This window comes from Carcharodon carcharias, chromosome 8 (genome assembly GCF_017639515.1).
Source record: "Carcharodon carcharias isolate sCarCar2 chromosome 8, sCarCar2.pri, whole genome shotgun sequence".
NCBI lineage: Eukaryota > Metazoa > Chordata > Chondrichthyes > Lamniformes > Lamnidae > Carcharodon > Carcharodon carcharias.
In genome coordinates, this window is record NC_054474.1 from 53,403,202 (window position 1) to 53,475,290 (window position 72,089).

The following is a 72,089-nucleotide window of genomic DNA, read 5'->3' on the forward strand; positions in this document are numbered from 1 at the left end:
CTTAAGTCAGATGGAGGAGCAAGCACATGGGATGGTGTGTTAATGTGGAACCAGTTCCACTGGTCACGGAGAGGCAGGAGTCTCAGTGGTGGGTAAGAATCCAGTGGACAGAGAAGAGATTGGGGGAGGGTATAAGAGATGTAGGGCATCAGTTGTAAGACTGACATGTGAAATCCATTAATCTCCATTGCTTGTCCAATCAGGAGTCTTTGCACAGCCAAGTATCCATTCTGAGAAGCAACCGGACTGCATGCACTCTGAGCTCGTAATGCTTTTAGAGACTGACATTTTTCTCCTCTCTCAAATAGAACATCCTCTAGAATGCAGAAGGACCCCGAGGACCCTCCCTTGACATCAGAGAATGACCAGCAGACAAATGCGCCTGTGTCACATCCTCCCTCTGCACCATGCACCAGTGCAGATACAGGCATGTTAGTGGGCTTATGCATTTTGGAGCAGATGGTAGTGCACACTGGGGAAGTCATGTCACACTTGCATGAGGAGCTGGCGGAGGCAGACAGTCCCCAGAGTGCCAACAGTCAGCGGACTGCTGGGGACAAGGACGAGGCTGAGCCTGAGGCAGATAATGAGCCTCTGGAGTTGTCCATTAAGTGGCAGTTGCAGGATGTCCAGTGGGAGTACATGAAGATCTGGCAGAGATCTCTGAGGGTCTGCATGCCATGATCTCTGTGTTGGAGGAGTCCATGCAGAGCATGAGCACTGCACTGGCCCAGAACTTTGAATACACAGCATTCTGCATAGAGAGAATGGCAACTCTCATGGAAAGGCAGCTCCAGGAACTCAATCAGGGATTTCTGGAGTTGCGTTCAGACCTGCGAGCCCATGCACCCACATTGGCAGTGACCTCAGCAGATTAATGCCAATGTGGGAGTTGGATGAGACACCTAGTGACTCTGCTGGCGTTCTGTCCATCTCTGGTGAGTAGGGAGGTTGAAACAAATCTCATGTTGGTAGATGAGCTGCAGCCCCAGGCATCTGGGGGCTCCTCTCAGGGTGCTCCTGGGAATGGCAGCAGCTCCTCCGCCCCTCTGCCAGTGACCGTCACATCTGAGGACACCGTGATGACTGACGAGCACCCAGCCACGGTGCAGGACTCCCCTGCCCAGTACTGTGGGGCCCACACAGGCCCGGGCGACCAGAGGACGGCCACCAAAGTCATCAAGGCCAACGCGGCATCAGAGTCAGCAGTCTGCCTCCAATACAGCTGCCAGTGAGGGAGAAGCACAAAGATGTAGCACTCATAAGCAGAAATATAAGACACTAGGATCACAAATGGGGTCTCGTGGGTGAATAATTTTTTCCGTGACACATGCGTGGTGCATATATATCTCACACTTCAATATTAAAATGTGAGAGCATCTGCAATGGCTTTACTTCATTCGGGAAGAGGCCTGGGAGTTATGAGTCACATATATAATGGGCTGTAAGTTTATTTCAGAGGTAGGGACATGAGTGGAGGGTAACAGGACAGCCTCATCAGCACCCATCAGTAAGGTGGCATTTTCCTTCCTATCACCTTGACTCCTTGCTTTGGAGTCCAAACTGAAATTCCTCTGAATCAAAGCTTCCCTGGTCTCCCTGCCTCCCATAAGGATCCTCAATTCGGGATATTGCTTCCCAGCCAGGAGCAGTTCAGGCTCCTCCTCGGACTCAGTCTGGAATCGTCCATGTGGCCTCTGGAACAGTATCGCTGTCTTCATCTTAAAATGGGTCCCCCTTGAGAGAGCCAGATTGTGTAGAACACAGCAGACTACTACCATAAGGGAGACACATTCTGGAGGGCAGCGATTGCAGTGATCCCCCTGAGCAGTCCAGGCAGTGAAACCTCATCTTCAGTAGCCTATTGTCCTCTCAATTATTGCCCTTTTGGAAACATGACTGTGGTTCTACCTCTCCTTAGCTGGAGTCCTTGGGTGTCTTAGAGTGTCATCAGCCGCCTTTTCAGCAGATAGCCTTTGTCCCCCGGTGGCCAGCCATTCAACCGTACAAAGAGCAGCCTTGACAACTGGAAGTGACGCAGGATATAGGAGGCATCATGGCAGCTTCCTGGATACCTGGCACAAACCTGCAGTATCTCACTCTTGTGGTCACAGACAATCTGAATGTTTAGAGAGTGGAAGCCCTTTCATTTGACAAAGGCATCTGTCTCCGCCACCAGCGCCTTTATGAGCACTTGTGAGCAGTCAATGGCTCCCTGAATTTTTGGAAATCCTGCAATCGCAGTGAAGTCTCTGGCTCGCTCTGCCTGGCTGGCTTCGTCTGTACTGAAGTGAATGAAGATGTTGACCCTTCAGAACTGTGCATCTGTGACCAACTTGATGCAACTGTGGGTGGCGGATTGCGAGACTGCACAGATATCTCCTACTGACTCCTGGAACGAGCCTGAGTCATAAACGTTTGGGGCCACTGTCACCTTCAGAGCCACTGGCATAGGGTGGCCACCTATACAGTTTGAGGCTATTTCAGGGCCCATCATGTCATAGATAGAGGTGACAGTTTCCCTGGAGAGGTAGAGCCTGCTCTGGCACCGAACCTCTGTCATCTCCCGGTAGCATGATTGCTATCTGTACCTGTTGGGTATTGGCGCCATCTCCAGACCCCTCACCTTGCAAATCCTGCTGGTCGTCCACCCCTTCTGGCTATGCAGCTCGATCCAGAGGGCAGACTCGGGGTGGTGCCTGCAGCCAACAGGCCCCCTCTCCCTTCTGGCCCTTTCCTCCTTCTGAGGAGGTCCCTCCAGCTGAGTACACAATCCCCATGTTTGTCCAGATAGTTGCACAGGTTTCTGCACTGAAGGGGCCTCTCTGCAGAAAACCTCTGCAAAAGTTTAGCGATCAGAGAACTATTCAAAACAACCAAAAAATGCCAAAAACAATCAATTCACACCAAAACCCTTAACTCCTCAACTCACCAGCATCTTCTGGACCTTTTATCCCACCCTGAGTGTAGAATGAATGAAAAGTGTGAAGGCCGCCAGGCCAAATGGTCCATGCGCTGAGCGTAAAAGCGCACAGGCTGCTCAAAATCGCTGTCAATTGGGCATTTAATAGGATTAATTGGCCCTTTAACTGTCGGTGGACGCACTTCCAATTTCTGCATGCGCCTACCAACCGAAATAGCGTGAGGCGGTGCGATGATGTTAGGGGGGCACTCGATGTCACTGCACCCCATTTCATGAAGGGTCAGGCCTACCACACGCTTGTATTGTAAAATTCTCCCCCAGGTCTCATTTAAATCCCACCAGCTGACAAGTCGCCCATTCCAAGGCAGAAAGTGGCAGAAAATCATATGGTCTGGAAGATTCCTATCAATAACATACAGGATTGGATGCTGGACCTTGCTGAGGTGGGGAGGTCTTAACCACAACTGGGGCAAGGGACAAGATCATAGAGAGGAGGCCAAAGCTCTGTGTGCACTCCTGCTCCTTTGACCCCATAACTAAAAGAATTACTTCTTTGAGCCTCTTTTGGCTCCAATCCATTTCGTTGCTGGGTTGCTCTGGCAGAAAACTCCCTGCCGCTTCCAGCTGAGACCACAAAGTAAAAATTACAGTGTGGTCACAATGATATCCTTGGGACCCAATGTGAAAATGTGAAAAAAAATGACTCACCAGCTTTGGGCAGGGATTCTTGCTAGCTGGTTAGTTTAGCAGCTTAAAATTGAGGATAGACAGCTTGCTGCAACTCTAGGACTGGCAAAGTTAAAACTGCCTATTATTGACCTAGGAAATCTTAGTGTATACCAGGCCCAGAGAAAAAGTTCCTTCATTTCCAATTCTATAGCTAAATTGAGATTTTGTGATATGCCATTGGTGATTGGCAGGCTTCAATGAATCACACCGCAGTTCTATTGTTACTTTGAACTTAAGTGTCAACTGCTCATTTGATACACATATTGATCTTTAAAACACCTGCTATGTTGATCTTGGCATTGTAAAGTTATCTCTTATGTACTGTTCCTCTCCTGTTCAAACATCCACTATTAACCTTCTCCTCACTTTATCCCTCTGCTCTTTCAAACTATATCTCCTACCTCCTTTTTCTCTCTGAAGTCCTTGAAGGTTTTATCACCTCCCAAATCCATACAATCCCATGTTTGAATCTCTCCAATCAGGTCCATCTCCTATCAGAGCACTGAAACAGCTCTAATCAGTCAGAACAATATCCTCCAGTGACCATGGTCGACAACCTCCATCTTGCTTTGTCCACCACAATCTCTCTCTAGCCTTTGAAGCAGTCGACCAAATCAATTCTCCTCAATAGCTTTTCTGTGTTGTCCAGCTGAGGGGGGCTGCCCTTGCTTGGTTCCAGTCTCACCTATTCAAACATAGTCAGTGCATCGCCTGCAATTTCCCCCCCTACTCCTGGTCCCAGTGCACCCTTACCTCTGCAGTTTGCTAAGGATCTATCCTTGGATCTCTCTATTTCATCTATATTCACATCCAGTAGCAATTTCCTCAAGTTAAACATTGAGAAGACCGAGGCTATTTTCTGCAGGTCCCACCATAAGCTCTGAATGCTCACTATGGATTCTGTTCCCCTCACTGGCCGCTGTCTCAAGCTAAAGCTTGAAGTAATATCATCAACAGTCCCAGGGTGTGTTTAATATAGGTTACTGAAAACAAGGCTCTAGGAATTTCAAAACATTTATTAACTATCTACAACCTATGTACAGGGATAGAAAGGCACTAGTCTCCTCCCAGAAGCATCTCTCTCTGAATTCCAGTGATACATTTTATTTTAATTTATTCATTTATGGGATGTGGGCTTCGCTGGCTAGGCTAGCATTTATTGCCCATCCTTAACTGCCCTTGAGAAGGCAGTGGTGAGCTGCCTTCTTGAACCGCTGAAGTTCATGTGGTGTAGGTACACCCACAGTGCTGTTAGGGAGGGAGTTCCAGGATTTTGACCCAGCGACAGTGAAGGAACGGTGATATATTTCCAAGTCAGGATGGTGAGTGTCTTGGAGGAGAACTTCCAAGTGATGGTGATCCCATGTGCCTGCTGCCTCTGTCCTAGGTGGTAGTGGTCATGGGTTTGGAAGATGCTGTCTAAGGAGCCTTGGTGAGTTCTTGCTGTACATCTTGTAGATGGTACTCACTACTGCCACTGTGTGTCAGTGGTGGAGGGAGAGAATGTTTGTGGATGTGGTGCCAATCAAGTGGGTTGCTTTGTCCTGGATGTTGTCAAGCTTCTTGAGCATTGTTGGAGCTGCATTCATCCAGGCAAGCGGGGAGTATTCCATCACACTCCTGACTTCTGCCTTGGAGATAGTGTACAGGCTTTGGGGTGTCGGGAGGTGAGTTACCCGCCACAGGATTCCTAGCCTCTGACCTGTTCTTGTAGCCATAGTATTTATATGGCTAGTCCAGTTCTGTTTCTGGTCACTGGTAACCCCAGGACGTTGATATTGGGAGATTCAGCGATGAGAAAACCATTGAATGTCGAGGGGAGATAGTTAGATTCTCTCTTGTTGGAGATGGTCATTGCCTGGCACTTGTGTGGCATGAATATCACTTGCCACCTGTCAGCCCAAGCCTGGATATTGTCCAGATCTTGCTGCATTTAGACGTGGACTGCTTCAGTACCTGAATGTAGTCAGACATCACTAATGATGTATATTAGCTATTAGCTTAACAGCTATTAGCCCTTTGTACTACATCTTCCCCCCCTCCCCCCCACCACAAGTCTTTCATTCTACTTATTAACATTAACTACTTACACATTCTATTCTCGTCCCCCCACACTCACCCTCGCAGTATCTTGTGTCTATGATGTCAATCTCTAAATGTGTTCCTGACTCCCTCACAGGCCGTGTAGGATCCATATTCTTCCTGGAATGCTTAAGTGCGTTTTAAGTGATTTAAATAATCAGTACACAGAGGTCCCAATTTCAGGTGTACAGTATTAAGGTGATGAACAGACATTCTCTTTTTTTTCTTCTTTCTTGTACCTGCTTTATAGATTGTGCTGCTGGCTGTTCTTCCTCGAAAGAATGAGACTTGGTCATCTGCTGTGAAGGTTTGTATAGCTGTCCTGGGCCTGCAGTCTCCTGACCCAGCTATTTCATTGCCGGACATAAGTATCCATTGCTTAAGTGCATTCAATGATTCCTGTACCTAGAATTAAGTTGTCTTCAAGAATGACTCCGATGGACAAACAGAAGAATGAAAATTATTCTCAAGTGTATTTGATGCTACTTTTGTTAATACTGATTTTTTTTCGCTTGTGTTGCTTGGGATGAGCACACTCTGCTTTCATGTCTATGAGATTGCTGTTCATTATTGGCAGTTCGCGAATTTCAGCAATCAAAGGGCAATATCAGTGTGAGAAATGGATATAATTTTTTTTATAATTTTGGGGAATATGGTGTTATTCTGTGAAAAAGGCTGTGTGTGTCTATGTGTGTTATTTAATTAAGTTAGGCAGACAGTAATAGGAGACAGATTTTCTGGGGGGGTTTAAAACATGAAAAGGGTGGAAGTGTTAGGTTTGAGGTACAAGTGAATAGACTGGATCTAACATTTTCATTTTTAAAAAAGTAGAGAGATTGTTGAATATCAAAGGGGAGTTGTATGTGAGAAGAGACATGTTTGTAGGCATTCCACAGGTAAATAAAAGGGAGGATATTATATTTTACTGACCCAAAAGCAAAGACAAGATAGAAACATGAAAGATCTCAAATTTGGAAGGATTTGAGTTTTAAAGAGGTACAAGAACAAGGGAACCTGAGATAGAAGGGTAAAACAGGTATTTTAGTGTTAAGCTGTTGAACTGGAGCTGTGACATGTAGCAGCTAGAGCTGTGGCTGAGAGAGGATGCAGTTCAAATATCCATCCATCAAGCCAGAAAAGTTTTGGGCTGCAAATAGCAGTTTTATGCTGAAGTTTGGATTTTCACAGCAAAGTAGAAGAGTTACAGGCCATGTGGTATGCCTTTTCTGAAGCTGCAACAGTTTGCCTTGGGTAATATTATGGATTTCTATAGTTAAACATCTATAAGGGAGTGTTCCTGGAAAGCGTTCAGCTGTGGGTCTGACTAAGTTGTCTTTTAGGGGAATGTGTTGTAAGACTAACCTTAATTATGAAACTGTAATCTTGTTTGCTTAAATTTTCTTTTATTCTTGTTAAATAAAACTTTTACTTTTACTTTTTAAAATCCCAGAAATGTTAATAGACTTCTTGCTACTGCGATCAGTACATCTTCTTCACATTTTCAGAATAGCAAAAAATGGTTATGGATTATAAGCCAAGTTTCCCTCTGGGATTTGGTTTGTGCAGCAATTAATATCAGCTGTGGTCATAACAATTGGGAATAGAAGTGAATGTCTACTGATTACTTAAATCACTTAAAATGCACTTAAGCATTCTAGGAAGAATATGGAGAACATACATCCTACACGGCCCCTAAGGGAGTCAGGAACATAGAGATTGTCACAGGCACAAGAGACTGTGGGGGTGAGTGGAGAGAATACAATCTACAAGGAAGTGTATGTGTGTGAGATCAGTATCTAGTATATCAGCAGTTTCAGTCACTTCTTTAGTCTTGACATCAGAGTTTGGGGAATCAATTTGTGTTCTGTAATTGTCTCCTTTCCTGTTGTCAGAGCTCGTGTTCCTGGTTTCTGTTCATGCACCAGGTTGCTCTCGGTCATCAGTGCCTTTACCAGAATAGTCAGGTGGATTGGTATCCTGGTCACATTCACTAGTGATATTCTAGTCACACTTATTAGTGGTATCATGGTTATCATCCTCATCCACTCTTTCTGTGAAAAGTAGTGCGAGGTCCAGAATTTCCTCCTCTGGCTGAAGTCCATTGTCAGTGGTGGCCTGGTCTTCTTCTTCATCCACACTCTCCTCAAAGAGGAACATACTTTCCAGAATGTCCTCCTGAAACTGTAGGGGTGGAGCCTTCTCTGTGGACACTAGCTCAAACTTTTCTGAGATGACTTGGCTTTCTACGGCATCTGGTGCAGAGAAGCTGCAAAGCTATTCAAGCTTCCATGCTTAATAAAGAGCAATCTTGACTCTGAATAACATAAAGGGTGTTGCTAATTCCCTTCCATTATAATCAAATGTAGCAGTTATCTGCCCATGCATCTTCAGTGGGATGTTCCCTGGATCATGGAGTGAAATCATACATGATTTGAAGAACTCAGGCTTTATCCAGGATACTATGTCAGAAAGAATGGACAATCCTGTAGCCATGTCCAACTAAAAATTGGTTTTGTGGCCATTAACTATGATATTCGCGCTCTAGAAGGTTGCTTTGGATTTTGCAACTTCACCCCAGAATGGCACTTTGCGTTCCTCTATGTTCTCTATTTCCTGAATACTAATGGATCTGACTGGTTTCTCTTTAAGTGTTGGAGTAGGAGGCTTTCTTTTATGGTATACTGCTTTAAAATAGCACTGCCTCCTGTAGGAATGAAATGCTGCATTTATGGCGGGACAGTCTTTGCACCGATCGGGTTTGCTCACACCACAACAGGAGCACTGGATAATGGCAGACTCTGCGTTCTGGGTCTGCTTTTTACTGAGTGCGCTGGTACCTCTGTTGCTTACGAGCTGAACCGAATTAGTAGTCTGACTCCACAAAGTGTCTCTGTCACCCCGGATTAAAACTCGGTTCTGCTTCCATAGTTGAGCTTGCCTGGCTAATTGAACTGCTTTGGATAATGTTAGCTCTTCTCTGGACTGCAAAGAATCAGAGAGGGCTTCCTCAAACACACTTGCCACAATATGGTCTCGGATGAGTTCATCCTTTAGTGTCCCATACTCGCAACTAGCAGCCAAATGATACAGGTCATTAATGAAAAAATCAATTCTTTCTCTGGATTCTTGAGTGTACCTGTTAAACTTCACTTGATTCATAATAATGTTCCTTTGTAGACTGAAAAATGAATCGAAGGCCTTAATAACCTCCTCAAGTTACTGTGTCTTCATTAACACCTTGTTATACTAAAATGCCATCTGTGCTGCTGCCAATGGGATAGAAGAGTGTGTTGACCTGTTCATCATCAGGCTTTTGTGTTAACCCTGAAGCTGTCCTATTTTGTTGAATCTGCAATGCCAGTTTTGCCAGTGTACTGCTTAGATGGGCCCTTCCAAATTGTCATGGGATTCGGGAAGAGGTAGGACGTTTTCCACGATTGTCTGTTAATTTAATTGACTGTCTTGGGACCCTGTTGCCGTTTTTACTTCAAATTCTTTACCACAATTGTTCCCTCTCTGTTTTAGCTTCGACGGCGTTCACTTTCCCGCTACCGGCTGTTTCATAGGGGGGGCCTTGCTATTTGGTGAGTTTACCACTGCAATCACAAAGCAATATCATAAGGGGTCTCAGGGTGTGTTTAACATAGACTACAAGGCCCCCAGGAATTTCCAAACATGTATTAACTATATACAACTATGTACAGGGATAGATAAGCATGAGGCACTTTCCAGAAGCATCTCTCTCCCTCTGAGTTCCAGTGACACATGATCTGACATCACTGATGATACAAACTAGCTATTAGCAGAACTGCTATTAACCCTTCATACTACAAAGCTAACAGTTTGCAACCTCATCCTATTTGATGCTGAGTTGAGATTCGACCCCCATATCCTCTCCATCGCAGAGAGCACCCACTTCCACCTCCAGAACATTTTTTGTGTCAGCCCCAGCTCAGCCCATCTACAACCAATACCTCTATTCATGGCTTACCAAATTTAATAAGGAGAACTTTTACATGGGTCAGCAAGTGGGATTGTTTGCAGGCAGGGGTTAAACATTTAAAAAGTCGGCCAGGTTTTACTGAGGTGTGACAACAGACAGCCAACCAGCTCTTTCCAAGAGGCAGATTGGCTGACTGATCTTTTAAATATGTTAACGAAGCTTGACATCTCTAATTTAACTGGTTTTGCAGCTGGTTTTCCCAAGCCTTGAGAAACCCAACAGCTGAAGCAAGATGCTTCCCCTGGCCACCACCCTCAGATCATCTCCATAAAATGATCCTGAGGATCCCCAGACACCCACAGTTTGTGGATTCGACCTTCCCACCACCCCGGGAAGAGTTTCAGACAGGACATCTTGAAGTCTGGGTTTCACCACAGGCTGTGGAGTTTTAATTCTAATTGCGTCTTTTAGCCCTGATAGGTTCCTTCCTGACAGGTTGGCTTCCAGTTGGACAGGGAGGTCTCCTGAGCAGGCTGCAGAAGCAAGCCCTCTGATTCATGACCCTGATGGGGGAGGACCAGACCAGGAGGAAGGGCTCCCTCTACATAACCTGTCCCAGTAAACATCCAGGTTAACTATTCCAAAGTTTTCCTTGCCAGCCTATCCTCCACCTTCCATAAACTACAGTTCATACTGAACTCTGTTGCTGTATCCTTAGTTGCATTGAGCCCTGGTTACCCATCCTCCTGTGCTCACCAACCAGTACCTCCAGTGTAATATTCTCATCCTAGCATTCAAATCACTCAACAACCTTGCCCCTCCCTCTGTAATCTCCTCCAGCCTTACAGTCCTCCCACGATTTCTGCGAACCTCCACTTGGACCACTTCTATGACAAAGGTATTACAGTCCCTCAAGCCTGTTCCATCATTCAATGAGACATGGTTGATCTGTATCCTAACTCCATCCACCCACCGTGGTTCCATATACCTTTGTGTACTTGGCAGGCAAAAATGTATTTATAACAACAACAAAAATACCTGGAAAAACTCAGCAGGTCTGACAGCATCTGCGGAGAGGGATACAGATGATGTTCCAAGTCCGTTTAACCCTTCATCAGAACTAAGAAATATAGAAATGAGATGAAATATAAGCTGGTAGTGGCTTATCTCAGATTTAAAATTATTAATTAAGCTAAAATCTAATGTGTTTTGTGGGAGAGAGTTCCACACCACCCTTTGTGAAGTGTTTCCTAACTTCTCTCTTGAAAAGCGTAACTCTTATTTGAAAGTTATGTCGCCCTGTCCTAGACCAGGGCTTCCCACAGAGTAGGTCACAATCCTCGATGGGGTCATGAACTGATCCTCTGTCAAGCAGCTGTAATGGTAGAGGAGATGATACAGTCTGGAGGCACTGACAAAACAACCCTAGACCCACTAAATCAATTCCACCAAACAGCACAGGCAGATGGTGAGCCCAAGATATTCTTTAACTTCAGAAAACACTTCAGAAAACACCCGGGATGTTTGTGTGCCCATTTGGCACAGCTAGAAGCCTGCAAATGTAACTCACTGCCTGAGTATGGGAAAAACCAGGAAGTCACATAGCTAAGCCAGTAAGGTGAGTGGCAACTTCAAACTTTACTGTATTTCTGCTTCTGTCTGCCTGTTGTACAGGCACTTTACCCCAGGCTGGAGACTCTGCTTCACAGGTACTGGCAACTAGACCAAAAGGGGGCAAGGGGAGAGGGGCTGGTGAGTAAGTGCATCGACCGGGGAGCTGGGGTCGGGGGGTTGGGGGGGGAGGACAGAGGAAGGGGTTGGAAGAGAGGCTGGTGGGTGTGCCTCTTAGGGATGGAGGGGTCTGGGAAAAGAGGTGTGTGTTCACGTGTGTGTGTGTGTGGTGGGGGAGAGGGGATGATTTCAATGAGTCACCAGGGGAGAGGACTTCACTGAGTCTTTTGTCTGGGGAAATGGAGAGATTAGCTAAAACCTACATAAGCTCATAAAATAATAACATTTTGCAAAGTGTTTTAAAGCACAGATTTTCACATTTAAATGATGTAATTTTAATTTTAATTTTAAATGATGCAAGTTCTGTCGAAGGGTCATGAGGACTCGAAACGTCAACTCTTTTCTTCTCCGCCGATGCTGCCAGACCTGCTGAGTTTTTCCAGGTAATTCTGTTTTTGTTATGTAATTTTATATGTTGATCTAAATACCAGAGCTTCAATAATTATATACTGAATGTTACTATGGTGCTTTATTGCTGTCACATTAATTTTCAGGTATTAAAATGGAGTCACAATGGAAATGAGTCTGAAAAGCACTGTCCTAGATTCTTCCACCAGCAGATAAAGTTTCTAACTACCCCATCAATTCCTTTCAAAATCCGAGAAACTTCAATCAAATCATCCTTTAACCTTTTTTATACTCTGGAGGATACAATCTTGTTTATGTACTCTCTCCTCATAAGCTAACCCTTGGAGTCCTATTTACATTTTTGCTAATCTGTACTGCACTCCTTAGCCCCACGATTGGCAGCTGTGCCTTCAGTTAACCATAACCTATAAACTCTGGATTTTCCTCCCTAAACATCTCTGCCCCCTACTCTCTCTCCTTTTTCAAGACTCTCCTTCAAACCTACACTTTGAACAAGTTTTTAATAGTCCCTCCTAACGTCTTTTTCTTTACTTGGTGTCAATTATTTCTGATTACACTTCTGTGACACACTTTGGATCATTCTTCCACATTAAGGCCAATTTAAAAATGCAAATTGTTGGCATTCTGCTGCTGGGAGTTGGGATCAGCTGCTCACTGTACAAGTGTTCAAAGAAAAATATCAGTACTGTTTGTCCGTTTCTTAATACTACCTGTCTACTGCAGGGACTTCAACCTGGATTAAGAATGAACTGAGATTACAAAAATGACAGGTGGAATGACTTTGAATGCTTAGGCCAATTTAAGTTTTTACCCATTTTATTTCCTGCTTCCTCCAATTTTCTCACATCTTTGCACCTACTGAAAGCCCTTCTCTAAAGTACAATTACACAGACACTGGAATTTGTCCAAATGACCACTATTCATTTTTGAACCTTGACAGTGAATACCCATAGCTTGTGAAGATTGTGGAGGACATCATAAATGAGCCTGGTCCTGTTTCACCAATCATCCACATGGGTGCGCTTCTGGTTGTTGCTTAGCAATGAGGAGCAGGAACCCTTGATTGATATGGCTCATTGTAGTACCCTTACTTCTGCTCTCTCTGTGGTCAGTTTTTATCACAAACCAGGGAAGCAATCTGGAACCTTTTTTGGACTGTGTAGCTCAGACATGGAGGTTAGAAATTGGTCCAGGTAGTGCATATTTTTTTAGGCCCTACTAAGACCATTAGACCCTAATATTGCATCCAGGAACCATGCACACATTTCCAGCTGGAAGTGCACCACCCATAATATATGCTAAGAACAAAAGGAGGCAACCTTTACCTGATGATCCTACTTCCCTAAAGTAGGCATTAGGCCCTAGTATATGCATATAAGGAACCTAGCACCTGTGTTATGATCCCCATGGGGAAACCATAGACCAAAATAACCAAATTTACCAAATGACCTCCAAATGATGAAATTACTAACAACATCTCACTGTATTTTACTTTAACATGAATCAGAACAAATGCAAATTAAACATGATAAATGATACTTCATTAAAAAGGTAAATTTCACTTTAAATAGTCAATACAAAAAAGATATGTCTCACTCAACGACAAGCACACATGTGGCACCATGTGCAAACTCAGTCCTTCCAACCTGGCCACTAGATCATAGGTTCTCTCATTTTCCCATTCAATCAATTCGGTCCTCGAGTTACATTCAATGGTAACTGTATTCTATCTGAGGTCCCCAGATATGGTTAACATCAACAAGGCACACATCTATGAATCCTCTCCTACTCAGGTCACAGCAGTCTTAATGACATAGCTTTCCAGAGTTCCTTTTCAACCAAGCAACTGACCAACAAACTCAGCTTTCCAGAGTTCCTTTTCAACCAAGTAATCAACCAACAACCCGCTTCATGATCTCGTCCTCTGATACAACTATGTTTTGCATGTCTGAGCTATTTGCACTGCTTTTTAGGATTCAGTAGCTTTTAGCTTACACATACATTGCTGTCCCGGGAGCTTCTGGAGTCCTATTTTTCTTCTTACTTCCAAACAGAAAACCAACCTTTTCATAGAGAGCTTTGCTGGCTTCAACTCAAATGCATTCTGTCTTCCTCTTTCTGCCACCATCAGTTTTCTCTTTGTGTCCATCTGTGCGCTGATTGCCTTCTACCTATAGCTCTCCTTTGTCTTACAATTCTGCCTTGCATTTGCCAGCCTGCCATGAAATCCATTGATCTTTGTGTCCCAGGGTGCTAAATTAAAGGTCAGTGGAGATGGCAACATTTAAGACAGAATGTTTCAATGCTTGTTACATTGGTTCCTGCCTAGTAACAAGGCTGGTACCCTCTGGGAGTGTTTTGATAGGTCCCCAGATCAGTTCAAGGGTCACTGAACAGCTCTCCTTGAGGCAGTCAGTTTTGGGAAGTCAGCAAGAAGCGTCACAGACACAGGGGCAGGAATAGATCCAGTTAAGTTAAAAAGTTAGAGAAAGGGCTGCAGGGAGCAGACTTTAAAGAGGGCCATTGGGGCAATGATACTCCTTTGGAGCAGTGGTGTTCTGCTTGGCATGGCCATAGATATGAAACTGTGCTTGTGAACTAGTGTTCGAGTGTACTCAGGAACCCAGGGAGAGGGTTCTTGGAAGGCAAGACTGAAATCCTGTGAGGTGGACCTTGTTAAAGCCATCAGTGCGAGTGACTTTTGGAGAGTATTCCAAGAAGAGGTCTTCAAAGATGAAGCTGGGAATCCTTCAGGAGACTGTTTCAATGAGATTGTTGACTTAGTGTTTATTGACACCTGGGTGGGTTCTTGAGAAATCCATGGACTCTGTCTCGGTTGCATCTGTCATTTACTCTGTAGTGTAGTGTGTTTGACCACTGTTCATCTGTTAATTCACATGCATCATACATAACCTGAATGTTAGAGTATAAGATACCAATTATAAATTGTTTTATCTTTCTGAATTTGTATGGTAAATTTTGTTTTTGTTTGTTCAAAACTGGTGGAATCGTGTGGCTTAATTCCAAATGCAGATGTCTTGAATCTCAACATTTATCTACTTTAAACAAAATGTTATTGGTCTGTAATGGGATCTCCCCCCATGTCTCAAGTCTGGCCAATGATCATAACTCAGCCACATGGCTTATAATCTTAACTTCCTTTATGTTGGTACTATTTCCAGGTCACGGGCTGCCAGGTCACATGTACCAGTATTTCTCATTTTTCAAGAAAATTACAATTGTTCTCTTTACAATTGATGAAAATTCTTAAAGGTTCGTTTCAAACATTCTTAAAAACAGCTTCCACAAGCATTTTAAAGAAATTACAAACTTTTTTTTACTGTATTGTTCTCTGGTTGAAAGTCATCACACCTGTTTGGGGCACCTTTCTGTAAGAAGGGTTTGCCCTTAGGCATCCACATTAACTCCATTTGTACTCAGGGAAATGAGTACTAGGGATTGTCTGTGACCAAGAAGACAAGTAACTGACCTGAATATGGAATCGAGAAGAGCAGGTTTTTCCTCCTGGATCTGATAGCTGCTCCCAACCCTAACTTCCTTTGCTGCTGTTTTCGAATCAACACGCAATCCTCTGCTCCTGATACAACCCCCAGGATCCTCGACATCCACGATTCCTGATACCACACCACACCCCTACCATGATCCCTGACCTCAGCCCTCAGAATACTTAGCTGAAACTTGGGAGCCCTCTTCACCGGCACTCACCACCGTCTAACCCAATATCTCCTTATGTGACTTGGTGTCATATTTTGTTTTGTAATGCCCCTGTGAAGCACCTTTGGACATTTTATCATATAAAAGGCACTATTTATAAGTTGTTGTTGTAAAATGATTTTTTAATGATAAACCTATTTTCATCTGTTTTAACAAAGTTCACCAAGTTACCATTTATAAATATATAAAGAAACATTTTTCAAGTAAAATCCATTTCAAAACACTGCCCAATTAACCAGGTTCATGGCAGATTTTGCATTCAGTGATATGCAAATAGGTTTGACCAGAATCTCAACATGAAAACAAAACAATTTAAAATGAGTATAATTTTGGCTACAATTTGCACTAGAATCAGCAATTGTGTTTAAAGTGTAAACTCTACCCCTATATTTTGAATGTGATTTTCATACAGATATATAAATTTAATGAACTAGTTAATTTGAAGAAAAACAAATCAGGAGATGACATTCCATTAAAACTTACGCTGACGGTATTGATTGCATATTGTGTATAGGCTTAATTGACTAGCTGCATTGACTTCTATCCAATTCATTCAAAAATTCAACATAATTGGGAAAACTAACTACAGTGAAAACAAATAAAAGGTTCATATCTCACAAAATAAAGAATGTACATTTATATAGTGCCTTTTGTAGCTTCAGGACATCCCAATGCATTTCAATTAATTAAGTACTTTGGAAGTGCAGCCATTGCTGTAACATACAAAAACTTGCATTTATATATCACTCTTAACATAATAAGGAACATCCTAAAGAAAGGAGAACTAGAAAGGCAAACAGGTTTAGGGACGGAATACCAGGGTTTAGGACTTAGGCAGTTGAAGGAATGCTGCCAGTGGTGAAGCAATGAAAATTGGAGACGCACAAGAGGCCAGAATTGTAGGGGTGCAGAAATATTGCAGGGTGTAGTGTTATAGAGATAGGGAGGGGTAAAGGCCTGGCGGAATTTGAAAACAAGGGTGAGCATTTTAAAAGTCAATGTATGGCCACACCACGAGCTAACGTAAATCAGTAAGCACAGAGATGATGGGCGAGAATCTAGAGTTAAAATTATCCCCAACGAAAGTACAGTTTGAAAGAAGTTAGAAGAGCATTGTGTATATTGGTCTATTATAATCAATTATTTCAAGATTACTTGCTGTATAACCTCTGTTCAGGAGTATGGCAATTATGTTGTTATTCATCTTTAACCACCAGAGAATAAAGTTATTTTTATTGAGCAAGAAAATGACAAAAATAAAGGCACTGTATATTGACTTGATCCTTCTGTATTAGAAGGCCTTCTTTAAAATTTATAAATGGATGTTTAATTGGAAACAATCATAATTTAAGACATTTACAGAACTGCAAACAATATTTCATGCCTCCAGAGAGCATAACTATAGGAGCAAATATCTCAGTCACCATCACCCTGGTAATGTTGCTCCCCAGAGTTGTAACAACCATAACAAGATCACTGCCAAACACGAAATAGCAGCCATTTTCATGGACACAGCAGTTCATACTGAACTCAATGGTTACTTGTTTTTATTGCCAGTATATGGCTCGTTACCACTCTTAATATTCTATTCATATATTTTAAGTGCTGAATTTAAAACAGTACAAAAGCTAAAATGATCAAAAATGAGAAACTTAAATTTTACAGTACTTAGTTTATTTGTATACAGAATCGCTACAGACAAGACACCATATTGCTGATGCATATAATTTGTTCCATTTTCTTTTGCTGTTTTTGCTTTAAACATACCAAACAAATCTTAAGACCAGTTTACAACACTGAAATGAATTACATAACTAGAAAAAAACCATATCCATATATTTTGTGTGTTTCTTTCCAGATCATTTGCACTGTTATCTCACAATATTTGGAAGGCATTTTTAGAATTAACAGAAAAAGGAAATTAGTGCTCAAGCCGAGACAGAATAGCCAAGGGCCCTAAAACAGTGATTATTTCAAAGTAGCTTGAATCCTGTCTATATAGCTACAGATTCTTGCACATTGTCATATGATTCACCCTGAACCAGTATCGACTCATATAAATCATTGAAAAACATGTACATTCTTTAGAATCTATGTATTACAACAGCCATTCTTTTTTTTTCTCTTGCTTGTTTTGAGGATTTTAAAACATGTTTGTTTCTGGGAAACAAACACATTCACCATATTTTGGTGTCCAATATTATATTATTCAAAAAGTATAACAAAAGCAAACTCAGACGTGACACAGCAACAATACTGGAATTATCACAGGTTAACTGTGTCTAGAGCTTGGCTCTTGTCAGAACTAATTTTCACCAGTGCAGCTTAGCAGTCATTTGTAATGCCTGTCAGGCAGAGATCTGTTTTTACTTTAAACATACGAAACAAAAGTGACTGATGTCATCCATGTGGACTCCCTGGGTGTGCAATTTTTCTTGGGAGGGTGAACAAAATGGACGATGGCGGATCTGCAGCCTGTTTTACACTCCACCTGATTTTAGTTTCCAATCCATTTGCTATTGCCCATTTTGTGCTACCTCCCAAAAGGATTTTTACTACCCCCACCCCCCACCCCCCCACCCCCACCCCACCACCAGTGTTTCAGATAGAAGATGTTTACAGAGATCAGTGCTTTTTCAAGAAGAAATTTTGGCTCTGTAAATTTTAAGTAGCATAAATGCATGCGTTAAAGGGTGTGTTTAAATCATGCACACTTGTTCACAACTCCTGTTTACTTTGCTTGGCTTCTGCCTGGCTGGAACTTCAACTGTTCTGTATGAGAGCTGTGCACGTCTGAATAGACAAATGAGCAGGGTTCTCCCACAAGAACCAGTAATTTGAATGTCAAGAAACAAGGAGGGGGAAAACTCTCTCTAAACTTTTTATTGAGGTAAAGTAGATTTACAAAGCACCCAGGCAGGGGATCCATTGCAGTGAATTTACACTCCATGTGGTGTCAAGTATAAGACCGCCCAATCCACAGAATTTCACTCCACCTTGTTCTAGAATCAGGTTGTACCCTACCTCTGGATTTACATTTAAACTGGGCATCAGCATGAAGCTTAAATCAGGTCACATGAATCCTACACTTGCAGAGTGAATACAGCTTAAACCATATATTTTATTTGAAATTATTTTTTGTGTATATGTTTTCATGTACTTTTGTGCGGAGAGGAATGGTAATACGTTAGAGGTTCAGTGCTCAATTTGGTGAGGTGCTATTAAGTGGCTACTATTATTACAGCCAATGTGTGCATCCTTTGTTTCAAAGTACTGCAGTTCTTTCTCCTTTCCACAGAAGTTGTATAAACATAAATACCATTCTCTGCTATGTTAATCAATCAACAAAATACAATTTATCTGGCAGGAAAAGTATTCCATTGCTGAAAAAGGTTTTTTCCCCTCAAGTATAGAACCTTGATTCCTTGGTCACTTTTAAACCATTTCTGTAATATTCTGTGCCCCTAAAATGCCATGCTTTTATGGTTCAACAGCCATGAGGTTTGAAAGATTTCACAAACGTGGGATTCTTGTGGTCCACCATGCCTAGGTATCATTGGGGCACTGATTTTCTTTTGCAGGCAATTAAAACAATTGTGTTAAGTGTATCTTTATACCAGAAGTAACAAAGTTTGCCATTTCATGAAACGCTAACCTCCCTAAATAGCATTTCCAGAAATCGGTCTGCTCATCACAAGGGATGTCAAGTGCCACATGCAAGGTTATGAGCTGCAAATTGAAATTTGACACACAAAAAAAACCACTAATTTTCTACACAAAACAGCCAAAAACAGCCAAATCATTACAAAATGCACCATGCAATAGGTGTGAAGCTGGTGATTTCACATGAAAACCCAGTGGCTTATTGACCACCACAAAAGTGATGTTATTTCAGCAATTTACAAAAATTATGTTTATAAACAAAATTATGAAAATTATATTCTAGTGTCTACTTAAGTGTCCAAGACTACAATGTCAAGAGGTGCCATGATACAACGATCAACTTAATGACAGCTGGGGAAATATGCATTAAAATATAGAATAAAGGTAGATTGGAAAAGGCATGTAATTTAACCATTGTGCTATGTCTAGAACAGTGTGTTCAGTCAACTAGTCTTAAAAGATATCTGTAAAATTAACTTTCTAAACACTCCTAGCACTTTCCAATATACGCAACAGACATCAACATCAAACAAATAAAATCTGATTGTCCATACTGTGCCCATTTTGTCTTGGTACTGCAATTTACAGATTTGTTGTAATAGCACTGACACATTGTACAATGACTAAAGATATTCATTCTTACAACATAAAATTCACCTCCATAAAAATTGGAATGAAAGTTGCAGAAAGAGAGTTTTGGTTCTAAGAAAACACAGGGTGCGTCCATTTACTTCAGCCGACAATGTTTGCCTGAGACAATACAAGCAAGCAGACACATTGCACTTAATGACACAACTCCGGGAATTGCGTGCTCACATCTATTGGAACCATCGAAATGCTGCTCCTGAAGGAAGAATCACCTTCTAAAAACAGAAAAAAAAGAGGGACATAATTACTTAATATAAGAAATAATCAGTCTTAACTGTTAACAGGCTGCATGTAATATTCTTAGCACTGCAAAGTGAAATCCTGTTATTTTCAATACCTTAAGGGCAAGAGGTTTTAACAAAATTAGGCTTGATTATATCAGGGTGACTAAACTATTTCTGAGTAACCACCTAGATTTTACAACATAAAAAACAAATTAGTATATTTGATACACTTACTCTAGACTGAGCAACAAGGAATAATCATCTACTTTTCCACTATTTACTAGCAAATTCACTATTGACAAATTTCCCATTTTCATTTATTTTCCAATGTTTGACAGACTATAGCAATCACTTTCTTTTAACTCCACCAGAAAAAAAGGCGCTAATTCTGCCCATATTATTTTTTGGGTTGCTGATAATTTTTTTTTAAATTCTGTATTAAATATATGGATAGCATTATGTCTAAACACAATGTTCAGCTGACCTCCTGTCCAATTATAGCTACAATGACTCAGAGTGTCCATTTATTCATCTGTTGTACAAAGATCAGCTTCTATCAGGCTGCCACTAATGTCCCATAGTGGGAAACCAGATAGTGGACCAGACCTTCAACCAACTTGCACTTTATTGATAAGCATTCCTTCTTTCAAAACTCCAAGGACTAGAATGGGAAAAAGAACCTACAATTTCTGGTAGAAGTGAAATTTTGTAACCACCAAGAAAATGCTTCCAATCTTCTCCCCTCTTAGGAAGCTGTGTCTTATATCAGGGAGAGGTGTGCATTTGATTGAAGGTAGGAACTCTGTACCTTGTCAAAGTGAAGATTCTTCATTTAAGAGCTTAGTCAATGGGTGTCTGCAGTTTGTGGAGCAATCACAGTTAAACGTGCACTCCCCCACCAAACTAATAACTGTAAACGCACACATACTTGATTCCGAGATCAATGGTAAGCACGCAACAATCCAGGTTCGTTTTCCTGTCCATATCCCAGGGATGCCAACCTAACCATAGTAAAATGGCTACCTGAGCACAGTAGCACACAGAGCAGCTTTAACAGTTTTCTTTAAATCAGGCTTGCATACATGCAGTTTCAACTGTAGTTGATTTCACCAACAATAATCCTTGTTATTTGTAGCCTGTATGTTCAGCAAGCAATTTACCTACCAATAGCAGTCCTGAAGAACTGATATAAATTGTCCAACTATCAAACATACTTCCAACCCAAACTGATGTTGTTCAATCTTTAATTTATCCAGGAACATAGAACAAACATTTCAAAGATCTTTATTAAAATATAAAAGGAGAAAAACATTGAGTAACTCACTTATTTTCTTCTAATGAGGTGTCCCCTACATTTCAGTGATAGTTATGTAACAACAACATTGTACTTACCCAAGAGATAACCTGTCAAGGTGACCCCTCCGTGGGGGTCAAATGCCACACAGGTGAAGACATTTATCTTCCATGACGGGCACTAAATCCCAATGCCAAATAACGTTTGCCCAAATATATCGTTAAAAAGCATGTTGAAGCACTGTGTTGCAGAATGCTGCATGTTACTGATATCAAGGGCACAGCCAGAACTTTGGCTGTCTGGCCTTCCATTGCCTTAATAGTGAGTTTGCTCTTTAGACAACAGCAGAGTAATGTATATCAATAGTCATCTGTAAACTGTGTGTTGAAATAGATTGGCCTATTTCTCCCTCTTTTGTTGATGATGAATTGATTCAGAGATTTGAGTCCAAATTATCGATAAGCAGAAGAATGGAACAAACTCTAATTTCAGGCTGGACTTGAGTTTTGTTTGGAACATTTTGCTCATTTTCTGATATACTGTGTCCTCAAACTACCAAATAAGTGTCAAGTTAAAAGCTGAATAGTTAGTGATCTATATCAAATGTGTTATGAAAATATTCTATAATTAATTCATTCAGGCTGCGGCTTCCTTACTGTAAATAGAAACAGCTGACCCTGCTAGGGCCTGCTTGAAAAACATTCTCCGTCTATTTAAAAGGGCCAGCATCACCATTTTCATCACTAGTTCCTGGAACAGCCTATTGTAAAGATATTATTCAAACTTTGCAAAGTTAGCCACAAAGGAAAGCTCTTAATATATCTGATGTCTATTTATTGCTGCATGCATTTCTAAAGTTTTACTCCTAATTGTAATGTAAAAGATAGTAAAGATTCAATAAACAATACAATAACGCTGTTGAGGCACTGATTGTGTCACACCACTGAAGAGGTTCTTTATCATAATGGCATCACTTCTTTAGTATAATGTAATATAATTTCATTTTAGCATTAGCTTAATATCAGTAGTACAAGTTTCATATAACAAATTTCAAGGTGCGAAAAATACCTGCAGGCAAGCAATGCTCAAGTTTGCCTAAAAATGATTTTTTTTTCTTGCCAATTTCTCCCCTCTCCACCTTCCACCTTGAAAGAGATGCCTCCTCAGATTTCTCTTTGCCCTTAGCACCTTGTCTAAGTTACTAAATTTGGTGCATGTGCTTTAACATTGAAAGCTGGTGGACTATTCAATCACGAGAAGTACTAAAGCTGAGCCTGATCCAGACCTCACCAAATGTCCACCCACATGCAATCCCAACAGAGGTTTGATTTCCTGTCTCTAACCCAAGAGTGTTTGGAGTTAACTGGAGTACACTCACTAAAAATCAGCTGAAGGTGACTCAGCACAGACTAAGGCTTGTTTCCAGTTTCTGTCTTCTGTACTCACTGAGCCAATAGCAACAGCAACAAAACTAAAATAAAGACAGTAAGAAGTAGACTTATCAAGTCCAAAATTCTGCCCCATTTATCGTTAATAGGAGGTAACATTGGAGAGGGAAGGCCTTTTTTGTGAAAGTGAACTATTTTCTAAGAATGAATGATTAGGTGACAAGAGTTTCATAGCCTTACAATAGTAAAGAGCAGTATTGTGAAAGATTTGTAAGTCATTGATAAAATTCAGTTGCTTCACACAACAATTGCTTTATTTTCAATGACATATTTTACAACAACCAAGTTTCACCATTCCTTAACATGTCAACTAGTCTGAGTTCACAGGTACAAAGCTTGGTAATAATAATTAATCTCTTTTACTACTATACTACAAGTACCAAAATACTTGAGTATTAAACCAGGGAATGCTCAATTATGAAACATAATAATTTAGAGATGCCCAGTACTAAGTAAATATAGGATTTACCACAATGTATATAAACTGGTCAGCACTTTCCTTAAATCAAGTACAACAGTGTCAGGGAAATTGAGAAGTATAAGTTTTCAAACCATCTTTATTTAAATTTACCATAAATGCAATATAACCATTGCATTAAAACAGCTTGTCTTTAATTTTGGTTTTAAAAATCTGGTTAAACATGACATAACTATGTTAGCCCATGGCTTCCAGTAAATTTCCACCAACAGTGATTAGGACCCGGAGTTGCTTGTAGATTGTGGTGCTTTGTCCGTGCAATTCACCCAGTCAACCAAAACAGTGCAAAAGATTATGGACCTTCAAGCGTAAATTATGTTCAGTATAAATCAAGTTTCTGCAAACTTTTGCACTGGTTTAAAAAACATCATGCCAGAAACCAGCCCCGTCCACAAAACTGGCCTGCCTCCAGGTTGATTTAATCAGGATTGCTAATTCCTACTAAATGCATTTGTTTGCGAACCTTTGAAGAGGCTCTTAAAATTAAGCTGGTAAGCTTTTGAATATATATATTTAAAATTTACAAGGGAACTGAATACGCATTATAACTAGCAAATGATTATGTCTATTTTTTTCTAAAGTTACTTAAAAATGGGTTGCTCATAAGTTGTGACTAGACACTGAATAAAAATGATAATGATTATTTGTGAGTAGCACATATCCAGCCATATAAATCAACTTAACACTCAAATAAATTAAGAAATATTTTTAAAGCAAATTTTATTTTTGTTTAATTCTAAATAATTTCTGATTGCACTGATTCAAGGCAGATTTTACATTTGGTGATATGCAAATGAGTTTGAGTGGAAACAGGAGGAAAAAGAAACTTCTCAAAACTAGCACAAATTTGGGCGCAGCTTGTGCCTGGATTGCCGATTGCGCCCAGCGCAGAAACTCGACCCCTAAATATAATTATTTAGTTATTAATTAGCTTATTATTACTTTATTAGTCAATAAAAGCATTAGTACAATTTATAAACAATTTCCTTTGAATTCTCTTAAAATAAAACAATGATATAGAATTTGACACACAACGCAAAAGTGTTATGAGCCAACATTTATGTTCATAGGAGTAAAAATAAAACATTTACAGGTTTTTTTACACTCCAATTTGTCACACTACATCGTCGATTGAATGCATTGGCACACATATAATAATCAACCTCCTCACATTTACTACTGTGGCAGTTCAATTCTATGTTGCATTTTTTCCTTTCTGGAAATTCTGCTATGTTTGATATCTCTACAGGTGGCCGTACTGAGATCACTAAGTGGAAGAATCATAAAGAATCCTTGTCCTAACACTGCACATTATTGCATGTCACAGCATCAATGTGTTTGCCACCATGACCACACAGCACTAGTATTATCCAGTATATCATGTGCTTTAATTTCTTTGTAAAATTACCTTACTCCAGAAGCTATGCGAGTAAAATTGTGCAATAATATCTACAAAAGAGTGAATATAATTGGTAAATGCACAACACATCCTACTTGTTCCAGGATCATGAACTAGGACACTACTCTTGTCACTGAACATTATCAATCCTTGGGGGAAATAATATTTTTTATTCATTCATAAAATCTGGGAATTGCTGGCAAGGCCAGCGTTTATTTTCCATCCTTAATTATCCTTGAGGAGGTGGTGATGAGCGACTTTCTTAAACCACAGTAGTCTGTGTGGTGAAGGTACTCCCACAGTGATGTTAGGTAGGGAGTTGCAGAATTTTGATTCAGCAATGATGAATGAACGAGGATATATTTCTAAGTCAGCATGGTGTGTAACTTGGAGAGGAACTTGCAAGTGGTGGTGTTCCTTTGCTTCTGCTGCCTTTATCCTTCTAAGGATAAAGAGGTCACGTGTTTGGGAGGTGTTGCAGAAAAAGCCAAGGCAAGTTGCTGCAATGCAGTGGAGGGAATGAGGGATTAAAGGTGGTGGATTGGGTGCTGATCAAATAAGCTGCTTTGTCCTGGATGATGTTGAACTTCTTGAGGGTTGTTTGAGCTGCACTTACCAGGCAAATGGAGAGTTGTCCATCACATCCATGACTTGTGTCCCTGGAGAAGGCTTTGGAAAGTCAGGAGGCGATTTACTTGCTGCAGAATTCCCAGCCTCTGGCCTGTTCTTGTAACCACTGTACTTATGTGGCTGATCCAGTTAAGTTTCAGGTCAATGGCGATCCCTATGATATGGATGGTGGGGAATTCGACAATGGCAATTGAATGTAAAGGGGAGGTGGCTTGACTTTCTCTTGAAGATGGTCATATTTGTGTGGCACCAATGTTGCTTGCCACGTATCAACCAAAGCTGAATGTTATCCAGGTCATGTTGCATGCCAGCATGGACAGCTCCATTATTATCCATGAAATTCTGAATGAAACTGAACACTGTGCTGTCATTAGCAAACACTCCTGATCCAATGATGGAGGGAAGGCCATTGATGGTTGGGCCCAGACACCTGTTTCTTGCTTTCAGCCGGAATGAACTGATTTGGTTGAGAACTAGTCTTGATGAGAAGGAGGAAAAGTTGGATCATCAACTCGGCACTTTTGGCTAAAGATGGTAGGAAACCTATCAGTTTTGTGCTTCGCACTCACATGATGGGCCCCATCATTATCATCAAGGAATGTTCACAGAGCCTCCTCCTCCTGTTAGTTGTTTAAATGTTCACTACTATCCACAACTAGTTACGGCAGGACTGCAGAGCTTTGATTTGATCCAATGGTTATGAGGTCTGTCTATAGCATGCTGCTTCTGCTGTTTAGCATGTATGTAGTTTTGCGTTGTCAGCTTCACTTGATTGGCACCTCATCTGTATGTATGCTAGGTGCCACCTTGGGCATGTTGTTCTACAATCTTCATCGACCAAGAGCTGATCTCCTAGCTTAATGGTAATGGTAAAGTGAGGGATATGTGGGCCATGCAGTTACAGGTTGTGTTGGAACACATTTGCCTCATGGCAGCTACATCTGTCTGTATCTATTCTATTTAGCAGAGCGCTAGTGCCAAACAACATGATGGAGGGTGTCTTCCGTGTGGAAATAGGACTTGGTCTCGACAAGGATTGTGTAGTGGTCACTCCTATCAATACTGTCATGAACAGATACACATGCAACAGGTAGACCAGTGAGGATAAGGTCAAGCAGGTTTTGTCCCTGGGGTTAGATCTCTCACCCACTGCTGCAGGCTCAGGCTTTCCCTTTAGAACTCAAGATAGCTTGGTCAGTAGTGGAGGTACCAAGCCACTCTTGATAATGGACATTGAAGCCCACCCACCATTCTTTACATTCTGTGCCCTTCCAAGTGGTTTGTAACATGATGAAATATTGATTCATCAGCTGAGGGGCAGCAACAGATAGTGATCAGCAGGTTTTCTTGTCCACATTTGACCTGATGCCACAAAACCTCATAAGGTGTAGAGTTAAAGGTGAGCCTTTACTGACTACTGTATACCACTGTGCCCCTACCTCTGGTGAGTCTGTCCTACTGCTGGGACAGGACAGACCCAGAGATGGTCATAGAGGAGAAAGAACATTGGCTGAAAGATATGATTGTCTGAGCATGACTATGCCAGGCTGTTACACAGCAGATCAGGCAGCATCTGGGGAGAGAGAAACAGGCATGTTTTATTTCTATGACCTTATGTCACGAAAAGTCATCGAACAGAAACAGTAGGCTGAATTTTGCCGTCGGCGAGCAGGGAGTGGGGCCCACTCGCCGACACATAAAATGACGCAGGATGACATCGGGCAGAGACCCATTTAAATTTTCAGGAAGGTGAGCCCGCCGACCTGTCAATGGCCAATTGAGGCCATTGACAGGATCATTAAAGCAATTAAAGGACCTGCCTTTAGGTTGGCGGGCAGACCAGGAGCCCCAGCGGGCAATAGGAAAAATATGAAACCTCATCCACCAACAGGATGAGGTTTCATGTAGAGATTTTAAAAGTTTAATAAAGTTTTAGTGTAAATTATGAACATGTCCCATCTCATGTGACATTGTCACGTGAGGGGGACATGTTGAGGATTTTTTTTTGTACTTTTAACGTTTTTAAAACGGTCAGTGATCTCCCTGAGGCAGCACTTAGCCTCTTTCGTGAGCTTGCGTGAAAGAGCGCACTCTCACTTTTGTGGAATCCCTCCCCCCGCCTGGACAGGAAGTGCATATGGCAGACGTCATGCTGGCTGGCCCTTAATTGGCCCGCCCACATAAAAAGGCAGTACGGCCCACTTCTCTGGCGGGGATCAGCTCCCCGCCTGCCGGAGATTGGGTCGGGCGTGCCCTCCCGGCAGGCAGAAAATTCTGCCCATTAGCTCTGTTTCTCTCTCCACAGATGCTGCCTGATCTGAGTTTTTTGCAGTATTTTCTGGGGTTTTTTTTTCCAGGTTTCCAGGACTCCTGGTATTTTGCTTTTGTCTGTCAAGCTGTTGCTTGACACATCTCTGGGACAACTCTCCCAATTTTGTCACAAATCCCTATAATATTGGTGAGGAGTGTTGTAGGATTGACGGAGCTGAGTGTGCCTTTATTGTATCTGAATCAGATGCCCAGGTCAAGGTTGAATAATCTGTCCTGTTTTAGTTTTATTGTGCTTTTTTGGTAGCAGCTGGTACAACTGAGTGGCTTGTTATGGCATTTCAGAGGACAGTTAAGAGTCTACCATAGTGCTGTGGGTCTGGAGTCACATATAGGCCTGACCAGGTAAGGATAACAGAATTCCTTTCCTAAAAGAATTTTATTGGACCAGGTGACTTTGAACAATAATACAAAAGGATGCTATTGGATTGGCCACCCATTATACATCTCTCTTAATTTTCAATTCCATTGACTTCAATCCTGACACACGTATGAAGAACAGATGTTACAATATAATAAAATAAAATCAAAATAATGCAGATGCTGGAAATCAGAAACTAAAACAAAAATTGCTGGAAAATCTCAGCAGGTCTGACAGCATCTGTGGAGAGAAAGACAGAGTTAACGTTTCGACTCCGTGTGACTCTTCTTCAGAACTAAAGAGAAGTAAAAATGGTGGTGAAATATATACTGTTTAAGGGGGGAGGGACAGGTGAAGCTGGAAAGAAGGCCAGTGACAGGTGGAGGCAAAGGCGAGATTGCGAAAGATGTCACGAACAAAAGGTCAAAAGGGTGCTGATGGTGGTGATACTGGCTAAAAGAGGTGCTAATGGTGACATTGAGAGTAGAAAGCAGGAGGAGAAAGCGACAGATGGTCCGAGTTGGGGTGAGGTGGGTGGAGGGGATGGTGTGGGAGAAAAGATCAAAATAGGCCAAAAGGTGGGGATAAAACATTGAATAAAAATAAATTTTAAAAATAATAATAATAGAAATCGGTGGGAATATATATATACACATACATATATAAAAATTTAAAAATAAATATTTGAAAAAAGGAGATCAAAAAGGGGATCAAAAAGGGATGAGGATGGAGGACAGAGTTCATGGTCTGAAGTTGTTGAACTCAATACTAAGTCCGGAAGGCTGTAAAGTGCCTAATCGGAAGGTGAGATGCAGTTCCTCCAGTTTGCGTCGAGCTTCACTGGAACATTGCAGCAGGCCAAGGACGGACATGTGGGCATGAGAGCAGGGTGGTATGTTGAAATGGCAAGCAACAGGAAGGTCTGGGTCATGCTTGTGGACAGACCAAAGGTGTTCCGCAAAGTGGTAACCCAGTCTGCGTTTGGTCTCTTCAGTGTAGAGGAACCCGCACTGGGAGCATCGAATGCAGTAGACCAAATTGAGGAAAATACAATTGAAGCGGTGCTTCACTTGAAAGGAATGTTTGGGCTCTTAGACAGGGAGGAGGGGGGAGGTAAAGGGGTAGATGTTGTACCTTCTACAATTGCATGGGAAGGTGCAATGGGAGGAGGTTGAGGTGTTGGGAGTGTTGGAGGAGTGGACCAGGGTGTCCTGAAACATTGGTGGACAGTCTATCACCAGAAATTGAGACAGGTAGGTCAAGAAAGGGAAGGGAAGTGTCGGAGATGGACCATGTGAAAGTGAATGAGGGGTGGAAATTGGAAGCAAAATTAATAAATTTTTCCAGGTCCAGACGAGAGCATGAAACGGCATCGAAACAGTCATCATGTACCGAAAAAGTGTTGTGGGAGGGGGCCTAGGTAGGACTGGAACAAGGAATGTTCCACATACCCCATAAAGAGACAGGCAGAACTGGGGCCCATGCGGGTACCCATAGCCACATCTTTTATTTGGAGAAAGTGAGACAAGTTTAAGGAGAAATTGTTCAGTGAGAGAACAAGTTCAGCCAGATGGAGGAGAGTGATGGTGGATGGTGATTGTTTGGACCTCTGTTCAAGGAAGAAGCAGAGAGCCCTCAGGCCATCCTGGTGAGGGATGCAGGTGTAGAAGGATTGGACGAAAAGGAGGCGGTTAGGGCCAGGGGAACTGGAGATTGTTGATATGATGTACAGCATTAGAGGAATCGCGGATGTAGGTCTGAAGAGACTGGGCAAGGGGACAGAGAACAGAGTCAAGACAGGAAGAAATTAGTTCCATGGGGCAGGAACAGGCTGACATGATCAATCTACCAGGACAGTCCTGTTTGTGGACCATATGAAAGTGATGAAGGGGTGGAAATTGGAAGCAAAATTAATAAATTTTTCCAGGTCCAGATGAGAGCACAAAGCGGCACTTTCACATGGTCCATCACTAACACTTCCCTTCCCTTCCCTCGCTTTTCACCCCACCAGCCTCCGCATTCAAAGGATCATTCTCCGCCATTTCTGCCAATCCCAGCATGATGCCACCACCAAGCACATCTTCTCTTCACCCCCTCCATCGGCATTCTGTAGAGACCATTTTCTTCTTTGCATTTCCCTCAATTTGGTCTAGTGCATTTGATGCTCCTAAAGCGTTCTCCTCTGCATTGGAGAGACCAAACGGAGACTGGGTGACCGCTTTGTAGAGCACCTTCGGTCTGTCCGCAAGCATGACCCAGACCTTCCTGTCGCTTGCCATTTCAACACACCACCCTGCTCTCATGCCCACATGTCCGTCCTTGGCCTGCTGCAATGTTCCAGTGAAGCTCATCGCAAACTGGAGGAACAGCACCTCACCTGCCGATTAGGCATTTTACAGCCTTCCGGACTTAACACTGAGTTCAACAACTTCAGATCATGAACTTTCTCCTCCATCCTCTTCCCTTTTTGATCCCCTTTATTCAAATATTTATTTTTTAAGTTTTATATATATACTTCTATTCCCATCTATTTCTATTATTATTATTTTTAAAATTTATTTCCATTCATTGTTTTATCCCTACCTTTTAGCCTATTTTGATCTTTTCTCCCACACCATTCCCTCTGCCTATCCCACCCTCATTAGGGCCATCCGTCGCTTGCTCATCCTGCTTTCTACTCTTAATGTCACCATTAGCACCTCCTTTAGCCAGTATCACCACCATCAACACCCCATTTGACCTTTAGTTCATGCCATTTTTCGCAATCTCCCCTTTGCCTCCATCTATTGCTGGCTTTCTATCTGGTTTCACCTGTCCGACCCCCCCCCTAAACAGTATATATTTCACCACCATTTTTACTTCTCTTTAGTTCTGAAGAAGAGTCATACGGACTCGAAACGTTAATTCTGTCTTTCTCTCCACAGATGCTGTCAGACCTGCTGAGTTTTTCCAGATGTTACAATGTCACTTGTTTTACACTGTTTTCCAAAGTTAAAATGATTTCCTTCTGTGATTTGAATCCAAATGAGAACATGTCAGCAGAAGATATGAAACAAACATCAAAATATACAGCTAGAAAGTAAAACAGAGACTTGAATGACAAAAAGAGAAGGGTACAGAAACCTGTGCAATAAGAGTGGCTGCAAGCCTGGAAGATAGGGATTGATAACTGTTAACATTTTTTTAAATCACTCATGTATGTATCATAAATTTTCTTAATAGCAAGTGCAATTCCCCAACATACTGCATGTCTCTTCTATTTTTGGAATTGCAGTTTCCATTGTTATTAAAAGAAGTAAGACTTGCCACATGTCAAATTAATCTTTAGTTACACGCTTACAAATAAATAGACCTTTAAAACATAGTACCTTCATTAAAAAATGCCTACCAAACAAATAGATATAACAATGTAGCATCAAGAAACCAATGGTTGATGTTGAGTGAAAGGACATTATTTGTCCTTATCTTCTAAAGAAGAGTTGTTTATAACATTCAGGATTTTTTTCAATACCTTATATGACTGTGGATCAATAATTGTTAATTAATGGTCCAGACTGCAGGTCTCAAGGAAACAAGTTGGTTTTACAGAAGCTGAAATAAATCCTGGAAACAAAAATCTTGCCTTTTGCACAAATGCATGAAAGAATCAAGATTTCACTTAAGCAGAACTTGTGCTCCTAAAAGGTATATACTGTATAATAATTACAATTATATAATTGTCAGAGATATACTTAAGATACTAAACACAATCCCAATATGCTGAGGATTGCATAAATCAATCAAGCATAACCAATAAAAAGCAGCATTTCATAATATTAAAAAATATTTCTCCTCATACATGGAAACATTTTGAATTGTTTTACGCTGATTTTCTCATTTTGCAGAAAAAATAATTTGAACAAAAACCTTTATAGAGTTATCCTTACCTCCAATGCTGCTGTTGGTTTTTTTTTAAGTTCCTCACATTTCCGCAGTTTGCAAATTTGGTGGCCAGTTTTGCGATTTCTACAGCTACTGCATTCCTCACAATTTAATCTTCTTCTGCAGGGCTCACACATGCCGCATCTCTTTCTCTTCTTTTTTCCAGAATGAATGGCTGAAGCAAGGTCATTCTGCAATGGATATTCTACCAGACCGGCCATTTGAAGCGCACTATCTGCCATGAATATCCCAGCAGGAGTCATAATAAAAACACCTGGATTCAATGGAATGCCACTCATGAAGGGTAAATCAACAGGACTGCTTATTGCTTCAGCAGCAGATACTACCTCCATGTCAGAAATGCCAGCTTCTCGCTCACTTGAGAGGAAAATATGCTCAGGTTCCACCTGCTTTTGAAGATCTGACGAAGCAATGTGTACTTCATTCTGTACTTCTGATGCGCTTTCCAGTGATCTGTCAGATTTGTCTAGCATATGAGAGACTTTTTTATGCTTTGAGGTAGTACTGTTTTGAACAGCTGTTGATTCTTTACCATATACCAAAATACTTCCATTCTGCAATTGCCCATTCATTGAGCTGGTACTGCCAAATGTAGAAAAGCGTGTTGACGAACGAGGTTTCTTTAGAACTTTGCTTATTGGCTCATTTATTATACCACTTCTGCTCCTTTTTTCTAAGTCAGCAGTTAGTTCATCATCCTTCAGATTATCTTTTTCCAATGGATCTGTGGTCTGAGTGATTTGTTGCTCAGTAAGTTTGCTGGCATTAGACATCATTAAAGATTCTGAAGTATTTTGAAAATCAAAATTATGAAGAATCTATGTAAAGCAGCTCTCTGTTACCAATTTGAACTTGAAAACTGTTGTAAATCTTGACCAACTCAACAGTTGATCCAAAATCCTCGGCGTACCTTCTGTCTGGCACCTTCTGTGGTTACCCCAGGGACCAGGAGGCTCTTTAAATAAAGGAAATAAGAAGTAGTTATCCTCGGCCTTACTTTTAAGGAAATATTGAAGGTTACTTACTAGTCTTTCATGCTATTGTTGTGATAATACACCACACCATAAAAGTAATTTTCTAAACATAATTTTGTAATGAACTGTAAAGATTCAATTCATTGCTGATATTCATGACTTTTTAATATCCTATAGATAAATGTATTTCTGAAATAATGACACATTTATGTATTTAAACGTTTCTAACTTGGCCACAAACTTTATATGAAATTAGTTTAGAGAAGTAAAATACAAGTAACTATAACTGTAGGATGAACTGAATTCTCAATTCAAAAATTAAGACACAAGTTCTGTGAAGATATTCAACTATTTATCACAGATTGTTACCTCAGAGCAGCTACTGTAACATTTCAAAAGAACGTTTACCTGTACACTATTTCATGCTGAGGAACGATAAACTGTTGTCACTAGCTACTTGTTTTGTTTTAATGCAGATTGCATAATTATACAGTATGTCAGATCACCAATATATGGATTTACAGCATTGGGGGAAGCATTTTAATTCCTCACTCATGAGCTCTCAATTTCAGCCATATAGCTATGTGAGTTACAGGGAGTAGTCTGATTTTGGCCCACTGCACAGCACAGTGTTAGAGGAGAATAAAAACTATCTTTGGAAAGTTCTTCTTGAACATCCAGCAGCAGGTTCAATGGAGCATAGGAGCAGGTTACCTGCCTTCCTGGATGCAGGTATGGCCCAATGACCACAGTAGAAACTGGAGGAAATCATACCCTAGCTATTTTTTGAGATGTAAGTGTTTAATTTCTGACTGAATTTCTTCCATTACCCCATTCCCACATAAAACAAAAATCTCATGGATTTTGTGGACTAGGAAGTTACCAAACCTGAATGCAGAAAAAGAAAATAATAAACTTTGGAGTGGGAATAATAAACTTTGGCAGGAGGTACACCACATGCAGTAATGGTTCATTGTACACCTAATCCGATTTACTTCAATAGAAAGCAAAATGGGGCAGTGTATAATGAGCAGTTGATCCACTGCTGCCCATTTTGCAGCACCGTTACCTTCAAGTTTATCCCCTTTTTTTGTCAACTTTTGACTTTCAAAGCATCCAGAGAACTGTTTTCTCTAGGTCGACAAAGGATTGGCTCATAAGATTTACTTTAGCTTCAGTATCACTTGATCTGATCAGTAAATGAGAGTCATATTTCTTGAATTTGGATTGCTTATTATGTTTGGGTTAGGAGAGTCTTGATAAAGTTTCTCCGAAAGGAAATTATGTTGTGGTTATACCTGATCAATGTATGGAAACTAGATCAGTCTGGATAAAATAACTGCCTCAACAACTGGCAGCATATTACGAGGGGGTGGACAGACTAGCCCCTCGAGTCCCAACTGCCCCTACCACCCCACCCCGCCCCCAGAAGCAAAGTCAGCATGCAGCTAACCTGCCACATGCCAGGCGACTCCGCTTCCATAACGCACTGTGGACAGGCTAAATTGAGGCAGTGTTTTACTCCCACATTGGGAAGTCTGCCCTCGAGAGCTGCTAGCCAGTCAGATTGGCTGAAGCTCCAGCAATCCTGGCAGTACCAAGAGTGCATTAGCGGGCACTGTTGCAACTGCACCCAGGAATAAGAAGAAGGTCTATGGATCCTGGAGCCAAGTGAGTTCAGGGTCTTGGGCATGGAGGGTTTGAGCAGTTTAGGGAGGAGGGCGGGCAGGGGGGCTTGGGATGGCCTGTCTTATAAGCAGGTGGGTAGGAAGGAATGGGGGCTCCTGTCTTAGGGAGGGCTGCCCCCATGATGGACAAAGTGCCCCCTTTCCTTCCTGCCATTTGAAAACGTTTTTTTAAAAAGTGGCCTGCCCACTTCCGGCCGACTGCCCACGCTAGCCGTTTTATGGCATGGGCAGTGTATCATCGGGGTCAATTTACTTGTTAACAAGTTCAATTGACGCTTAATTAATTCTTTATTTAAATATGGCAGACGGGCTGCCAATTTCAATGTCTACCCACCCTCCGTATTATGAGGGTGAGCTAGGGGCTGGACGGAAAGGTTGTGAGATGGGCACTCGTCCTATTTTATGTGCCACCCCCTCCATAAACACGCCAGGCAGGAGCACATAAAATGCAGCCCTAAGAGTATCAATAAAGCTTTAGGATGAATTCATCAAGAAGTAGCTAAACAAAAAATTTACACAACTCATCCAAGCAATCCAAAAGATTTAAAATGTAAATTATCAGCAACTTTTTTCAGACATGTTAACAAACTAGAGAATGTTCTATTCAAGTTTGGCTAGGTTACCACTCATTTATGACTAATGTAGACATGCCTTTGATGCCAAAGCTATGTTGAAGCACATTTTCCCAAAATTTTCCCTTCAAAACGAATTTCCTTCACTGTCCCAATTCCATATACGGTACTTGAATATCCTGGACTCCATTAATAGATGGCTTTGGAGTTGTAACAGTGGGGTTAAGCACTATAGTCAGAACAGTTCTTTCACCTCCAGTACCTGGATATAACACCCAAAAAATTCTGATACATGGTTCCAACTTGCAGGATTGTTCTCAAATTAAGCATTATTTGCACAAGTTCATGTCTTTCACTCAACATAATTATAAGAAACAAGAAATAGAAAAGTTACAATGTTGTATTAGGGGTTATCTTCCAGGCTGAATTTTGAGCACAGTTAGAGAACGTAAGAATGGACATTTATTTCTTCTGCCCTATACAATTATTAACTTAGAAGTAGCTTTATTGCTGGAAGGTGATTTTCCTCTACCTAGCACAGAGGTATTTTAATCAGTTGTAGCAAAGCATGTTACAATTGGTGTCAGTAGTCCTGAAAAGGAAAGGGGCAAATCAACACATCAGATTTTCCCCACCTGATTGCTATCATAAGGTATTTGCTGGCACGTGTGCATATCTGTCAACGTTAGGTGAAAACCAAAATAGGGTCAACTGTCAATTTCCAACATGATCTCAGTCTGCAACTGCTGACTAAATTCACACCTGTAGAATGGTCACTTAGGCAAGTACCAAGGAGTGACCAGCAACCATGGGACCACACTCCAACCAAAGTTAATAGCTTTAAGAGAGGAGAAGATAATTGGCTAAAAAAAATATAAAAAGTACTTGATGTCATCATCCCTTGTACTTGAGCATCCTTCAGCCCCTTCATCACACCAAATGCAAACATGCCTTCATCTGTCTATGATTTCAAAGTCCTTCTTAAAATCGCTCCACTACTCTTTCCTCTTTTTGGACCTTCATTAAAACCCATCTTTTACCAAGCATTCAGTCACTTCTCCTAAAATTTCCCTCTTCAGTTCAACTCCCACTTTTTGTTTCCTGATTACGCTTCTGTGAAGCAACTTCAGATGTTGGTTCTGGTAAAGGTGCTATATAAATGTTATTGTTATAGCATGGACAAACATATATAAAAAGGATGTGACGAAGAATCCTTTGAACACCATTACATAACATATAGCCCTGCTTTAATACAAGAGCTACATTAAAGTTAATAAATTTGGACCAGTTGTCATAATTTCAATATAAATATGATGTGGTTGTACTTTGAATAGTTTGCCCAGTAAGAAACCTGATAATCATGACAGGTAAACAAAATGATTAAAGTGGTTTTTAATCTGGGAGGACAATTCTGCAAAACCCTATTCAAAAAGTACGGAATCACGTCAGTAAACCAGAGTGCTTCTTAAAAGGGGCTATTACACAATCATATTGAGAGATTCCCTGATGATCATAACTATTTAGATTAAATAAGGTCTAGGAAAGCTGAAAATGTTTTTCAGTGAGTGTTTCAATCTTAGGTGGCAGGTTTTTTTATAAATTCAGAGTCTGAATTAGAAAAGTAATTCTTTTTACTTGTGACATAGACTGTTTATTCAAACAATGAGCAGATTGTGAGCAAATGTTACTCAAAATAATCACAAGTGTCAGTGGGAACCTTGCTGTCTTCCATGGGATAGAACAACTTCTCGACTTCTGAAAAGCTGTCAGTGGCATCCTTTTTAAGTTGCAATCTTTCCTGTGGAAAGTCTTCCTTCAAGTTACTTAATTCTTCATCCAGCAAATTCTTCTGAAAATTTACAGATTTCTGATAATGTGACTAGCGTCTTCTCACGATCTGTGGAAGGTTTGAATAAAAACACTGTTGTGTTATCGTCAACAGATGAAAACTTCTTGATAAAGATTTGGTTCTTGCTTTGGTAGTCACTGAAGTTTCTGAGAGTTTTTATTAGGTCCAGTTCATGTCAAGAATATTGTTTGTTAAAGTGAGGTTGTGGATATACAGTGCAGTATAGAACTTGTATTAAAAAATTCTGACATTTACCAGTTGTTTAAGGAGGCACTGCAGAATTATTTTAAAAATAATAGCTAAAACGCTCTTGATGGTTGCACAGTTTTTAACTATACTCCTCTAAACATCAGCAAAACGATGCTTTACGTTCAAATAAAATGTGCTGGTTTCCTGTCACTGCCAAGTTTCACCAGGGCAGGGAAAGGGTGGCCCCAGGAAGGCAATAACAGTAACTAAGCTTATTAAAGAACTCATTCAGGGTCATTTCATCTTTTGGTGGCAGCACATGGACTGCATACTGTGTCTGGGGCAGGAGAGGTGAATGGAGGCAGGTACACAGTGGGGAGCCAGTCATGGGCAGCACAGGGCATTCAGGTGACCCCATGAAAGGTGCAGGGAGGGACTCAGCCATTGGCACAGCACAGGTTGCAGGGAAAGTGATCAATAAGTTTTGGGGCAGTGAAGGGGACAGTCACCCTCCTGGCATCATGGGGGCATAAGAAGAAGCTTCCAAACTGAATTGGTAGACCACCTGAGGAAAAGGAAACAGCAGGAGGCAACAGGAGAGTGACTTTCTGATTTTGGGTCCAATGACAATGAAAAACATCTTCCATAGAAAAGCAAAGCCCTGGACATCAGGCAAGTGGATGAGGGGGACAAGGGCATGAAGGCAATGGAGACAATACCTTCACCATCGAACATGCTGCCGGGGTAGAGCTATCTGGATATGACCGAGAACGAGAACTGCATGAGATTGCAACTCAACAGATAGATGGTCATAGAGATTTGTGGAAGACCTCACACCTCACGGCACTGCTCATCATGCCCTGCCAGTAGCTGTCAAAGTTACTGTGGCCTTGAACTTCTTTGCTTCTGGATCCAATGATCAGCTGCAGGCCTTGTTGGTGTCTCGCAAACAGCTGCACACCACTGCATTTCACAGGTCACTGATGCCCTTTTTGGGAAAGCTGAACAGTATAAACAGTTTCAGACACCTGGGGCATGGAGGACAATGGGTTTTGCCTCCATCACTGAATTCCTCCAGGTGCAGGACATCATCGACTTCACCCATGTGGCCATCAAGACACCAACTGAGCACCCAGTAAGATTCTTCAAAAGGAAGTTGCTCCACTCACTCAATGTCCAGCTGGTCTTAGATCACAACAACAGCTTCCTGCATATGTATTCTTATTCTTCTGGCAGCTGTCACGACTACCTCATTCTCTGGTGGTCCCTGGTTTTGTAGCTCTTCATCTGACCCCAAACTCAAGTGTATGGATTCTAGGAGACAAGGGATATCTCTTGAAGAAATGGTTACTCACACCTCTCCGAGAACCCAACACAGATGTGAAGCAGTCAGCTCATGAGGGCCATCGAGTAGGCTATCTGCCTTCTGAAGATGCAGGTAGGGCAGTGCCCTGCAGTACACTCCTGTAGGGATCTTGTGCATGGTGGCAGTCTGCTGGCCAGTCCATAGCATGGCTCTTCAGAGAGGTATGGACCTTGAAGAGGCTGAAGTGTTGGATCGAGAGAGGAGGAAGATGCGGATCATAGAGGCACCCCGGCTGCACAGGGAGATGGGCAAGGCCAGCGCAGAGCTCGAGAATCTCGTCAGGATGACATTAGCACCAGGGATCATCTGATCCAGGCACCATTCAGCAGAGCTCCTCTAAGACAGGGGGACAGCATGATGTGGAATGACTTTGAAGTGCTTGTGAGAACACATGCACTGAAAACTCAGCATCAACTCTTACTGACTATGAAGCATACACATCTGCCCAGAAGTTTCACTGTCACTGTTCACAGACCCTTGTTCCCCTTCATCCCTCTTTCAATGTACCATCATTCATAACAAAGACTCACACGTCTGGATTCAACGTGTGTCAATATTTACTTGGTGCTCAAAAAGACAAACACTGCACAGTGACCCACTCAGTGCTCTATGCAACATGGCGGCCTCCATTCTCGGCCTCTTCCATGCAGTGCTCTTCATGTGGCATTGGATCAGCTGGAGGCAGCCGGCTCATTTGTCTTATAGCTGAGACACGTGGCGGTTGTCCTCATTGTGGAGGTACCGGGTGGGAATGGGGCAACACCTCCAGAGGCTGCTCCATTGACATCACTGCAGGGGCAGCCTCCGTAATTCATGGCCCTGCTGCATGGTGCTCCCTCAGTCAGAGGAGCCAAGGGCGCTGATAATGATAATGATGCCCATCAAGAGTGGCACCCTCATCCTCTCCCGTGACAGTCTCAGCCCTTGGCTGGCTCTCCAGATGGCTGGAGGGGACCACCGACTGGGACGCAGCTGGCATTCCCTCCAAACATTTCTACACCCCCAGCACCACTGACCGATCATGGCCTCAGTGCAGACCTGCGAATGTCTGTGCGCAGTTCCTGCATGCACTCCAAGTGCTGCTGCATATAGCTTTCCATAAGACTGGTCACTCATTCAATGGAAGAGTTCATGCATTCAAATCCATGAGCCATGGTGGTTCATATGTGCTGAATATTTTCCTCCATTCTCACTCCATGACCCCAGGCTGCCTCAGGGAATTCCAACATGTGGGGCCACATCTGCTGACCTAAGCAGAGCCTCCTTTCCTGTGATTCCTGAGGCCCTGCATCAGCTGATGTCCCTTCTTCTCTTGGGGGGGGGGGGGGGGGGGGGGGGGGGGGGGAAATTCCCAAAGCTCTCTCTCTTACCTCCTCCTGCTCATCCATGACATGCTTGCTTATCACCCAGTGCCACCCAATCTAATCATGCATGAGAACCCGCCAAAGAGACTGTATCTGCGCTGGTGCAGGGTGCGTTTGTAAGATGTGATGATCCTGGTCTGATCTCCACTCTGGCAGTTGTTCCAGTGTTGGTGAAGGAGTCAGTAATAGCACCTTGATGTTAGCACCTATGGGAGACACAAGAAGAGATCATGAGAGCTAGCCTTGAAGAAGAGTAACTATCTGAGCGCAGACTTCCCAATACAGCTGAATCTTCGACATGCTGTCAGATGGATATGGTGCAGGCATCCTCTTAATATAAGCATTGCTGTCTGTATCCACCATCTCCACCAGGGATGTCCTTCTTGCCTTCCTCAACTTGCTCTTCATCAGCAACCCTGGCGAACTCCACGGCTCCCACTTGCATTGTGCAGGTAGGGAATCCCTCCTCCCACTTGGGCCCTCTTGTCAGTTTTATATGCCTGTTTCTCCTCCAAGGACAAAAAAGAGATAGAGACTAGAAATGCCTTATGGCCAATACCAACAGCTCATATACATAAGAAGCTGCATGCGTCAGTACTGGCAGGTCCTCAGCCGGACTCTGAGCTTTGCTGAGGACTGTGTAATTACTTTGCGTACATTCCTCCCATGTTCAGGAGCCATTAGGCCTAAGGCTCCTTAGCGAGAGTGTCTGCTGGAGGGTGAATACCCCAATGCCTGTCCTGAAGGTTCAATATTGCAGTCACCTTGCCCGAACGAGTAAGGTCATTGAACCTCTTCCTGCACCAGACCCGGTTCCTGTGGACCATACTCTCTGCCCACTGTTGCAGCAATTTCAATCCAGGCTTGCTTGGTCTGGGAGGGGTGACCTCCTTGTACCACCCTCTGGGAAGAGAACGTCCCTGCTCTCTCCGAGGAGGACCCACAGGTCTCCACCCACAAATGAGAGGTAGCCCTGCCGTGGGTTCCGTCTGCTGCCCCTCCTGCACCTTTAACTCAGCAAATAATGCACTGAAATGGTAGCCACAGTAATAGCTGCTGTGGTAGGAGTTTTAAATTGGCCCTGCACTCTTTCAAACCCATTTGCATTTCCTGCAGCCGCTAATTGGTCACCCAATCCATCCCTTAGCCAATTAACAGTCTGCCCGTATGAAAATCGGGAGGCCGAGACTGCTTCCCTCCCCAGGGTCAGAATTGAGTCCTAGAAAGAGTCTTGGGGCAGGGTTTTCGGGTCGGTGGGCAGGCGCGGCAGACAGGCCCGGGAGCAGCCGGGAAACGGTCTGCAGCCCACGATTTCATGCAGTCTGGCCAATTAACATCCAGTCAACGTGAAAGGCACGCTGCTGGAGTGGGGGGGCAGGAGGAACGCAAGTGCAAAAGCCTGCGCATGCGCGGGAGAGCACACAATGAAGGCTCCCTGAGGGCAGGGAGCCTCCTCAGGGACCTGAACAATTTTAGAATCAAAAATAAAGATTTATGAAACCTTAAAGAAATGTCCCAAAATGGAACTAACTCTCAATAACATGAACAGAATAAAAATTCTGCCTAGAAATTCATATTTGTATTTCATTTAATAATGGAAACCTCATCCTGCCCATGGGTGAGATTTGCTAAAAAATCAAAAGGCTGCCTGGCCAACCTTAAGGTTGGGCAGGCAGAGAAAAACAGGTTTAAATTATTGATTAAGGACTTAATAGGCCTCTTAATTGTTGGTGGGTGAGCTGTCAACTCTCACGTGCGCCTGCTGGCTGAAATCTTGCATGAGCACGTGATGATGTTGGGACACTTGCCTGACATCATCGTGCACTATTTTTCGCCCGTTCAGGTTGGGCACGAACCTGTCCGTGGGACGTAAAATTCTGCTCTAATGTCTTGTTTCCTGCCCTCGGAAGTAAAATGCTGTCCCATGTGTTTTACAATTCTTATTTTTTTTCAATGTATAAAACATAATTTTCATCCAATTCACCTGAGATTTAGTTGTGCTAACCAAGCCAATGCTTTGACTCAGCTCGAGTTCAGATTTATTTTGGGATGTTTTTATTTCTCAAAAGTTGTTCAGGTTAACGTCCATCATATACTTAAATTGTTTCACTTGCTGATTAAGTGGTGCCATAACATTTATTTTCTACCTAATTTGCATATGTATTTCTCTGCTGTATTCCTGAATTTGCCACTTCTTATCATGGTGGCTTTTTCCTTTTTGTTAATGTGGGCAAATACTCAAACTTCTCTTTAACTGTTTTCCACATAAAAAGGACAGGGCCAGCCTGAATACTGGAACTGTGATAATTCCATCCATACATATTAAGAAGACATCTTCTGCCTTATAATTGACTCTCGACTCCATGAAGTCTCATGTCATCAGGTTAAACATGGGCAAGGAAACTTCTTGCTGATTACCACCTACTGCCCTCCCTCAGCTGATGAATCAGTACTCCACCATGTTGAACACCACTTGGAGGAAGCTCTGAGGGTGGCAAAGGCACAGAATGTACTCTGGGTGGGGGACTTCAATGTCCATCACCAAGAGTGGCTCAGTAGCACCACTAATGACTGAGCTGGCCAAGTCCTAAAGGACATAGCTACTAGACTGGGTATGCGGCAGATGGTGAGGGAACCAACAGAAGGAAGAAATCTACTGGACCTCGTCCGCACCAATCTACCTGTCGGAGGTGCATTTGTTCATGACAGCATTGCTAAGAGTGAACACCGCATAGTCCTGGTGGAGACAAAGTCCTGCCTTCACATTTGAGGATACCCTCCATCGTGTTGTGTAGAACTACCACTGTGCTAAATGGGATAGATTTCGAACAGATCTAGCAACTCAAGACTGGGCATCAATGAGGCACTATGGGCCATTAGCAGCAGCAGAACTGTATACAACAACAATCTGTAACTTTATGGTCCGGTAATCTCTACCATTACTATCAAACTGGGGGATCAACCCTGGTTCAATCATAAGTGCAGGAGGGTATGCCAGGAGCAGTACCAGGCATTCCTAAAATGAAGTGTCAACTTGGTGAAGCTACAACACAGGAATACATGCATGCCAGTCAGCAAAAGCAGCATGTGACAGAGCGAGCTTAGCAATCCCACAACCAACGTTTCAGATCTAAGCTCCGCAGTCCTGCCACATCCAGTCCTGAATGGTAGTGGACAATTAAGCAACTTACTGGAGGAGGAGGAACCACAAATAAAACCATCCTCAAGAGGGAGGGGCTCAGCACATCAGTGCAAAAGATGAAGCTGAAGAATTTGCAACAATCTTCAGCCAGAAGTGCTGAACTGATGATCTATCTCGGCCTCCTCCAGAGGCCCCAGCATCACAGATGCTAGTCTTCAGCCAATCCGATTCACACCACATGATGTCAAGAAATGGCTGAAAGCATTGGATACTGCAAAGGCTAAGGGCAATGACAATATCCTGACAGTAGTACTGAAGACTTGTGCTCCAGAACTAGCTGCACCCTTAGCCAAGCTGTTCCACTAAGGCTACAACACTGGCATCTACCCAGCTATGTGGAAAATTGCCCAGGTATGTCCTCTACACAAGAAGCAGGACAACTAACCTGGCCAGTTACCGCCCCATTAAACTACTCTCCATCATTAGTAAAGTGATGGAAGGGGTCATAAACAGTGTTATCAAATGGCACTTACTCAAAAACAACCTGCTCACTGACACTCAGTTTGGGTTCCGTCAGAGCCACTCAGCTCCTGACCTCATTACAGCACTAGTCCAAACATGGACAAAAGAGCAGAATTCCAGAGATGAGGTGAGAATGATTGCCCTTGACATCGAGGCAGCATTTGACTGAGTGTGGCATCAAGGAGTCCTAATAAAACTGGAGTCAATGGGAATTGGGGGGAAAACTCTCCAGTAGTTGGAATCATTCTTAGTACAAAGGAAGATGGTTGCAATTGTTGGAGGTCAATCATCTCAGTCGCAAGACATCACTACTGGAGTTCCTCAGGGTAGTGTCCTAGGCCTAACCACGTTCAGCTGCTTCATCAATGGCCTTCCCTCCATCATAAGATTATTGATTGCACAATGTTCAGTGCCATTCGCAACTCCTCAGATACTGAAGCAGTCTGTGCCTATATGCAGCAAGCCAGGATAATATCCAGGCTTGGGCTCATAAGTGACAAGTAACATTCGTGCCACAAGTGTCAGGCAATGACCATCTCCAACAAGAGAGAAATGAGCCATCTCCCCTTGACATTCAATGGTATTACCATCGCTGAGTCCCCACTATCAACATCCTGGGGGTTACCATTGACCAGAAACCGAACTGGACCAACCATATAAATATTGTGTCTATAAGAGCAGGTCAGAGGCTAGGAATCCTGTGGCGAGTAACTCACTTCCTGACTCCCCAGAGCCTGTCCACCATCTACAAGGCTCAAGTCAGGGGTGTGATGGAATACTCTTGCCTGGATGAGTGCAGTTCCAACAACACTCAAGAAGCTCAAAGCCACCCAGGAAAAAACAGCCCACTTGATTGGCATGCCATCCACTATCTCCAACATCCACTCCCTGCACCACCGCCACACAGTGGCATCTACAAGATGCACTGCAGCAACTCATCAAGACTCCTTCAACAGCACCTTCCAAACTCACAACCTCTACCACCTAGAAGGGCAAGGGCAGCAGACACATGGGAACACCACCACCTGCACACTCCACTCCAAGCCACTCATCATTCTGACTCGGAAATATATCGCCGTTCCTTCAATGTCACTGGGTCAAAATCCTGGAACTCCATCCCAAACAGCACTGTGGATGTACCTACATCACATGGACTGCACCAATTTAAGGTGGCGGCTCTCCACCACCTTCTCAACGGCAATTAGAGATGGGCAACAAAAATGCTGGCCTAGCCAGTGATGCCCATGTCCAGTGAAAGAAGAAGAAAAATTTTGGGCTTCAACAGTGAAGTCGGCATGGTTGATTACAGCTTTAAAAACAATGATTTCTTCAGAAGCTCTACATAAAAATGGGTCCAACATCTCAGTTGGTTAAGGGAGTAAATTGACATAAATGTCAAGTCTGGTTGAGTTAGCTAATCCCCACCTGAATAGTTATAGGGGGCACTACAATTAGCTTCAGTTCATGAGAATAAAGTTAGCTACATTCCTGTTCCATGTTGCTATCTTATCCCTCTCATTGAAAGCGCAAATGTGACTGTTGGTTGAGGACAAATTCACGCTTGGTGTGATACCTCCATGACAAAATATTCCCTGTCAACAACTATAATCTAGGCTTATAAATGAAAAAAAGACAGGCTCTTAGATAAGGCATTGGGCACACACCAGTAGAACCCAGATGTCACTGTGCTCAGGAGAGGAAAAAAAGAGGAACAAATTGTCTGTTGTTCATTTCAAATGCCAACAATAATTTAATATTGAATGAACAGGTGTCATAATTACAACGACATTTAATTGGTTTCTATAAACATTTAGAACAGGATAAATGTGTAATAGTTAATTATTTCAGTTAGGACAAACAAACAGAAGTGTAGTTTGCAGAAGACCTCATGGCTATCACATACTCAAGCACATAATTTTATTGCTTTCTGACTTCAGTCAAAACATTAAATACACAAAAAACAAGCGATCTTATGAGACAAGAAATAAAAGTACAATAGTCAATGACCCACAGAGGTTGGATCTGGAAAAAAATATTATGAGCAAATCACTGAGTTCAGTCCCTCATGTCTTGACTGAAGAAAACTGTTTAACCAGCACTGCCCTTTGTTTGGGTGTTCTTCTACTTATTCTCAAAATTCTTTTGATTAACGGAATTAAGCTGAAGCAATTGGCAAGCATTAGTTTGCATGTTTAATGCAGAAAATCAAGAACCAAAAAATAGACCTGTGTAAACTTATGACAGCAAAATACTGTGAATGCTAGAAATCTGAAATAAAAACAGAAAATGCTGGAATACTCAGCAGACCTGGCAGCATCCGTGGAGTGATAAACAGAATTAACGTTTCAGGTCAAGGCCTTCCTTCAGAACCTGAAGAACCAGATTTTGAAGAAAGATCCTTGACCCGAAACGTTAACTCTCTTTCTCTCTCCACAGATGCTGCCAGGTCTGCTGAGTATTCCAGCATTTTCTGTTTTTATTTCCGTCTAAACATATAGTTATTACAGAGGTGATGACAAATAGCAATAATATAGTATGTTTTGCATTGTAAAGCCTATGGCGAACAACAGCTTCAGCATCAATACTTCACACGCGACTGGCTTGATTGAATAGAAGTGTATCCTTGAGTTATATATCCACATGTATTTCTTAATGTTAAAAGAATAATTGATTTACTCATTATCAATACTACTTTCTTTCCTGCAAACTGCTCTTACACTTTGATAAAAAAATATCTATTTTAAATAACTTAAAAGTATCTCAATGTCCAATTATCCTTCAAATCATGTTTTGTTATTGCAACATGCTTGTTTCTGTAATAATATTTTTTATACTCATGACATTTAAAGTTACATGTCAATTAACAAGCACTAATTACTTAAAACATCTGACACATACACCAGTTTGACTATAAAGCAAACCAATACCTGAAGGATGACTATATTTGTACTGCAATCACAAACCTCTGCAAATCAGTATTATATAACTAAGTCTAAGCTTACAAATAATAGTCCAGCATTTCCAACTTCTTCCTGCTTTATATCAGCGCCTTAGATGAGTTCTATGAATGATACAAAAACGTTGTCAGTTTTAAGGAAAACTTTATCTGTGGTACTTGGTATATTGAAACATTTCTCCACCAACAGGCTTCACTTATTTTATTTAAATTAGCATCTTTCAACAAAGTGCCGAAAAGTAACAAGTAAAATGTTGTCAATGGAAAAAAATGTGGGGAACATTTATTTGACATACAAATGAGAAAATATGGTATTACTGGTACACAGTTGATTATTTTTTTCCATTCAATTAACCCAGAGAACGGTCTTCCTGCTTTCAAACAGTTTATGATTGTATTTATAGATGGGTCTTAATAGAATCAAGAGTAAATGCTTTTAAAATATTTTGTACCAATAGAATTTTCTTTATTTTTATTGCTGATTCTGAACATTTTGACAAGTTAATAATTTTCTCAATTTAGAATAAAAATAAGAGACATTTTAACAAAAAATATTAAATCAAAATTAATTTCAAGCTGTGTCTACGTTTCAGAGTTAAAAATGGTGGTCTTCAGTGATTGATGAATGAAACCAGTTCAAATAAGGTCAAGGAGAAAAAAAAGCCAACTTGCACTGCTTCCTTTGGCACTGTATTGGGTTTCATACTGAAACGGTTACCACAGTCAGGGAGGAGCTATTACACCCAGTAATGCAGAAGAACTGTCAGGGAAGTATACTATATAATCTATTAAATACGTATCTCCTCCAGTTAACGTGTTCTTCCCTTTCATTCTTGTTCTTGATCCTATATTTCTCCAATATGCTTCACAATGCAAATATTTGCTGACAACATTACAACCTGCTTGATATCTCTGCCTTCCCAAACAGCTTTCCTGATTCCTTATTTCCCTAAAAATACTGATCTGAAATGGACCCATAAAAGTAGACACAAATATTAAGTGGTAATAAAGTATCTCCTGCCATATAAGGCCTGTAGATCTTTAGAAATAGGAAGAAACCTCATCCAGTTTTAGCACTGAACCACCAGAATCATAAGCCCTGAGTCCTGCAAAAAACATGAGAGCAAGAGCCCTCCTTTCATTCCCTCTGCTGCAGACAGAACTAATCAGTAGTGGAGGTCAGTACAAGCTGAATCACAGTGATTGGGAGAGATCTCTGTACAGTCACAGCAACCCGAAGAGTAAAAGGACAGACAGTGTGTAAAATCAAAGTAAAATTAGCAGACTACAGCAAAATGCAGCAGGTCCATAGTTTGTCTAATTAATTATACTTATGAACAGAATGTAATTTTAATAGAAGAATTAATTATATGCATTGACCATCCATTTACCAATATGAAAAGTTAAGATTATATTGCAATATTTTTCCAAATGACTAAACCTAACTCTTTGTCTTAACAAAATAACATTTTCAACCCAGAAAAGCTAATGATCGATAGTTTACTCATTCCAACTAGCCATTATTTGGAACATTGCTGTATATTAAAACATTACATTTCTAAAGCAGGTTCCATAGATCACACTATTATGCAGGCATTCAACAAGCATAGGCCTACAACAGCCACATGGGTTCTCCAAACAGAGATTAAATCTGTATGCATTGAATTTTTTTTTAAGCTTTAAAGACTCTTTTACTTTGTTGAAAGGAACATGACATATTCTATCCTAATGGCAAAAAACAGTTTTCACTTTTTTTTTGCCATTACTGAAAAGTATGGTTACCTAAAGACAATGGGAATCATTTTCAGTTATGGTGATGGAGGTGAAACTGGCAGTAATGGATCAGACTTCCTGTTATGCACCCTTACCAATTCTCAGTTCGGTTGAAATCAATGGAAGAGAAAATTGGGTGGTACATACATCATACAGTTGATCCACCAATGGCAGGCTTACTGCACTTGCCCTGAGTAAAAACTGCTCCCAGTCTTGCCCTTCTTTACTTAATGCTCCTTTCCTTTCCAAGCTATAGGATTACCAAATAAATACATTTGAAAACAAGAATCTGAAATGCAGACTTCCTTATTAAGAATACAATAGCATTCATTACAATTTGCCCCTAATTTTCTTCCCTCCTGAAGGTAGTGAGTCACATTGAGGTAGAAGCACATGGATTCCAGCTGCCCTCCGAAACCTCACTCAAATAAACATTCTTCTCTTGAGTGTTAATAGGTCACCCAACCACTGAGGAGAGCAAAGGATAATATAGCCAATTCTGGTCCTGTTCTCCCTCACCTGGCATCCACACACATCCTTTGTAAAAGGCATAACTTTATAACGATGAAGAACGGGAACTCTGTTTTTATACTCTTTCCAGCCAAAAAGCAGGAGGACAATAGCACTCCTACTCATAGGCCAGTTGATAACAACCAAGCAGACCAACATTCCAATCATACCTTCCAAGTCTGTTTGCTCAGTGCACTATATGACATAACCAACTTTTCACCCATTAAAGGTTGTCAAAACCCTGTACTTTTAAAAATGTTACTTTATTTGATGTTATACTATGTAAAAACTAATAGTAATGTTTCAGCAATTTTCATCACAAGTATGAACTGCTTAAAACAGTTACATCTAATGCCTGAACTAGCTCTCATAACCTATTTAACCATGTAACACACCAAAATATGTATTACTACCATAATCACACAGGATCTCAATTTTTACTCTTGCATTTTTTGCTTTATAAACTAAGAAACATAAATTATTTATTTCACAACTGTATTTTTCAACCTCATAATCTGGCAGATATCAATCAGCCTCTTACTAACTGTTCCAATGTATCGTGATATCCACCTCATTACCTGGTAAATATCAGCATTTTGCCAACTGTCCCCACCTATCAACTGCTCCATTGCATTGTGATATGATTCAGGGACCTAAAAAGCCACTGGAGCCAGTCAGAAATTCTGCCTATTTCTATCCCAGGAATGAGCTATAATACATATATATATGCAGTGTAGCACAAATATCCATTACATTTCCATTCCCCCTTTACTTATTTCAAGATTTGTTTTTAAGTCTTTCATACAATTTAACTTCACATAATCGCTGCTGTACCTCTGGAGTACTTCTTGATCCACACAAAGGTTGTCCATTAAAAGGTGGCATTGACGTTTTGCAAAACGCTGCTTTGATCCAGCGGACTATTCAGGTTTACCAAACTACCGGCTAATTTATTTATCCTGTTTGAACTGAACTACAACAGCATTCTAACTAATAACAAATACTAGTTTCAGAAAGACAGAGCGATTATGGCTGAGAAAATAAAACGATCACGGACACCGTATGTTTTTTTTCATTGATAATAACTGCAACTTCTCGATTAACAGAATATACATCTTTTGAAAGGAAAACCTCGTTTAACAGAAGGTGGAACTGGCAAACATTTCCCTCGATAAACTGTAAAGGAAAAAATGAAAAAAGAGACTAAGTGAAAAAGAAGCAGATGTATTCATGTTTTTTAAAGTCTGTGAACACGCCTCTGCCAATTTACAAACTACACGAGTTACAATCTTGTCAGCATGGACTATTTGTGTGTACTATTTCACATCAAATACTTTTGTTTCATTTTTTCTTTTTTTTCTAATTTCCACCAATGAGCTGAAACCCGTATGTTAACAGCGACCAACACCACGGTACATTCACTATCCGCTCAAAGCCAACTACTTTCCTTTCCCACCGGCCATCAAAAAATTCCATTTTTCTTTTGCCCCTGATCCACTAGAGCACACTAAGATTTCAGCAATGATAACATCTGCATATTTGCAAACACAGGCCCTTTTTTTCCCGCACCTACCAAAGGCAAATCCAACAGAGGGAGGGATGTGCCAGTCCAGCCAGTGTCTAACAGCTGCAGTACTGAGGATCAAACAAACCCAGAAACACAGATCACCATCACACTTCAAAGCAGCAATAACAATCCTGTGCAAAACTCTGCAACAAGGTAACTGTGTTGCAAAAACTCACTCAATAACACAAAGTGAGGGGGCTACAACCTTCCGATTCCTGCAAGCCTTCCTCTACATCCCAGATCGCTCTGGAAGTACATGCAAATACATTTCATAGATTTTTGGAGCGCGCCACAAAAACCGAAGTGGATCTTCGTGAACCGAAGGCTCAACCTTTTGAACTAAAAGGTAGTCCAACGCAACCGGTGATAACATTTCTGCTTCGTTCTGTCCACGCCTTTAAACATGAGATTCGATTTGCAGAAATGTCTAAATGTTTAACAATTGTCGCGAGAAGTTTCGCCAGAAATGTGTATTTTTTTTTCAAACACACTAACATTCACAATATCTCATCGATTGATCAACCTGTGTTTAACAGAAACGCCAGTAATATGCGGAATACCTTCAAAGGCATGGGTTTGTGTTCTGGGGGGCATTTGAAACGCATCTGATCCTTAATACAGATTACCAGTCCATCTTTTCGATGTGTTTCTCCTTGGATTTGGCTGACTGCCAAGTGAAGTGTGTGGAAACGACACCGCCAGGGCGGCAGAGATTTTCCTTAATTTCATTTTTCCCCATCCTGGCTAGCCGGAGACACGCTGACATTGGTTGGAAAGTGGAGCAGCTCGTCAGGGACAATCAATGAGCATCGATCGGGCTGAGCCTCTGCAACTAGCAAACAACACATCAACACGCAGCCACCACACACTGACTGCCTTAATCTTTCGTTTCACAGTCGGACTGTCGAAATCTTTTTCACACAGACCCTCTCTGCATTCTCACTTCAGGCAGTCTCCATATTTTCCCAGACGACCTCCAGTTGCACACATTGTGCGCACGGTTTATTTTAAAATAAAACCTCGAGCCCCGTTATACTGGGGTTTGTTGGCCCTAGTGACAAAATCTGAATGAACAGCCAATTCGGATTTCCAATCACGTGTAAAGAGGAGAATCAAGTAAATATTTCAGTCTCACCCTGTTACAAATGTGGGAAAATTGATTCAGCAAAGCCTGAACGTTATTGTTCATTTGAAAACTAATAGCAGGAAACCATTAACTAAACTTTTACTGACTTCCATTTTACTTGAAAAAATAATACTTTCCTCAACATCTTTGCATTACTTTAAAAAAAAACTTGTCATATTTTGCTGGGGAGTCGGTAGGGTCAGCAATGATTTTCTCATGACATTCTTGATAAACACTTTGTTTTCTGGATAATTATTGCTTCAAGGTGTCAGCAAAATGTAATATATAACTAGGCAGAATGAAGCTTCTTGAACATGTCAATTGGATGGTTTGATCTGCAAGAGGGCTTTTGTTATTGGGTTAAGTTCGATATCCATACCAATGAGGTTTGTTCCCAAGATTTTCAGTTTAGAAGAGAAGAAATGATGGTGGTTCTTTATTTTGCCTTTGTAACCATTTGGGCAATTGAATACTTGGTAGAGATAGAAAGGAGGCTCATTGTTCTCACATGAGAATCTGAGGGATACATACATTAGGGAGCAGGTTAACAAAATGTAGTTTTATATACCCTTGATGCGGACAGACACATATCTAAATACTTAAGCTGAAGTACCATAAATCAAGAGTTTATAAACCAGCTAATTACTAATGCTTCAGTTAAAACAAATATGGGACCGATGTACCAGTAGCACTGTTTTGTACTGGGCATTCTGAATTATAAGGCCTTGAAGTTTACTATGTGCTGCATATGGCACAATGCACTCAAAAATGTTTCCAGCACAGGCCTGTGCACATAATGAGCAGTTAACTTTGTTAAGGCCCTAAGAATAAGTATATTGTGCTGGTTTACAGCACCTGAAAGCACTTCGAATGCTCAGCAAGTTTAAAAATTAGCACTGCAAGAAAGGACCCATTATGTTGGGTCTTTGTTCTAAAAGTAGATTTGTTTTATACCTGATATTTACTTTTCTGCTTATTTTCATGCTTTTTGCTGTTCAGCTATTTTCACCACGTAAACAAGCTTAGAATTTCCTCTAGTGGAACACCATCTGCCAGTTCTGCCCGTTTTTCATGGGGTATATCATTGTATGCTATCCAAATGGGTATCCTTCTGGGCATCCTCCCATATTTACAGATGTTGGAGGAAAAGATAGATAGATGGATAGAGATGACATTCCAGACAGGTATGTTTTCACTTTAGACAGTCACTTAAGGCTCACCTTTATGCCCCCAATGTCTTGATGGAGTAGACCATTGACACCCTGAAGTAAAGGTTCAGATTCTTGGAATGAATAGGGGACATGCCACAGTACACGATTACTGGGCTAAAGAATTGTATCTATGTATGTTCGAAGACATTTGCAATGGCAAAACAATGATTGCTTATGGAAACTACCACTGAGCCATACATAACCCTAAAGTCCATTCTGTAAAGCACCTCCAGGACAAGGCTAACCATCAGCAGTTTAGAAGATAACAACTGTATCAAACCTGTAAAGCAGCATTGGAAAATTTCTGCAAAATCGTCTAAGCTGCAGTAGTACACAGTTGCATCATTCAAGTACAGATCCCTTAGTGGATGGTTAAATTTGATAAAAATGAGAGTTCATAGGGAAGCCAGTTCCAACCTGCCAGCCTTCACGTTTAACTCAAGCTAGTGGGTTGCTTGCACATGACCCCCTTGGCAGAGGTGGGTTGCCCATTAACATAACCGCTCAGTGAGATATTTCAACTCGATTTTAAGTTTAACATAGCATTCACAAATTTTCCAGGTTTCCTGAAACTTGCATTGAAGGCAAGTCAAGAGCACTGTGGCAAATGAGGGGGGTGGGGTTTGGGATGAAGGGTCAATCAGTCTCAGAAAAACATAGCATGCATAGTGCTCATGGCTGCTTTTTTACCTGATAGTGGGAAAGGGTTTATCCAGTTAAGGCACCTATGGACAAGACTTGCAGAGGGAAGTAAACTTGCAGGTGTACACTATAGAACAGAGGAAGGGGACTGATGGGATTGCTCTATAGAAAGAAGGCATGGGCTTAATGGGCTGAATGGCCTCCTTTTGTACCATAATAGTTCGATGAATATGACATTAATTAATGAGGCAAGCTGTTCCCAGAATCTTAATGGAGCAGACCATTGGTATCCTGAAAGTAAATGTTTAAATTCTTGGAATGAACTGGGGGCATGTCACAGTACATGTTGACCAAAGTGTTCAAAATGATTGTCAAGAAGCCACTAGGAAAAGAGAAGCAGAAGCAGCAAGAGGCAGGAGCCCACAGATGGGGTTGGGGCGGAGAGGAAGAGCAGAGAGTGGGAGAGGAGGGGAGGGAGGAGGGTTTGTCCTCCACCATTGTCATCCACAAACTTATTGAAAACTCTGAATTGCTGATGATGACTTGTGGGCAAGTCTGAGACCTCAAAAGTTCTGGGGTTAACAGCTGTAGAAGACCTTAAGATAATCCTCCAGCCAAAAGATTTCACCTTTTAATTCCACTTGTGCTTGCTTCTCAGTTGTACGTCACCACCTGCAACACATCAATTACTTCCCCCTCCCCAACTGAAGGTCTGCATACCCAAAGGGTGTAATGAGGTACTTTGTTGATGCTGTCCATTTGGCTTATCCCCTCCTTTAAGGCACCAGGAGGAACAGGGGATATATTTCAGGATGCTAGCAGTAAGCCATCCTTTCAAACAGAACTTTACATAGCAGAACATTATTTCTGTTACGCTGTAATATTGCAGTTTATATTTGTATGTTAATGAGTGAATGAGCAAGTGAATAAAGAAATAAAGAATGAAAACCAAAGGAAAATAACAACTACAATTCTGAAGGAGGGTTCCAATCTATTTGTACCCTGTCCCATTGCCTCCACATCCTGAATTCCTCGCAAGGAGACAGGGGCTTTGGCTTAGATGCATTACCTACTGTGCACACTCACTGGTGCTGGTTATGGCGTCTGCAAACAGACTGATGCATCTGTTGGTATAAGATTATGTGTGTAATCTATGTGCCTAGAGCAGCAATCCACTTTCTCCACCTCATTCATATGTGTTCATGTGGCATTCAGGTACACTGTTCAGGAAGAATGCTTTGCCAGATTTCATGGGCCACCCATTGTTTTTTCAGATACAGTCAGAGGCTGATGAATAGAATTCTACATGTGAGCCCACGTATGTGCACTGATTAGTGACTGGTGCACAATAGCAATGTAACTTGGTCCTCTTTGCTCACACTGCTGACAAACAGGTTCTAGTGTCATTTGCATAGATTTTTTTAGGAGTTTTGCCTCATTAGTAATCTTCCTTTTGGCAATGAAGGATGACTTGTGGAATCATTGGCATATCACCAGAATGATTCCTTCTAAGTGTTCCTTCTCTCTCACAATCAGTTGAATCAGAACTGAGTTTCCCTGATGGCTAACAGGCTGATGATAATGCCAGGTGTGGCAGTACACACTAGGAAGTCTCATTTTTCATCCCTTCATCTCAGTCAGGTCAATAGCTGGAACACTACAATTGACATTAATGAACCAGGATTAAGAAGGGAAAAATCAGACCATATTAGAAAGTGATAAGGAAGTGCATATGTGTGAATATCAGATGAAAATAGAATCATGCTTTGATGCAAAAGGTTCTGTGTCAAATCAGTTGCTGGCACTCCTTATCAAGGTATGTAATGAATGGCTACTTTGGTAAGGTTCTGGACAGTTTCCAGTCTGCAGTGAACTGTTCTTCAGTACAACTGGATGTCTTCAGGGAGAAAACAGGGGAAAAAAATGCTCCTGACTTTGGTGTTCCATGGAATAGTTGATCTTTAATTAATAAGAGCCATAACCCTTTTACATGGGCTGGAATTTTGTGCTGTAGCCAGCAGCGGGAAACAAGGCAGGCAGGTGCACTTCATTGTGTGGGAAGCGAAATGTCAGGCTTACAACAGCAGGATGAGAATAGAGAATTAAGATTGTGGCAGATTGAAGGCGATCGAGTATCCCAACAGCAAGCAGTGGGAGCCTATTTTTAATGCATTAGCATTTCATGCATACTCATTGAAACACCCACTTTTCCAGATGAAATGGTACCTTTGTGATTAACTCTGCAGCAAACAAGAAACACATGCCTTCAGATTCATAACTGGTTAAAGGTGGCACACAGCAGGCAAGGTAGTCTTCCTGGTGGATTTGGGCTGAGGAGAAGCTCCTTTTCTTTCATGGGAAGCTTTGTTGGACCGTGGGAGAGGAGGCATTGATGTATTGAGATTGGATCGTGGCAGTGCAAGGGGATCAGAGCATGGCTGACTTTTTTTTAAAAAACACATCTTACTTAAAAGTTCAATATGTCATGAGTAATTATGTCATAGGATGCATTGTCATGACATCTGTATGCCTAGTTCTGAACTCCAGGCTGGGGACATCATCACTCTGATGGCCTGTAATGCTGGCCTCTCTATCAGCACAGGATTGCCCACCATCCTCCCCTGCCAGTTCCACAACCTCCTCTTCTGTGGGGGTCAGGATGCTGATTTCTGGGATATCTTCCCGAGTCTTTGCCCTCTCCCTGGTTTTATGTACTCTTTTGTTCTTCAGACAGAAAGAAAGATCGAATGTCATTTCAATGGGTTTCTATTACCTTATTGAACATGCCAGCCTATGAAAGCTAATGTCAACTCCCCAGTAAGTTTTCCACACGCGCACTCTCCAACAACTAGTACAACTTTAACAGCATGAACTGGCTCCCACATATTCACAGAATCACAGAATCACACAGTGCAGAAGAGGCCCTTCAGCCCATCGACTCTGCACCGACACATGACAAACACCTAATCCCATTTACCAGCATTTGGCCCATAGCCTTGAATGTTATGACATGCCAAGTGCTCATCCAGGTACTTTTTAAAGGATGTGAGGCAACCTGCCTCCACCACCCTCCCAGGCAGCACATTCCAGACCGTCACCACCCTCTGGGTAAAAATGTTTCCCCTCATATCCCCCTTAAACCACCTGCCCCTCACCTTAAATTTATGTCCCCTCGTGACTGACCCTTCAACTAAGGGGAACAGATGCTCCCTATCCACCCTGTCCATGCCCCTCATAATCTTGTACACCGCGATCAGGTCACCCTTCAGTCTTCTCTGCTCCAACGAAAATAACCCAAGTCTATCCAACCTCTCTTCATAACTTAAATGTTTCATCCCAAGCAACATCCTGGTGAATCTCCTCTGCACCCCCTCCAGTGCCATCACATCCTTCCTATAATGTGGCGACCAGAACTGCAAACAGTACTCTAGCTGTGGCCTCACCAAGGTTCTATACAACTCCAACATGACCTCCCTACTTTTGTAATCTATGCCTCAACATATATTGGTCGACATATTCCATCTAGTACTAAGGCCTACAACCCAATCTCCTGCCTGCCATCCCTCTGCAATCACACATTTACATTGCTTGATGCCCTTATGAGCGTCACTTTGCAGTGACACACTGTGCCACTTACCCTTGCGGAGCACCTCAGATCGTTGACCTTTTTTCTGCATTGGACCGAGCTTTGCTTCTGTGCACCGCAGCTTCTAACCTCCGCTGTGACATCGATCGAGATCACCTTGGTCAAGTGGGAGGGTCTCCTCCTACCATCACTGAATCACTGAGAAACAGGACCTCCTTTCCTGGATGGCCTGGAGGAGAACTGGCAGGGAGACATTACTAAACCATGGGGCTATTGTTGTTGGCTCTGAGACATAATTCCAGAAGAGCAGGTGGTAGTTATCTAGTGCAGGGAACGATGAGCAGATGAGGTTATCTGGAGGTGGCGGAGGGGGTGGGGGCTGGGGGTGGTGGAAATCAGAAGGCTCTAACAGCAGCTGTAGTTTCAAGGCATCCACTCACACAACCACAATGATGCTGCTGGCTTGCAGGGAGTGAATGCCTGTCCGGGTAACCATTAAATATAGTGCCCAGATATTTGAACTCCTGAGGTAACAGTAGGAACGTCGACTTCCTGCCTGGCTCCGCCACATCATTGGCTGGGCACCTGGTCCATGAATATCTAATTGGCTGGCTGCTGTGTGATTGCGCATGGCAAGCTGTGAACAGAACTGGAGTTCTGTTGCAGTTCTGTTGGAGGGTCATGAGGACTCGAAACGTCAACTCTTTTCTTCTCCGCCGAAGGTGAAAGGGCACTCTCATAATGTAGAGTATACTCTCCTGAGTTTGGAACTGAGACATATTGTTAGAGCAGAGTGGAGGGAACTTTACTTTGCTTCTGGCTGTGCTATACCCAGTCTTCTGATAATAATGAGTATCTGGATAGGGAAATGCTCCATTCCACAGCACTGACATCCCTAAGAGCACAAAAAATTGAAACAACAGGAAAAAATTCAATATAATTAAAATTTTGGATCTCGCATTGGACCAATATGTAATTAGGGCACATGGATGTGTCCTACATGTTGTTAGGAATGCAAAATATGTTGATTGGTCTATGGCAAATGAACACATGAGTCAAACAACCAAAAGTTAGTGTCCATTAAAAATAAATCACATTTGCTAAACAATAAACCAATCCAAAATACTTTAAAAACCTCACTAAGAGACAGCATGAGAGCAACAACAGCAAATTGCATTTATGTAGCACATTTAACATAATAAAACATTCCAAAGCACTGAATAGAAACATTACCAACCAAAATTTGACACCAAGCCACGTAAGGGGAGATTAGGATATGTACCCAAAAGCTTGGTCAAAGTATTAAGGAACAATCTAAAAGGGGAGATTAAGATCGAGAAATTTAGGGAAGGAATATCAGAGCTTCCCAGAAAACTGAAGACATGGGCACCAATGATGGGACAAAGGAAATTAGCGATGCACAAGAGACCAGAATTGGAGAAACACAGAGCTCTCAGAGGGCTGAAGGACTAATAGAAATTACAGAGATAGGGAACATAAGGATGAGAATTTTAAATTTAAAACATTGCTCAACTGAATGGCAATATAGGTCACTGACCACAGGGGTCATGAGTGAACAGGGCTTGCTGCTACTTAGAAAAATGCAGCAGAGTTTTGGATGATTTCAGATTTACGGGAGGCTGGGCATGACAGCATTTGAATAGTTGAGTTTAGAGGTAACAAAGATGTGAGTGGGATTTCAGGAGCAGATAAGCTAAGTCAGTGACAGAAACAGGCTATGGTACAGAGGTGGAGGTTGGAGACCTTGCTGACAGAGACGGTATGTGATCTGAAGTTCAACTCTGACTCAGATAGGATGTTGTGTTTGTGAACAACCTCTTTCAGCCTCAGACAGTTGCCAGGAAGGGGGATGTAATAGACGACAAGGGAATGGAGTGTGTGGCAGGGGCTGAAGAGAATGGCTTCAGTCTTCTAATATTTAACAGGAGAAAATCTCTGCTAATCTAATACTAGATATTGAACAAGTAGTGTGACATTAAATGGCAGAGAAACTAAACAAATATCTTGTGTCTGTCTTCACAGAAGAAGATACAAAAAAACCTCTGAGGAATACTAGAGAACCAAGGGACGTGCAAGAATGAGGAACTGAAAGAAATTAGTATTAGTAAAAAAGTAGTACTGGAGAAACTAATGGGAGTGAAAGTTGATAAATCCCCTTTGGCCTGAGGCTTTACATCCCAGAGTGTTGAAAGATGTAGCTGTATAGATAATGGATGCATTGGTGGTCATCTTCCAAAATTCTGTAGATTCTTGAAAGGTTCCTGTAAATTGAAAGGTATAAAATGTAACTCCACTATTTAAGAAAGGAGGGAGAGAGAAAATGAGGAGCTACAGACCTGTTAGCCTGACATCAGTAGTAGGGAAAATACTTTAATCTATTTGAAAGGATGTGACAACTGGGCACTTGGAAAATAATGGTAATATTTGGCAGAATCAACGTGGATCTATGAGAGGGAAATCATGTTTGATAAACCTGTTGGAGTTTTTTTTTTGAAGATTTAACTGGCAGAATAGATAAGGGAGAACCAGTGGATGTGGTGTATTTGGATTTTCAGAAGGCTTTTGATAAGGTGCCACACAGGAGGTTAGTTAGCAACATTGGAGCACATAGGATTGGGGGTAATATACTGGCATGGATTGAGAATTGGCTAATGGACAGAAAACAGAGAGTAAGAATAAACAGGGCATTCTCAGGTTGGCGCGCTATGACTAGTGGGGTACTGGAAGGATCAGTACTTGAGCCCCAGCTATTCACAATCTATATCAATGGCTTGAATGTGGGGGTGACACAAAACTAGGTGGGAATGTGAGTTGTGAGGAGAATGCAAAGAAGACTTAGACAGGTTAAGTGAGTGTGCAAGAACTTGGCAGATGGAAAATAATGTGGAAAAATCTGAAGTTATCTACTTTAGTAAATGGTGAGAGATTGGGAAGTGCTGATGTCCAAGGGGACCTGGGTGTCCTTGTTCATAAGTCATTGGAAGCTAATGGGCAGGTGCAGCAAGCAATTAGGAAGGCAAGTGGTATGTTAGCCTTTATTGCAAGCGATTTTCCCTCCCAAATCTCACAGGTCACTCTGAGGGGTCACAGCAATTTCAAAGCCTTGAAATGGTGTCCCTGAGGGGCAAAGTTTGGGGAGCACTGGCATAGAGCCTTGCTGAGGCTGCACCTGGAATATTGTGTATAGGTTTGGTCTCCTAACTGAGGAAGGATATACTTGCCATAGAGGGAGTACAATGAATGTCCAACAGACTGATCCTTGGGATGGCAGGATTGTCCTATGAGGAGGGATTGAGGAGACTGGGCCTGTATTCTCTAGAATTTAGAAGAAGAGTTTAGATCTTATTGAAACTTACAAAATTCTTAAGGATCTAGATATAGGGTAGATGCAGAAATGATGTTTCCCCTGGTTGGCAGGGGGCAAGGGGGGGTTGGTTCCAGAACCAGGGGGCACAGTCTCAGAATAAGGGGTAGGTCATTTAGGACTGAGATGTGGAGGAATTTCTTCAGTCAGAGTATGTGAATCTTTGAAATTCTCTACCCCAGAAAGCTGTGGAGGCTCAGTAAGTGAGGCTTTCCAAGACAGAGATTGATAGATTTCTAGATTTTATAGGTATCAAAGGATATGAAGATAGCATGGGAAATGGCATTAAGGTAGAAGGTCAGCCATGGTCTAGTGGCAGAGCAAGCTTGAGGGGCTGAATGGCCTAGTCTTGCTCCGATCTCCTATGTTCCTAAATCATAGTCAGTGGAGTTTCCGAAGGCGGTGGTGGTCAGGTCGAAGTGGATGTTGCCAGCCCACTGTTATATCTTTTAAAAACTTCCTATTCTCAAAGGAAAAAAGTAACTGGTCATTGTTGACTTTCAAATGTTGTTTGCGAGACCTGGGGCCAAATTATACTGTATCCACCAGGTAATAATGGGGTGGAATTATTCCACCAGGTTGCCATGCTGCCTGCCTACGTGTGATTGCATTAGGAAACAGAATTGGTAAGAGTAATAGGCAGGCAGCTGTTGTTGGTGACTGCCAGCTGCTCCTTCTACTGCCAACAGATAGGATCAGCAGGGCCTCCTCTTCTATCTGGTTGAGGACTTTAATGAAGGCTGGTCCTTCTCTGGTTCTGGCCTTCTGTCAGCTGTTGTGTCCCATCTTGTCCTGAAGAAAGAGTTTAAATGAGTAAGTGTGTAGCTCTTTTAAAGAGTTTTGCAGATGTGAGAGGGAAAAGTAGAAAATTGCAAGTAGGTTGGGGAGATGGTAATGTGTACAAAAGTAGTTCCACTGTGAAATGTGAAAGCAATCAGCAAAGAAGTGACATTCTGTGCAGTAGCTACCAGGCAGATACAGAATTCTAGTCATGTCTGTTGTGAGTGCATAAGCAATAGGCAAGTGTGCGATTGAAATGAGAAGGAGAGATGATGCCGCATTCCCTTGAGATGCAACAGTGTGCCAGGTTCTGCACCTTTTGGCTCTGCCTGTCACGACAGCTGGGCAAGCTGATGAATTTGAGGCTGGAGTGATGGATGTGTTTTGGAGAAGTAAAGAGGATCATTTTGGTTTTCACTGCGCTGGCTTATCTGGAATCAACTATGGGTAAATAATTGGAGAAATGACAGTTGCTTTGAGACTGATGATCATGATGGAAAGGGAGAGCTGAGCATCAGTAAGTTTCATGAAAACTGATCTTATGGTTCCAGATAATATCATAAATGGTTAAAGTGTAAATGATGAGGAGGTGAGGCCAAGGATGGAGTAAAGAAGCTGCTGGGGGCAATGTAATATAAAGAAAAAAAGATTTGCATTTATATAGCACCTGACATAAATTCAGGATGTTCCAAGGGCTTTACAGTCAATGAAGTAATTATAAAGTGTAGTCACTGTTGTAATGTAGAACTCCAACAGCCAATTTGCACACAGCAAGTTCCCACAAACATCAATGTGATAATGACCAGATAATCTGTTTTTGTGATGTTGCTTGAGAGATAATCATTGGCTAAGAGACCAACGATAACTCCCCTACTCTTCTTCATAATGTCTTTTACGTCCATCCGAGAGGGCAAATGGGGACTCAGCTTAATATTTGATCTGAAAGACGACAACTCCAACAGTGCATTACGCCCTCAGTAGTACAATGGAGTTTCAGCAACAACTTGAACTCACAACCATCTGACTCAGAGGCGAGAGTATTACCACCAACACTTTGGCTGAAAATACTCTTATCTATGATGGTAGGAATGGAACCAGCAGTGCCATAGTGATGGATTGTTTTCACTCAGTATTTTGTTTTGAGTGATTATAATAATAAACAGATTATCATCATGGATTTCAAATAGCACATGGGCAAGCAAAAGACTAACATATGGAAGAGTTAAAATTCAATAAAATGAACATGGACAGAAGTGATAAAACTTTTTTATTTTGGTGCCATGAGAATATAGACTCTTCTATTCATCAAAATTAGTTTAAAAGCATGCACTTTGACCATTGTAATGTAACAGTAAACTTCCAATGGGGCTATTTGGCTGCCTGTGATAAATGTGATTTTCTTAGTGTCAAAGAGAAAATAGCAGTCAATTAGGAACACTAATAAGCCACTTGATCTGTATAATCTTAAAATAGAGAAGTTTGGGTGAGAAGCTTGGCTCCTTAGCACCCATTTTTCAAGTGCTGTGAGTGCCCTTGGATTTCCAAAATGCTGTCTGTGACACACGCATACGTTTTTGTGATGAATTACAGCGGAACCTTATGAATGCAGGTGTTAGAGCGTGCACAGTAAATGTCTGCCAGAAGTATGCAGAATAGGCGGATCAGTGCAATGCTGATTTGATACCAGTGTTTTGACCATTTTGAAGCTCAATGGTCCAGCTAACACTGTCTTTTAACCTTGCACAGCTGAACACATCTTCAGCTACAGGAAGGAACTTCACCGACGCTATTTAAAGGAATCGTCATCAACGTTCACTTTAAAGTTTCATTGTTGTGTGCAACCTGTTTATTGCATCGAGCAGTTTTCTAACGTTGTTGCATGGCTATACATCTTAAAGCAGACTTTGGTTGTATACAGCCTATTTGCTGTATACAGTATGTTTCAGATTGTTGTGTGGCTGTGCACCCACACAGTTAAGAGAGAACATTTATCATCAATCATTTACCAGTGAACTGCTAGTCGATTTCTTCTGGCTGTTGTTATGGTCCCACAGCGTTTGCTGCTTTCTATCATTATTTCAAATTGCAGAAATGGTGTGGTAGGTGCTGAAAGAAGCTTTGCTGACTTCAAAGCTTCTGGACAAACTAGTTGCTTCTAGGCATGGGTGCCCTAGTTAATATTCCTCTTGGAACATAGTATCACTTGGAGAATGTACAGATTCCTTACAAAGCAGGTCAAGCTGCTGGAAGAGGGAGGAGGAGGAGAAGGAGAAAGGCTCTAAGCAGGAGGCCATATCCGCCCAGGGTGTTCAGGGAGCAATCCTCCTACCTGAATTCTAGCAAGGAATAATGTATGAGATATCTCCACTTCAGTAAGGACACCCTCATTGAAATGTGCTAGTTGCTGTAACCATATTTACAACTTGAAAGTAAAGTAACCATTGCTAGTGGCCATAAACGTGACCATGTTGATGTACTTTTATGCATCTGGTTCCTTCAAGACTGGAGCTGAAATATACTCACAGCATCTCATATTTGATGTCCACTGTTATATAAGGGAAGTCACTGAGGTTCCCTATTCAATGAATCAAGCCAACTATATTGCATTCTCTGTTACCAGACAAAAGCAGGCAAAGTGACCAACTGACTTTGCTAGGATTGCAGGCGCCCCCATGGTGCAAGGTGCCATTGACTGCAAGCACATCACTTTGTGGGAGGCACATGGCAACTCTGTCATGTACTGGAACTGAAATGGATTCTTGACCCTCAACAACCTGGCATGTGGTCATATGCAGAGAATCATGTACGTTAATACCTGATATCCTGACCACAGACATGATACCTTTATTCTGTGTCAGTCCATAATGCCAGCTGTTTGTGAGACAAGATGACAAACCAAAGGCTGCTGACAACATGGCTGATGACTTCAGTGCACAGCCTACACAAACATGCAAGGCATGTAAATAAGAAATCCATACTGTCACACAAAATGTGATAGATCAGACTATTACCATGTTGAAACAACGCTTCTGCTGCTTGGACCACTCTAGAAATGCTCGACAGTACTTGCCAAAGCAGGTGTAAAGATGTGAGGTGGTCTGTTGCATGAGAGGACAGCCCTTATCATCAGTTATATGGTAAGCAGCTGAAGACCAGGAGCATGAAGGAGAAGGAGGGGGAATAAGAGGAAGAAGAGAGGGAGACAACTAATGCAGCCCCTTTCTGCCCAACATATCACTAAGAATTCATACTGGTGCAACACCTGTTCACCAACAATCCCACACTGTACCTTCCATCTGCCACTGACTATTACACATGTGCTTGATCACTACAAAATAATATTCCAAGCCAAATTTTAAAATTGAAATCACCTGATATTGCATAAAGAAGTTAACTAGTCACCCCTGTGCAATCCCTTAGTGCCTGTTTTCCATGTGCCTGGCCTTGTGCCCCTTGGAGCCGCTGTCTCTCCCTTGGGAAGTATCTCAGCAATCCTCTTTTGGAGGGCATATTGTTGAACTGCTGTGACAGACATCTTGTGAGCCCCAATGAACATTGTAATCCTCAGCCATGATGCCAGCAGTCTGAGTTTGTATGCCAGCAAGCTGACCTCGCCTGACAGCAGGCTGAGCTTCCACTGCGGTTCTCAGACATTGGGTGGCTGCTGCTTGTGATGTATTGGAAGCTGAGACATTGGACATGAGATGCTGCATCATGGTTGGGTCCACAAATGTGCGAATGGATTTGGCCACCAATACCATACTGAAAGGACAGGCTCCAAGCTCTGCACAAACACTATACCAAGTTGGTGCTGAACTCTACCATGCTCCTTGACATTGAAGACAGTCTTTCTGAAAGGCTTTCTAATGCACCATGAGTTTAGATATGCATAAGCATCAGAGTTCTTCCAGTGCCTCAAGTGCAGGTCCTGCCTCTATGTTATCCTCTAAATTATGTGCGGTGTTTGTATCTGAGCTGGTGGATGAGAGTGAAATCAAATGATGGTGTGTCTTCATCGCTGTGTTCTTGCTTTTCCTCCACTGCCTGGCCAGGTTACCTTTCTTGAGTATCTGAAAGTAAAATGGCACAAGGATAGGATTATGGTGTGGAGAGTGGAGGATGTTAGACATGCATGCTTACACCATCTACAGCTTGTAATTCAGAAGAGAGTTTGGGATGAGGAGGAGGTGGGATTTGAGAACGAAGATTAGGTATAAGGATACCATCATGTTTGATCATTTCAGCCCTGGCACTGGTCAAGCCCTCAGCGATGACTGCTCTGATGGTGGCCAGCACCATCTCCTCCATGGGGGTAGGCTTTGCATGTTCTTCCGTCCCCTGTTAGCTAGTTCCTGATACCACTGGTTGCATGCCACATTGTCCTGCAAAAGAGGGAAGGGTGCAAATGAGTGTCTAGCAATGTATTTGGGTGATGTGGTTGAAGATTGAATACCTTGCAGTATATGTATTCTGTGAGATAAGGGTGTCAGTGCTAAGTCAGTGTAAGGGTGCAGTGGAACATATGAATGCTAGCTATAAAACCTTATTGATCAAGATTGTTGGTAGGTGAATAATAAGGGTATGATACATTGAGCAGTATCTGAGGATAATAAGACAACAACAACTCCATCAACTTATATTTATATAACACCTTTAATGGAATAAAACGTCCCAAGGCACTTCATAAGACCATTATAAAACAAAGTATGACACCGAGTCGCATAAGGGAATATTAGGTCAGATGACCAAAAACTTGGTTAAAGAGTTAGCATTTAAGGAGTATATTAAAGAAAGAAAGCGAGGTAGTGAGACAGAGAGGCATAGGAAAGGTATTCCAAAGCTTAGGACCAAGACAACTGTGGGGCTGGGGGAGGTGGGGTGAAGTCATGAGAGAATTTGAAAACAAGGATGAGATTGTTTGACTGGGAGGCAACATGGGTCAGTGGGCATAGGGTGATAGGCGATTGGGACTTGCTGCAACTTAAGACATGGGCAGCAGAGTTATGGATGACTCCAGGTTTATGGGGGGTAGAATGTAGGAGACCAGCAGGGAGTGCATTGGAATAGTCAAGTCTCGAGGTAAAGAAGGCATGAATGAGAGTTTTGGTGGCAGATGAGGTGAGACAGGCAATGTTATGGTAGTGAAAATGCACAATCTTAATGATGGCACTTGCACAAGGTCATCATGGGATCAACTGCGATACCAAGGTTGCAAACAGACTGGATTAATCTAAAATTGTTGCCAGGGTGGCAAATGAGTCGGGTATCTAGGGAATGTAGTTTGGAGCATGGACTGAAAGTGATGGCTTCAGCCTTCTCAGTATTTAATTGGAGGAAATTTCAGCTCATCAAGTACTTGATGTGGGATAAGCAGTCTGATAGTTTAGCTGAGCTGGATGTCATCAGCATACATGTGAAAACTAATGCTGTGCTTTTAGATGGTATTGGCGAGGGGCAGCATGGAAATAAGAATTAGGAGGTGGCCATGGATAGATCTGTGGGGTTTGCCGGGGGTAGCCAAATGGGATCAGAAGAGAAGTTATTGCAAGCAATCCTCTGGCTACGATTAGATAGATAAGAATGAATTACCAGGTGACAGCAGCCCCACCCAGCTGGATGACAATGGAGAAGTATTGAAGGAGGATGGTTTGGTCAACTGTGTAAAAGGCTGCTGACAGATTGAAAAGGATGAGGAGGGAAAGCTTACCTTTGCCACAGTCAGATAGGATGTAATTTCTGACTTTGTTAAAAGCTGATTTGTATTGTGGCAGGTGCAGTTGGTAGTAGATGGCATGCATTCACTGAGGTAATTGAATTTCTTGCAGCACTGCATCCAGGTCCTCAGGGTTTGACTCCTGTCATTGACAACCAGGGCTATATACTTCTGCTTTCCAAGCAGTGTGGAGAGCCTCCTGGCCCTTTGTGGATACTTTGCATTTCTCCTACTTTCCACCTTCTCCACCAAGGCTCCAAAACCTTGGGACTTACGCCCTTTCATTTTGTGTCATTTTTCATGTTTCCCAGGTCAGATTAACTTCCTGTATGACTGCTACCACCAGCTCCAGTTAATGCACCTCCTCTGTAAGAGGTGCAGGCTAACTTTAAGTGGGGCTGGCCACTCCCAATATTGGCCTCCTGCTGATACCTTCAGGCAACAAACAGCGCAGTTAGTGTTGGTTGAACACTGAAATCATTCAAATCAGCAGGCATCACAAAGTTAGTATGCTGCTTCCATTGGAATGAATGGGCACATGACAATTGTGCTCCCTGTGCCTGTTTCCGGAGGTTATCCATTTAGCCCCCTGAGAATCTAGTTGTGAATTACACAGTTCCTGGTAAAAATATATCCCTCCACACTTTTTCCCTTCCCTCCCTTTTTCTTCTAAGAATGACTCTTTGCATTGGCATAGTTCCACGGGTTTATTTGTCCACCTGTGCTTTGTCCATGAGGCATGGGTGAGACTTAACAGTACTGTGAATGACATCAAGTTGTTTCATGGCCAAGTTAAATCCTATCCTTATCTGACATCAACATGCAAAAACTTTATGCAGGAGTTATTGGGTAGTAATCAGGAAGTCAAGCTAACTGATTTTTCTCTTTCTAACCCAGAGCCATCGAGGCCAATTGATTGGTCAATAGCAGATTTGATATTAATGAATTGCATCCTGTTAATGCAGAAATCCACAAGAATCATGAGCAATGGCTTTATAGCCAACATTGATCTTCAAAGTTTGAGCATGTATGCTTAGGCAAGCATATGTTCTTCAGATCTGTAGGAGATAAAAACTTACTGCCTTGTGTATGTTTTGCAATGAAATGAAGCTCATCAATACATAATATACACTGCTGCCTCTACTCTAATTAAGTCATAGGATTTTGTTCCAGTTGGTAACCAGGAGAATGAGCAATACTAGATTTGCAAGTCATTTTTTAAAAACTAGCAGCAACCAAATTAAAACAAAAGAATTATTCAGAAGCTGAAAATAGTCCTTTATTTGTTCAAATAGTATTTCAAGTTACACTGGGGCATAATGAAAATAGTTTATAAATTGAAAGGGTTTACTTGCTTTTCCAATTCTCTACAATGCATTGAAAAATAACCAGTGCATTACTGGGCAGGTATTGACATTTTGACATGTGCACTGGCATTTCCTCAGGGTCCTGATGTTTGGTCACTTCAGTGGAAACCCAGATAGATGCGCAAATAGGGTTTCTGCAAATTTTCTACCATAAACTCTGGTGGTCGATCAGGAGAACTCTTCAGGAATCTTCTATTTATCATCGGAGAAGGAAAACCACAAAAAAATTGACAATTCTTGCTACCGCTCCTTCAGATCAAAATTCAAGCGCGACTCTGGATGGGTGAGGCATGCTTTTAAATTAATTTGTTTTTGATTAGTTTTAATTTTTTTGTATGTTGGAGGGTTCTTTGATTATCATAACTCTTTTTCCCTTTTTAAGACAACTACAAACTGTCAGTGGCTTATAATGAGATGTGATGATAGACATCACCTTCCCATTTATCTAGATTAGATTTATGAATTTCCTGATTGTATTTTTATACACAAAAGTTTTCCTGCAAAATACAGATATCCACATAGCTATGAAAATATGCATACTTCTCCTCTGCCGGGAAGATGAGTGAGTCACCTGTTCTAGTTCTGCATGAACGCTGCTCAGTGCAAGTAAGCTGGGGCTGCAATTTGGTCCCTAATTTTTTTTCTCTTTTTCAGAGAAAGTACCTGATATCGCCTCAGCGACTCATCCTAGCAGACTAAGTGAGACCAGGCAACTGCTGTGAGTGGATTCAGTGTTCAAACTGAAATCTTGCCTTCTAAGAAACAGCTCGTCTGCACACTAACAATGTGCTGCACCACCAGGATCCATTACATTTATTATGCTGCACCTTTTAGTGTAACTGATAATTAATAATTGCAGGAATTACTTCTTTGTGAAAATAGAACATTGCTGAAACTATCACTTGTATGGTAGAAAGTACATTTTCCTTTCTGCACAGAAGCTGCTCTAACTTAACCTTATCAGTGATTTGGCAGCTACAACGGCAAAATTGGTCTTTGCGTGTCAAAATCAATAAGCTTTCAGTATCCTATCTATATATGATTCAGTCCTGAGTATTAGAGCTGAGACTGCACAGTAGGATCCACACACCATGAGAAGACGGATTCCAATCAGTATGCCTGAGTTCAGAGATAACCTCTCCTCCCCATCTGCTCCACCTCCCCTAATTGTATTCTGAATATTGTGCAACATACATTTAAAGCATAGAACTGTTAACATTTTTGAGCTTTGGTGCAAATTAAATTTTATTAGATTTTTGTCACTCAAGTTTTTAAAATCTGGATTCCTTGTACTCTTTTCTATGGGCTTGGAAATAGATAACGTGCTTCCTGCATCCAGTTTTTTTTAACTACATTTTTCCTTATCATGCAGATCAATTCTACTTTCCTTTATCACATGCTGGCCAGCTACTAATTGATCTTTGTCTAATTTCCCTCAGCTTTATCTGTCCTCTTTCACTGCTGCTAACCAATACACTGAACTAATGAAATAGAGTATATTTATAGCTGGGTTGCAATCCTAGTCTCCACTGTTCACTGCAACATTGTAGTATGGGTCAAGCCTCTTAGCTGTTTTGGCTGTCTGATGAAGCATTATAATAAACCTCCCTATGGATCTACCTGTGCATGAACAATATTATTTAAAGGGCATGGAATATCTAAACTATTGCCACGATCTGTTAAGAAAGAGCTTGGGCTCAAATTCCAAACATGACGACTTTCTAATTTCATCTGGGGGACGTGCAGATCAGGTGCTTGTTCACTGAGAGGAAGTGAAAATCTGGAGATCTGCACCACTGTTCTGCACCTCCAGGCATCTGATTACAAACAGCTCTTGGGAACAGCTCTTGGCTGAGGGAGGCGGACTGGGGAGAAAAATAAATGAAGGTTCAAAACATGGATATTTATCAGATGTAAATTTTAGGAAGCTAGGCATATAATAATTTTGTAATTATATTGCTAAGATTCAGCCACATAAAAATTACAAATAAAAATATATTTATAGGAGTGGAGACACATTGTGCAGTTATTCTTGCAGTTGGGTAGGCTGCAGTAGATTGCAGCTGTGTCTTTCCACCCACCTGCAGGCTGACCCCATTCCCAGAAACTGTGCAGTGCAGTCAGCAAGAGATATGATAGGCAAGAGTGCTATTTCACTTCCTACTAACAAAAACAAATATATATATATATGCATATAGACACACAGACACAATCTTCTCTCTAATTGTTGTTGTATAGCAGTAACAGATTAGTGCATGTAGCATCTTTAGGTTCTCCACACTAGCTTTCAGTAATTTACTGCTGCCATTCAGTATACAGTATCTTTATTGTTTTAAGGGAAACATGGTTCTAAAATACTTCATTTTAATAAAACAAACTTCTTCAACGTCTAGTCCTCGTATCAGCTTAATTCATCATTCATATACTTTAGAAAAAAAAATCAAAATGCTTGTTTTCCATTTAACCAGAATAGATGTAACAGCATTGGAAAATTTGCTTAAAAGCCCTATGTCACCAGATGGTGTGACATACTGCTTGTTACTGCTAACTAAAGCATAAAGAAACAATAAACATTAGAAACAGGGACTATTTTATTTGAGAGTCCATGAAAGGGGGAAAATAAGTTAGATCCATTTTCAGACTGGTGGTCATGATGTGCGATTACCACACATGATTCCATTGAGGTAAGCAGCATGCAAATTTCATGCTGCATCCTCAATTCAATGATTGCAGTGTGTGCTGGCTGCATGCATGGAAGGGGGCCCAGTAGCGTGCATGGCCAATGTGTATTTCAGTTAGCCTGCACATCCAGCTTGACCCTCTTAAAGGGGAACTGAACTCAATCTGTAGAAGCTGCTGCTAACTGTGGAGGAAGTGATGGCAAGGAGAAGCAAACCCAATGAAGCAGCAGAGAGAGAGGGCTCCCAGGCAGAGCAGTGGCGGTATCAGTACAGGAGGTGGAAAAAAAGGAGAGAAGCCATTGGTCCACATGGGGCCTGGAGGCCCGCAAGGCACAACTTGAGAAGAGAATGGGAGCAAGTGACAAGGGAGATCCTGAGTCTGGCCTTGAAGATCTGACAGCAGGCTGCAAAAGGTTCAATGACCTCACATGGGTGACCAAGATCAGTGAATGCATCTTCAAAGGACATCTTATACCCACCACACCACCAATCTCTCACACTGCTCAATGCACGACAGCCCCATCACTCACGCATGAACAACAGGACTTGTGCCAAATAGTCAAAGACTCCACTTCATCTTCACTCACACAACAACAATGCCAGCCTCACGCCCACCTTTCATTGCTTTTGTATACCTCCAGCTAGTCGTTTTTTTTTATTCATTCATGGAATATGGGCATCGCTGGCTAGGACCGCATTTATTGCCCATCCCTAATTGCCCTTGTCCAGAGGGCGTTTAAGAGTCAACCACGTTGCTGTGGGTCTGGACTCACATTTAGGCCAGATCAGGTAAGGACGGTAGATTTCCTTCCCTAAAGGACCATAGTGAACCAGATGGCAAATCAATCTGAATATGCAGGCGTGTCACCCAAACACATTGCAAAACAATCATTAGCATTCTTCCCTCTCTTTCGCAGAACAGGATTGCCCATAATAGGAGGCAGCAGAGTGGAACCAGAGGAGAACAATCATGTCTCTGAGACCTCTGCTCACCTCATGCTGCTATCAGGCATGAAGTGCAAGCCACAGATAGCATGACCATTGACCTCTTGCTTTCCACCCCAGCCCACTATCCTCACCCTAACCTTCCCCTTCTGCATTAAACTTTCAGAAACCCAAGAAATGTCTCCTGGCCTCAT

The 72,089-nt window shown here is 41.9% G+C and overlaps 1 protein-coding gene across 3 annotated transcripts; it reads right to left on the minus strand.

Moving 5' to 3' along the window:
- Positions 1-18,196: 18,196 nt before the first annotated feature.
- cxxc5a (CXXC finger protein 5a) lies at positions 18,197-50,717 on the minus strand. Of its 3 annotated transcripts, XM_041192901.1 has the most exons (4): positions 50,466-50,614; positions 49,727-50,068; positions 31,972-32,942; positions 18,197-20,098 (listed from the first exon to the last, which is right to left on the minus strand). In XM_041192901.1, the coding sequence occupies exons 3-4, from the start codon at positions 32,761-32,763 to the stop codon at positions 20,054-20,056; spliced, it is 837 nt and encodes a 278-aa protein (XP_041048835.1). In that variant the 5' UTR covers positions 32,764-32,942; positions 49,727-50,068; positions 50,466-50,614; the 3' UTR covers positions 18,197-20,053. The 3 variants fall into 3 exon arrangements, with proteins under 3 accessions (XP_041048835.1, XP_041048834.1, XP_041048836.1); XM_041192900.1 differs by lacking the exons at positions 49,727-50,068; positions 50,466-50,614 and adding an exon at positions 50,636-50,717; XM_041192902.1 differs by lacking the exons at positions 49,727-50,068; positions 50,466-50,614 and adding an exon at positions 50,665-50,714.
- Positions 50,718-72,089: the final 21,372 nt, after the last annotated feature.

Coding starts and splice junctions, on each gene's coding strand:
- cxxc5a (XM_041192900.1), bottom strand. CDS start 32,763: ATGATGTCTAATGCCAGCAAACTTACTGAGCAACAAATCACTCAGACC. Junction 20,099..31,971: donor AACCAACAGCAGCATTGGAG/GTAAGGATAACT, acceptor TTCTGTTTTTAG/AAGGTGATTCTTCCTTCAGG.